This window comes from Calliphora vicina, chromosome 4 (assembly GCF_958450345.1).
Source record: "Calliphora vicina chromosome 4, idCalVici1.1, whole genome shotgun sequence".
NCBI lineage: Eukaryota > Metazoa > Arthropoda > Insecta > Diptera > Calliphoridae > Calliphora > Calliphora vicina.
Window position 1 is genome coordinate 42,488,826 of NC_088783.1, and position 72,089 is coordinate 42,560,914.

At 31.3% G+C, this 72,089-nt stretch overlaps 6 protein-coding genes across 7 annotated transcripts; 1 reads left to right on the top strand and 5 right to left on the bottom strand.

Annotated features, from left to right (window-relative positions):
- Positions 1-6,466: 6,466 nt before the first annotated feature.
- LOC135958371 (uncharacterized) lies at positions 6,467-7,155 on the bottom strand. Its single transcript, XM_065509276.1, has 2 exons — positions 6,774-7,155; positions 6,467-6,715 (listed from the first exon to the last, which is right to left on the bottom strand). The coding sequence occupies exons 1-2, from the start codon at positions 7,146-7,148 to the stop codon at positions 6,467-6,469; spliced, it is 624 nt and encodes a 207-aa protein (XP_065365348.1). The 5' UTR covers positions 7,149-7,155.
- Positions 7,156-13,105: 5,950 nt separating this feature from the next.
- On the top strand, positions 13,106-18,777 carry Sac1 (Sac1 phosphatase). Its single transcript, XM_065507539.1, has 8 exons — positions 13,106-13,509; positions 13,731-13,822; positions 15,206-15,658; positions 15,724-15,911; positions 15,973-16,128; positions 17,145-17,702; positions 17,864-17,953; positions 18,032-18,777. The coding sequence occupies exons 1-8, from the start codon at positions 13,466-13,468 to the stop codon at positions 18,227-18,229; spliced, it is 1,779 nt and encodes a 592-aa protein (XP_065363611.1). The 5' UTR covers positions 13,106-13,465; the 3' UTR covers positions 18,230-18,777.
- A 3,343-nt stretch (positions 18,778-22,120) lies between these two features.
- Positions 22,121-23,525, bottom strand: mRpS29 (mitochondrial ribosomal protein S29). 2 transcript variants are annotated; one of them, XM_065508840.1, is made up of 2 exons: positions 23,463-23,525; positions 22,121-23,384 (listed from the first exon to the last, which is right to left on the bottom strand). In XM_065508840.1, exon 2 carries the CDS (start codon positions 23,375-23,377, stop codon positions 22,199-22,201), a length of 1,179 nt encoding a protein of 392 aa, XP_065364912.1. In that variant the 5' UTR covers positions 23,378-23,384; positions 23,463-23,525; the 3' UTR covers positions 22,121-22,198. The 2 variants fall into 2 exon arrangements, with proteins under 2 accessions (XP_065364912.1, XP_065364913.1); XM_065508841.1 differs by having other exon boundaries at positions 23,459-23,485.
- Positions 23,526-25,342: 1,817 nt separating this feature from the next.
- LOC135957497 (uncharacterized) lies at positions 25,343-26,243 on the bottom strand. The gene has a single exon (XM_065508245.1). It carries the CDS (start codon positions 26,173-26,175, stop codon positions 25,438-25,440), a length of 738 nt encoding a protein of 245 aa, XP_065364317.1. The 5' UTR covers positions 26,176-26,243; the 3' UTR covers positions 25,343-25,437.
- A 9,816-nt stretch (positions 26,244-36,059) lies between these two features.
- On the bottom strand, positions 36,060-37,463 carry LOC135957496 (DNA translocase FtsK). The gene has a single exon (XM_065508244.1). It carries the CDS (start codon positions 37,391-37,393, stop codon positions 36,242-36,244), a length of 1,152 nt encoding a protein of 383 aa, XP_065364316.1. The 5' UTR covers positions 37,394-37,463; the 3' UTR covers positions 36,060-36,241.
- Positions 37,464-57,780: 20,317 nt separating this feature from the next.
- On the bottom strand, positions 57,781-58,218 carry LOC135957565 (uncharacterized). The gene has a single exon (XM_065508341.1). It carries the CDS (start codon positions 58,216-58,218, stop codon positions 57,781-57,783), a length of 438 nt encoding a protein of 145 aa, XP_065364413.1.
- Positions 58,219-72,089: the final 13,871 nt, after the last annotated feature.

The window sequence follows — 72,089 nt, forward strand, 5'->3', positions numbered from 1 at the left end:
TTTTTCATTGTTTCCTAATATTATTTCTTTAATACAAATTATCTCATTTCCAATTAATTGTGTAATTCCTAGAAACGTCTACGTTATTATTTTTAACCATTTACAAAATACTTGCAATATATTGGGTTCATATGGGAATGCAAAAAGTGCCATGATTCAATCGAATTGATGTAATTAATTTTATATTTTTAATATACATAGTACATATTTATTGATAACAGCAATAAACCTTGATATTTTCAATAATATTAACTTAGTTGTCTACTATAAATACTTTTATTAAAATAAATACAATATCGTTTAAACAAATTATTACTATGTATTCGTATTTGTTTATTCTTTTGCAAATTTTTCATTCTAAACAACATTTAAATAAAATTAATTTTTGTTTAAAAACCACTCGTAATCAAATCAAAGTGTTGAGATTAGAGTAATTAATTTAAATTAGTTTGCATCGAATTGTTTATGCGACGTCATGTATTTATTTTTATTTTTCTGTCGCACTAACAAGCAAATTGTTGATTAAGTTCCAGTCACAAGAATAAAATTAGGCAGAGACATACTTATAGATAATATTTTGTTACAAATACCTATTTTAATAATAATTGTCAATAAATAAAGTTTTTTTCGGCATTCTACATATGTACATAAATAGACAATCAGCAGCTCATAGAACGAATTTTTTTGTTCTGAAAATCTGCCACCAACTGGTGGCTGCAAGGCTTTAAAATTTGATATAATTTTATAAGACAAATTCAAAAGAATTTACTGAAATCGGTAAACCATAGAGAATTATACATACATATGTATTAGAGTGACAATCAGTTGTATGGAAAAAATTTGTTGTTAAAATTTTGAAGAGTGCCGGGTGGAATATTGTGACACTAGGCCTAAAAGTTAAGTGCTGAAAATTTGAGCCAAATCGGTCAACTATTTCAGGACGCGCATCGAGGTCAAAGTTCAGATATATGCAAAATTTTACTATTTATATGGAATAAATAGGTGAAACTCGTTAAATTTCTGCATTGTTTTCTAGAAATGTATAGATTAATTTATATTAATGAATATTACATTCAAAATTTTTTTTTGGAAGTTAACCCTGCATTTTTCAGATATTTTAAAAATGTTGCTACTAAATAAATACTTTTGCAATTGAATGCAAAAGAATCGAAATGTGTACGTAATTATCGTTGTAATGAGATATAAATGACAAAATTTGGTTCAAAAATGTTAAAGTTATTACAAATTCGCCAGACCATTAACGTGTTTCAGGCCACTTGAACAAAAAATTTAGGAAAAAAAATTAACATATTTCGAGAAAAATTAAAATAAAAGCTAATTTTTATTTAAAATATATCCGTATTTACTTGTGTATGAGTTTTTGTCTTCGTAGGATACCGTTAACCTATTCGCAGGTATGGCCAAAAAAAAATATTTTTTTAACGGGTGTTTCAAATCTCCATTTTCAAATTTTTAAAAATTTTGTTAAACAAATTTCAGAATTTTTTTTATCATCACATTGGAATTTATTGAGATCAAAATAGGGAATAAAAATATGAAAAAATTATGTCAATACCTCTTACAGTTTTTCCGTACCTGCGATTTAAATTTTGCGATTTTCAAGAAAAACTAATTTTTTGTCCATATTTAGGCGAATGAGCCCAATTTCCTTAATGTTATAAATTTGAAGTAGAACCTATTCATAATATTATAGTCCTTGTAATTTTAAATATGGTCTGAAAGTTTTACTAAAATCGGAAAACGATAACCTTAAATCGTGAAGGTCAAAGTTCAAATTTTTCAATATTTGGAATTCCTAAAGAAAAGATAGCGAAATGTTATATATTTTTGGGCCGATTTTAATGAAACTTGAGGAAAGTATAACATAAAGTCCAGAATCTAAAATAACAGCACAAAAATGGAAATTAACTCTTAGCAGCACTTGGGGTCCAAATTACCCTCAACTTTTAAAATCACGAAAAACACAGCCATTTTGACCCCAAGTGCTCTTAAAGGATTAAATCCATTTTTGCACTGTTGTTGTAAATGTTAGACCCCAACGTATATTTTGCTCAAGTTTCATTAAAATTGGCCCAAAAATATATAACATTTCGCTATCTTTTCTTTAGAAATTCCAAATATTGAAAAATTTTACCTTTGATATTTATCGTCCACTTTTGATTACTTATTTTACTCTGTCCGATTTTGTGTTTGGCGCAAGAAATTGAGTTATTTCGGTTTTTATGCAAAACTTTACAGTTTTAATTATGCAAATTTTAGTTTTTGTTATTTTTTAGAGAGATAAGTTTGTGGAGTGTAAATAGAAGCGAAAAAAACTATTTTTTTGGTACATCCTTTTATGTTTAGAGCACATTTATATCACACAAACTCTTGTCCGATTTTGCGTTTGAGTCACTGTACATTAGAGTGCTCCAAAAAAATAAAATTGCGAATTTTGACCGTCCCCCCCTCTAGAATTGTTCTATGTATTGTAGAAACATATTGTGTAAAATATTAGGATGATAGGATAACGTTAACTGGTGGCGCAACGACGCTAAAGTTTTGAGGTGCATTTACAAGGGGAAAATATGCAATTTTTTCAGTTTTTGTAAAAATTTTGCCATTAAATAATGACTTTTACAATTTAATTTAAAAGAATCGAAATGTGTACGTAATTGTCGTTATAATAAGATATAAAAGACAAAAATTGGTGAAAAAATGTTAAAGTTATTAAAAAATCGCCAGGCCATTAACGTGTCTCAGGCCACTAGAACAAGAAATTTATGAACAAAATTAACATATTTTGAGAAATATTAAAATAAAAGCTTATTTTTACTTAAAATATATCCATATTTACTTGTATATGAGTTTTTGTCCTCGTAGGATACCGTTAACCTATTCGCAGATATGACCAAAAAAATTAAATTTTTTTAACGGCAGTTTCAAAACTCCAATTTCAAATTTTTAAAAATTTTGTTAAACAAATTTCAGAATTTTTTGATTATCGCATGGGGATTTATTGACAACATAATAGGGAATAAAAATGTGAAAAAAGTATGTCAATACCTCCTATAGTTTTTCCGTACCTGCGATATAAATTTTGCGATTTTCGAGAAAAACTAATTTTTTGGCCATATTTTGGGGAATGACCAGAATTTCCTTACTGTAATCATTTTTAAGTAAAAGCTATTCAGAATAATATAGTCCAGGTAATTTTAAATATAGTCTGAAAGTTTTGCTAAAATCGGAAAACTTTAACCCTTAAATCGTGAAGGTCAAAGGTCAATTTTTTCAATATTTGGAATTTCTCATGGAAAGATAGCGAAATATTATATATTTTTGGGCCGATTTTGATGAAACTTAAGAAAAATATAAAATGAAGTCTAGTATTCACAATAACAGTACAAAAATGGAAATTAACCCTTAATAGCACTTGGGGTCCAAATGACCCTCAACTTTTAAAATCACGAAAAACACATTCATTTTGATCGCAAGTACTCTTAAGGGTTAATTTCCATTTTTGTACTGTTATTGTGAATACTAGACTTCATTTTATACTTTTCTTAAGTTTCATCAAAATCGGCCCAAAAATATATAATATTTCGCTATCTTTCCATGAGAAATTCCAAATATTGAAAAAATTGACCTTTGACCTTCACGATTTAAGGGTTAAAGTTTTCCGATTTTAGTAAAACTTTCAGACTATATTTAGAATTACCTGTAATATAATATTCTGAATAGGTTTTGCTTAAAAATCATAACAGTAACGAAATTCGGCTCATTCGTCAAAATATGGCCAAAAAAATAGTTTTTCTTGAAAATCTCAAAATTTAAATCGCAGGTACGGAAAAACTATAGGAGTTATTGACATACTTTTTTCACATTTTTATTCCCTATTATGTTGTCAATAAATCCCCATGTGATGATCAGAAAATTCTGAAATTTGTTTAACAAAATTTTTAAAAATTTGAAATTGGAGTTTTGAAACTGCCGTTAAAAAAATTTAATTTTTTTGGTCATATCTGCGAATAGGTTAACGGTATCCTACGAGGACAAAAACTCATATACAAGTAAATATGGATATATTTTAAGTAAAAATAAGCTTTTATTTTAATATTTCTCAAAATATGTTAATTTTGTTCATAAATTTCTTGTTCTAGTGGCCTGAGACACGTTAATGGCCTGGCGATTTTTTAATAACTTTAACATTTTTTCACCAATTTTTGTCTTTTATATCTTATTATAACGACAATTACGTACACATTTCGATTCTTTTAAATTAAATTGTAAAAGTCATTATTTAATGGCAAAATTTTTACAAAAACTGAAAAAATTACATATTTTCCCCTTGTAAATGCACCTCAAAACTTCAGCGTCGTTGCGCCACCAGTTAACGTTATCCTATCATCCTAATATTTTACACAACGTGTTTCTACAATACATAGAACAATTCTAGAGGGGGGGACGGCCTGTACCTAGAAAGTTTTTTTCGTCCATACAATCTTGGAGCACTCTACTGTACATATAACATTGTGGATCGCAAAATGAAAAATGTAGAAATTACAAACGGAATGACAAACTTATATATGGGCATTTCCTGGGGTCACGAACGTACGTTCGTACGCTTTTGATGTCCAAAGAATATAGATAACAAAACTTTTCCTAGCATTTTTTTTGCGATTGATTTGTCTCATCTTTTGAACTGCCTAATACTTCAAACTTTTTTTTAGTAATTAGTGGCATAATATTTTACATTCTCAATCCATGTGTCCCAATGTTTGTAGGATCCCTACTGAGGATGTACCAAATAAATTTTACCAAATGTTTCTATTCTATATGAAGCTTTAAAAGCTTTTTTATCATTTGAATAATGTTTCAAAAAATCTGTGAATAGCGTGTAATTTTTTGGTAAAAAAATTGTAAATGATTTTGGAGCATTCATCATGTATCTAGATTAACATCTGAATTCGGCTTCTAAAATTTAAATATAATTATAAAAGAGCCTTACAATAATGGAATGATTAGTTCTATTTAAGACCGCGGCAATTAAAAAAATTAAAACAAACTTTTTCAAGTTTTATCATTGGGACTCAAAATACCGTGACATTTCCTATGTTTCTTCCTTTCTCATCCATTGTATCGTCTATCGATATCACGTATATTATTTTTTAATGATTTCTTAATAAATTTTTTTACAAGTTGTGTAAATATATCAACGGGTTTTGAACGCGAGATTTTCGATAGATCTTAATATTCTATATAAATACTTGTTTAACTTTACATTAGTGGTAAACTATTAATGCCCAAACATAACTGTCTCAAGCTGCCTTAAATTCCTTCTTTTAAATGTATCCAAAAATGTTTGAAGAAGTTGCCCATAATAACATACAATTTTGGAATTTTCTTTTAATTTTTTACGTATTTTTACTATTTGTTAAATTTTAATATTTGTGTGTGTATATTTTTAATTTAATTGAAATATATGGAAATAAGCTCACTTAAGTCAACGAAAACTCTATGAAGATAAGTCGATTATGGGTACTCTATTTTTTATTTAAGTAGCTTAGGCCAATTATCATTGGACCTTAAACAATAGTAAAATACGGAAATGAAAAATTACAATACAAACAATAAAACTATATCAGGAAAATAAAATAATGAAAAATAAAAGAAAATATGCAACAAAAATATGCAGTTATGAGTTAAATATGCAAAAATATGCTATAAAACGCAAAATATGCAGTAAAGGGCAAAATATGCACTAACAAATCGATGCCAAAATTCTTAAAATCGTCTGAAACGGATAAATAACTAACTCATATGTTTATACGACGCACAGCAAAAAATATGATATTGCATATTTTTGGTTGCCCTGCTAATTATGGACCGATCATAATAAAATTTGGTGACATGAATTCGGTATATATAAAACTTATTTGGTGCGAAACTTGTGTAGATACCTACATAAATTAGGCATTTATGACCGATTAAATCCAATTTCGGAGGTGAAATAATGGACCGATTTCGGCCAGTTTCAATAGGCTTCGTCATTGGGCCGAAACAGTTATATATACCAAATAATATCGAAATATCTTCAATAAAACACGATGATTATCAACATTTTATTTTTCGATCCATGTTGACTAATCGTAGGAAATGCCCATATATAAAATTATTCAGTCGAAATGACCGAATTTTTCTGTTGTGGCTGATCAAATCGTATTTCTTCTATGTCAACTGATTTCTGTAGCTTGTATCGAAAAGTCGAATTATTTGCAATGGCAACAAATCGCAGAAATAATACTAAAACTTTAAGAAGAAAACTTAAAATTCCCGAAATTTTTCGTGAAGTTCTAAAAAATATTCCTAATAAAATTTCTCCGATTAGGAACCCAAGATATAATACAATATTTATGTTTAAGAGTTTCTAATTTTATTCATTAATGAAATCATACAAATTTAATATTTATAACACTTTATGATGATGCAGTGGGGCTGCAGCGGAAGGAGAGGGTACTGGATACGGTGATGTCCCCTTTAAACATTTACTCAGGTCGTCCATTGCCTCATCAGATTCTTCGTTGAAAACTCTCTGAGCCTTAGAAATACATGTCTGTTGTTGCCTATCAATTCTACGAAATTCGCTTTTCATGTCGGCCAAATATATGGAAGCATCTGATGAAAGCTTATAAAAATCTTTGGCATTTGTAAAACCCTAATAAAATCAAAGAAAGCCATTACAATAAAATGGTACATTTTAAATAAATGCTCACCTCTTTGGCATAACAATCGAAAGCTGAACAACCTGATTCTTTACTATCGCAAGTATCTATTGAATTGCAGGAGTTGGATACTCTTCCCGCTAAATTTTGCCGTTGTTCCAAAGATTCTTTTTCAACTTGCTCATATCCACTTTTGGCGTTGTCCATGCAAACTTCACAGCTGTCTTCGAAGCGTTCCGAGATTTCTTTCATTGTTGACATATAGTAGTCGAAACAATTCATAGAACGCGTGGGGCTATCTTGAAAACTATTGGATAATGGAGTTTCAACATTTGTCAGACTAAAATTATTTTTATGTTGGCCCCCAACTCCGTAGCAGCTTAAACATAGAGCATTTAAAAGAATCACATAACTTCTGTAATGCATTTTCTTGTAGTTAGACAAAAACTTAACAACTTGTTAAAAGACTTTAAGGTTTAAATACAATTTTTACACTGAAACTAACAATGGTAATTCAAAATTAATTGGTTAGTTCTTGCGATTAGTTGTCTAAAGTCTTACTTCCTTTGCAATAAATAAATTTGTGATAAAATATAAGAATTACACTAGACAACATTGAAAAAAACTAGAGCAAAAATTGTCAGGATTCACTGGAGGAAAATAATTCTTTAAATTTTAAAGAGGGAGTTGGTTTCATTTATTGATAATTTGTAATTTTGATTTTTTCCACAATTCCTAATGACTTGTATTCTTTATAATGAAAATTACATTTAATATTTGTTAAAATGCCATAGAAATTTTATGTTAGCTGGTGTATTTATAAAAAAATCTACTGCAAATATAATAAACTTTTAATATGAGTACAAATGTATATGAAAAAAAATAAATGCATGTTTCTAAATTTCTTTATGATCGCAATATACCCTTTTATCAGAGAGACACCTGTGTAGTAACAATTTACGTCTGCAGTAACATTAAAACTCTAAATCAATATTGTCACTAATGTCGGATCACTTGGCTGTCTCTAATTTATATGGTCATTTGGCACGTATGTGCTTTTTGCAGTGCAGAGGAAAATCAATTGGTTTCTTTATATATCCCATGCAAATAATTGGCAATTTTCTCCAAAATTTAAAAAAAAGTAATTCTTTTTCAAACAATTTTTTAAAAAAAATAAAAAAAAAATTAACTTAGTGAAAAGAATTTTATGGCAAAAAAAATTTTATCTTTTAAAAAAATTATATGAAAAAATTTTTTTTTGGCTGAAAAAGAGAATTCGGTTTAAAAAATATTTTGGCCCATTGTAGGTCCGACTTACTACGGCCTTATATACGCCGTTGCAAAGGTCTTTGAAATATATCGAGCCCTTAGCGCCAAATTATCGTAAGCGACAAAACACAAATTTTACAGGAGTAGGTTTTTTTTGATCATTTTGAAATTTATACATAGAATTAAAAATGTTATGATGCGATATAATATAATTTCGTTCAAGCTATTTGTCTATTTTTCAAAAATATTTATAACTTTTGGCAATTAAAAATTCATGGAATACTTTATTGAAAAATATGACAAAAAATGTTTTTTATTGAATTTTTGCATAGATACAAATTTTTCGAATTGAAATTAAGTTTTTATTTATAAATATGTAGTTTTCAATGAAATTTCACAGTTATGTAGATTATTCTATTTAAAATGGAAAAATAGAAACGAATTTTGAAATTTGTTATCAGCAATCCCGCAATTCCTAGAAAAGTGTTGAAAAATTCCAAAAATGGGAATTTTTAGTTTTTTGGCTATAATATCCATAACAGGGTCGGGGTTATCGGGAACCTTTACAAAGTAATTAGAAACATATTGAGCAACCTAAAATCGGTTACTATATTTTGATATCGAATATGCGATTTGAGAATTATTTCCCTAAAATTTTATTTTACATAAAAAATAGGTGTTTTTTGAAACAACAATTTTGAAATTTGTTTTCCTTTAAAATATTTTATGAAAACTTAGCTTTCAGAAAGTAGAAATTCCTTATACATCCTCTTAGAAATTTTTGCGATAACTTTAAAATTTTTTAAATTCAAATTCATATAACTTTCGACTTAGTCATTATTTTTAAACAATTCTTTTTCTATTTGACACATACATGTGATGTTAGTCCAATAAAGGAAAACTGGAGGAAATCGGGAAATATTTGGATACGTTGTTATCAAAAAACTGGAGTAGGGTGGGTAAAAATGTTGTAAATTTAATTTTCAAATGCGAATATCTCCTAAGCTATAAGAGATAATTGATAGCTACAACGAGGTTTGTAGTGCTCCATGAGAAGATTCTATATGTGCAATTTTTTTGAAATGGGAACTCAAACCAAGAAATAATATCGTTTTAAAAATGTAACATACCCGAGGTGTCGTATTTTGAGGGCCCTTGGTCGCGCCCCTGGTGCGCCCATGAGGTCCACGTTCAAAACTTAAACTCGACAACACTTCTTCTTTGCGCGTGTGAAATTTCATTCAAACCAATCTAACCATATAGAAGTTACAGATTTATTTCCCTCTTTTTTTTTCTATACCACTGTGTGTCGCTTACGATAAAATTTGTTTACTGTAAAATATAAACATTGACTTACGATAAAATCGTACCCCCTATATTTTTGAAGTTATTAACAATTTTGATATTCTGAGAACGCTAAAACATCAGTCGGTCCATAAAATTTTAATTTCTGCAATAAAAAAAATGTAAAAATGTCGCTTACGATAATTTGGCGCTAAGGGCTCGATATATCATTAGATATCCATATTGTCTATATTAATGACTTAGTTATTCAGATAAAGATCCAAAATAGGTAAAAAAATCGGAAAGTTGATTTCAACATACAGAGGGACGTAGCTCCGTTTTATATAACGATCCAGAATATATGTACATATATACACTGTGGGGTAGCAAATGAAAAATGTTGAAATAGCAAACAGAATGACAAACCCTTGAAGTTTATTAAAAATCACAATAATTACATACATACAGTAAGAGACTAAAGTTTAAATACAATCTCAAATATTGATTGTTTAAAGAAAAGTAAACATTTAAAGAAAACTTAAAGTATACAGTTTTATTTAGTTTCATAAATAACAAAATACAATAGCAAAAAACATAGACTTAAAAATACGATAAAATTCACTCGACAAAAGTTTAAATATTTTTAAGGTGTATTTAAACTTTAGTCTCTGACTTTATATGGGCAATTCCACGAGAATGACTAACACGACTGAAAACCCAAAAACGCTTGAAACTTTTTTTCAAGATGATTTGAATAGGAGAAAACACTAATAAAATATTACTGTGTAAGAAATTCTTCCGGCTCGGTCGCTATTTAAAATCGAGAAAATCGGTCCACAAATGGCTGAGATATAAGGAAAAAACTAGGACAACCTCGATTTTTGACGTATATCTGGATTACTAAGTCATTAATATAGACAATATGGATATCTAATGATAGATATTTCAAAGACCTTTGCAACGACGTATGTATATAAGACAATAGTAAGTTGGACATACAATGGGTCAAAATCGGGAAAAAATATTTTTTAACCCGAATTTTTTTTTCATCAAAAATTTTTTTTTTTGTCATAAATTCTTTTTCCAAAAAAATTAATTAAAGAAATTTAAAAAAAAAAAAATTGGAAAAAAAAATTTTTTTTAAAAATTTTAAAACATTAAAAAAAAAATTTTGATTTTGTTTAAATAAAAATATTTAAAAAAAAATATGTTTTTAAGTATAATTTGGTGAAGGGTATATAAGTTTCGGCACAGCCGAATATAGCTCTCTTACTTGTTTAATTTAATTGCGGTTAAAACTAAGCTCCCAATTAGCATATAGTATGAAATGAATTTGACTCTGATTGTTTATTTGCTATTATTAAATTGTTTATTGAAACCGAATGTGTATATTCTATTATTTTTTTTAGTTTTTGTATACATATATTTACAGAATATATATTGTTTTATTATAAGAGAAAAATCTGTCACGTACGGTATGTCACGTACGATATTAAATTTTATTTATTATAATATCATCCAAAGATTGTTTTTATTTAAATATGATGGATTGTAAAGGAAAAATATTTGGTTTAGTGTAAGAAATTAAAAGAAAACTTAATGCCTCTCACGATTCGAAAATTTTCGCATATTTCTAAATGTACTTCAAAATGACTTCCGTTTTATGTCACGTATAATAAAAATAAAAAATTATTTACGTATTAATGTAGTTGTATTTTTAACTGTTTTATGTGAAATACCCGTTATATATCCTCAAACACTGTAAAATATTCCAAAACGTACCAAATTTGCTCAAATGAAAAAAAGATATAATTTTTCTTTTATTAATTTAACTGAATTTTAAATTGTCAAGAAAAATCCAGCATTTTCTTCTGAATGTCAAACTTTTTACCAATTTCGATCTGGCAAGCCTATATATACCCTTATTTCGCTCGATATTTTGGACATCAATGTTTCGAAAGAACTTTTTATTATTTTAAAATATAGTACCCTCTGAATGGAACATAAAGACCAAATTATTTTTCAGATACTCTTATTTTTGCAAAATCTATTCCACTCTATAGGCGTACAAATGTCACGTACGATGATATGGAATTGCCCATATGATACCTCCTGTCTATACCTGATACATTTTTATCATGATAATGGTTGTCATGAAAAAAAATTTCAGGTATAGTCTCTATTTATTAGCATTATTATGACAAAATTGTTAGTGCTTTTGCACAGACAACATTGTCTTGACAACAAAAGTCATTAATTGTTATGATAAATATTTGTCAAGTATAGACAGGGGGATACAGATGTTTTTGATTTTGTCACCCAAATAATCGAATTTTTATAAAAAGTTGTATTTAAATTAGATAAAGCGAAAATCATTTACAAAAATCAATTGTTTAAAAATTAAAATCTTGAGAAAATCAATTCTGTAAATAATAAATGCATAAAAATAATTTCTAAATAATAAACTCACCTGAAATACAATTTGCATTTTTTTAATTATGTATAGGTGATATGATATTATTATATAAAAATTTAGTACCCGAACCGATTAACGTTTTATTTACACAAAAATTAACAACTCTAGTATGCTTCCTTCCTTACTAAATTCAATTCTCTTTATTTATTAAATTAAGTTCACTTTTTCTCTTATATTCGCATTCATATATTTTCTATAAGCAAAAACAATAACAACAACACAAATTTGAAAGCACAGCATCACGCGACACACACACACAAATTATGTGTAAAGGGCTTTATTTCAGAAAAACAACAACTAAACACATTTTATAATTTTGCTTTTTACCACTGATTTGTTTTAATAAAATCTTTGTTTTAATGCAATAATTTCTTATAATTCTTAATAACTATTTTAATTAATTAAACTAAGATGTTTAATATTTGATTTAACACTTTTACACTATTTATAATTTTCTATTAATGATGGAAAACAACACAAAGTATAACGACGAATTTAAAACGAACGATTTTAGAGGAGACCATGTAAAGAACTAAAATGTTTGCCAAAGCAGAGTTGTCAAATCAAATAGAATTCTATTTGATGGGAGGATTTCATTAACAGGATATTAATGGTAGAAAACTATAGGAAGAGGGGAACTGATGTATAATTCATGAATACGTATATTATAAAATCCAATTTTAACATTCATAAGAGTATAAAGTTTATCCTCATTATTCATATTCGAATTTTATGTATAATTACACAAATTAATACATTTTAAATTTGTACCAACTAAGTCATCGGTGTACTATTGTACTTTTCATGTTCTAATTGTACCAAAAGAAGAGCAATTGTTCCAACTTTGTCATGCCTGATACACACCAATCAAAATTCTAGTTTTCCAAATGGAAACATTTAAAAATTGGTTTTACTTTGAAATAAGGTTATAAATCAAGATCGGCGCAACTGCTTACATTTTAATCGCAGTGTATGTTTCACCTTTTAAAAGAACCATTCCTATACATTAACTGCAATATACTTCGGATCTTTGCCATACTGACAATGATCCTTTCCTTCGAAATATATGTACATATATCTATTTTTTAAATTTAAATTCAGTTATATTTCTCTCTATTCATTACAAGACGCCCAACCCAGCGCAGAAAAATCGCTAAAATACATAACGGTTGTATTTTACCAAAATCAACCATACGGCAGCACATCTCAGCCAGCTGACTGCAAACGTCATCGTTTCTCTCATGAAATGTCAAAATTTTTTTTTGTGAAAAGAAAAATAATTTTTTTCTCGGTTTTTGTGCAAAATTTTAGTTTTTAAACATATATTAGCAATAAAAACTTAAAAAATAATGCCAACAACATCAAGAAGAATAAACAAATAAATAATTCATCTTTAGAAAGTAAAGAAATTGAATAAAAAACAACATCTGCCAACAGGCAACGAATTCAAGAAGGAAGACTTCTTCAATCAGTTCATTGATTAAAGTACAACAAATATTTTATGTGTGAATTTTTTCTACATTTGCCAGCCAACCAACCAACAACATTTGTCACATTAAATTGAAAAAAAAAGAATACAAGGGGTGCGTGAGGGCGCAACAGAATTTTTTATTAATTTGCCGGAAATAAAATTTAATAATTATCAAATTTGCCTTATCGGCCTGCTGTTGAATTTAATTAAGAAAAAAAACTATTAGTAAAGAACACCTTCATTATGGATGAATTACACTCATGGAATATTCACGATGACATGAATTTGTAAGTTGTGGGCTAAAATAGAAATTGATTTCTAATAAACAATATGGAAACAAAAGAAAATTGCTATTGGTTTTGTGATGTAAACAAAATCAGAGAGTGTGTGGTTTTGCATAAACACTTGACCCACTATACAACCAATAACAATTTTCCAATTGCCATTGACCGCTTTGGATTTTCATTGTATTTTTTTTATCTTTTGTTTGTGTATTGCTGTTGTTTAGGTACATTACACCAGACCGTATTATGGTGGAAGTCAATGCAATGGACAAAGTATTGATAATCGATCGTGTTTCAAGTATGATTAAAGTGCAATGTAAGTTTATCCTTTAATGTTCTATTAGATATTTTTTGATTTTGGGGTTTTTATATAAAATTGTATGACAGATATTTCCGATATGAGAAGAAATTTTAATTATTTTCTTTGCAATTATATAATTTCACAGGCAGAACTATCTGATATTTTAATAATTTTACAGGAAGTGCAAAAAATAGCATATTAAAATGGTGTAGGGTATGAAAACTACCATTAATATTACCTTTACTAGTGCTCTAATTCACTGAGGATCGTTTATGTCTAGTTTATGTTTCTACCAACCACCAAAAAGATGGCAGTATATTCAATTAATCATATTTATTTTATCATATAAATTTCTAAGAAGATCTACACCATTTCCAATTGTATTTCTGAAAATTCCAATTGAATTTCAGAAATTTCCAATTATATTTCAGAATTTTCTAAATGTATTTAAAAAACTTCCATTTGTATTTCAGTAGTTTTAATTTATACTTAAAAAAATTCTATTTCAGAGATTCCTATTTGTATTTTAGAATTTTCTATTTGTATTTCAGAAATTACTCTTGGTATTGCTATTAGAATTTTCTGAAATAGAATGGAAATTTCTCAAAATACAATTGGAAAATTCTGTAATACAATTGGAAATTTCTGAAATTCAATTAGAAAATTCTGAAATTCAATTGGAAATGGTGTAGTATCATTCCATTGGAAATGCCTATCATTATATATCCATACTAGCTGTCCCGGCACACGTTGTTCTGCCATAGCTCACACAAAGTTTGAAGACTCCCGCTATAATAGTACTCCAGATATTCAATAATAAATTTTTAATTTGTATGGAAGGTGCCATGCCCATTGTGCCTATATAGGTCAATTGTGAATCTAAAACATCCAGGGACCCACTCAAACACACACAAGGAGGAGTTCAGTTACTAACACACGTACAGAAGAATTATATGTATAAAGATTGTCTATGTAGACCAAAAATAGGTGTAGTCAGTTATCCTGAATTTAAATAACAATCGAACCAGATTGTATATTGATGAATGAGTTATTGGAGGATTTTGGAAAGTTTGTTTCAACAGACAGACGGACATGGCAAAATCGTTTATCCTGAATTTAGATACTTTAGGGGGTCGTAAATCAAAAATGTAGAAATTATAAACTTTTATATTCCCTCATGGTGAAGAGTATAGGTATAGAGGTGGAAATATTTAAGTATTTATTTATGTGTTATTTAATTAACATTATTACAATTTGTTTAAGCACAAAAGTAAGCTGTTCAAAACCCCCTTCAAATTATCTTACATTGACAATGACATCTCAACAAACATTTAACCAATCTTGATAAACAAAACATTAAAAAATTTCACTCATCTAACATCTCATCTCTGCTTGTAGTAAACAAAAAAGAATTGCAAAATCTCTCACCCAATCGTCGTGTATGTGGCATCTTGGGCACCATACGTCTAGTGGCCGGAGATTATCTTCTAGTGGCCACACATCGCCTATACGTTGGTATAATTAATGGAGCTGTTATATGGCGTTTGGCTGGTTACGATATTATACCATACATTCCAACAACTACGCATTTGACACCGAAACAACGAGAACATAATGAAACCTATTTGCAAATGTTACGAAAAACCTTAGATACGAATTATTTTTATTTCTCCTACGACGAGCGTTACGATATTACCCATTCGGTGCAGCGTAAATGCAATATGACAACGGATCTGAATAGTTTAAGTATAATCGAAAGGGCGGATAGTCGTTTTGTGTGGAATGGAGCATTGTTGAATAATTTCCAGTGCAAGGAAATGCAACAGTTTCAATTGCCTTTAATATTGGGATGTGAGTATAAAGAATATTTAAATAATTTAAAAAACATATTATAATTTATGTTTTTTTGTTTATAGTTGTTTCCATTAATCAAGTGCAAATAAATGGACAAACCTTTGTTTGGTCTATTGTTTCAAGACGTTCGATACACAAGGCTGGCACTCGTTTTTATAGTCGCGGCATTAATGTTGATGGCCAGGTGGCTAATTTTGTGGAAACCGAACAAATTGTGGAGTTCAATGGGGAGCGTATTTCATTTGTTCAGGTGTGTTGGGGGGAATTAAAGAGTTTGATTTTTTGTTTAATTAATAATGTGTTTATTTTAGACCCGTGGTAGCATGCCCTTCTTTTGGCGTCAATTGCCCAATCTACGCTATAAACCCAGACCTCACCTTATTCCTGGCCCCGATCATATGAATGCTTTTAATCGCCATTTCGAGGAACAAATTGCAAAATATGGCCGTCAAGTTTTAGTTAATTTGGTAAGTTTTATTTTTTTTCCGAAAAAAGTAGTTTTTTACAAAAACTAAGATTTTAACAATAAGTACTTTTTCAAAAATAGTGTTTTTTGCTTATTGACTTAATAAGGTCTAAATATGTTTAATTCGAAATAAAAACTAAAAGAAAAATATTTTTTTAACAAAAAGTACTTTCAGTTAATTTCAAGAAATCTTAGCAAAAAGTACTATTTTTAACAAAGAGTACTAAAGTCTAAATAATTTTAATTCGAAATAAAAACTAAAACAAAAATAATTTTTTAACAAAAAGTACTTTTTTATTAAAGTACTTTCAGTTAATTCCAAGAAATCTTAGCAAAAAGTACCTTTTTTAACAAAAAGTACTAAAGTCTAAATAAGTTTAATTCGAAATAAAAACTGAAAAAAAAATATTTTTTAACAAAAAGTACTTTTTAAAAAACTACTTTCAGTTAATTCCAAGAAATCTTAGCAAAAAGACCTTTTTTAAGAAAAAGTTTTCATAAAAGAATTTTCTTTCTAAAAAATCCATTTTTTTTAAAAAAACTAGCTCTGTATAAAGAACATTAAACAAATCGTATACTTTATTTATCCCCACTTCCAGGTCGATCAAAAGCAAAAAGTACCTTTTTAACAAAGAACTAAAGTGTAAATAATTTTAATTCGAAATAAAAACTAAAACAAAAATAATTTTTAAACAAAAAGTACTTTTTTATTAAAGTACTTTCAGTTAATTCCAAGAAATCATAGCAAAAGGTATCTTTTTTAACAAAAAGTACTAAAGTCTAAATAAGTTTAATTCGAAATAAAAACTGAAAAAAAAATATTTTTTAACAAAAAGTACTTTTGAAAAAGTACTTTCAGTTAATTCCAAAAAATCTTAGCAAAAAGAAATTTTTTAAGAAAAAGTTTTCATAAAAGAATTTTCTTTCTAAAAAATCAATTTTTTTTTTTAAAAAAAGCATTAGCTCTGTATAAAGAACATTAAACAAATCGTATACTTTCTTTATCCCCACTTCTAGGTCGATCAAAAGGGTGCCGAAGGAGCTCTCGAAAATCACTATCGCACCTTTGCCCAAAAACTCAACAACTCCAACGTTCGCTATGAGGCTTTCGATTTTCATGCTGAATGCAAAAAAATGCGCTGGGATCGCCTCAACATTCTCATCGATCGTTTGGCTCATGAACAAGAAGAATTCTCAGTTTTCCATATTCGTGACGATGGCCGCGTTGTGTCCACACAACATGGTGTCTTTCGTACCAATTGCATTGATTGTTTAGATCGTACGAACGTGGTGCAAAGTATGTTGGCACGTCGTTCATTAAATAGTATTCTACAGAAATTGGGCATTTTGCATGTGGGCCAAAAAGTGGAGTCGGCATCGCCGCAATTCGATTTGATTTTCAAGGGTGTTTGGGCCGATAATGCCGACATGATTTCGTTGCAATACTCGGGTACGGGAGCGCTGAAAACCGATTTTACTCGCACGGGCAAACGTACGACGGCTGGTTTGGTACAGGATGGTGTGAATTCGATGACACGATATTATTTGAATAATTTTGCGGATGGTTTTAGACAGGTGAGACTGAGATTTAGCTTTTCATTACAAAATTGCTAATTTACAAGAAATCGTTAATTTTTATACAAAATTTTCGTAATTATAAACTATCTAGATTATTCAAACATTCTTAAATTATGAAATTCCTTTTTTTTAATTAAATAAATTTTGTAAATTTTCAGGATGGCATTGATTTGTTTTTGGGTCGTTATACTGTTACTGCCGCCTTGCCTTCGCCTCTGGAAGTCAAACATACCTGGCATTATAATGCGGTAAGTTTTAAACACTTTCTAACTAAATTATTTTCCAAAAAAAAACTAAACTAAACATTTAATTTCTTTCTCTTACAGTTCCCTTCGATATTAATCTTCTCTATAGCCATGCTTTTCTTGACCGCTCTGGTACCTTCCGAATTCAATACAGAAAATCTACTATTTATGCTGTTCTGGGGAGCCTTGATAGGCGTCAGCATCAGTGGTATCTTCCATTATGGCCTGGAGTTTGTGGATTGGCCTCGGCTTTTTCGGCCCATTAAATTTCAAGTCTAACATTAGTGGAAATGCTGGTTTTCATGATATTTTTCGTGTATAGTTAAATGATAATGATGATTTCTTTGTCCCCTCCAAGAAAATTACAAAACAACAAGCCTAAAATATGTCCATGCTAAATATTGTATTGTATCTGCGTTTATATAAATTTTTTGCAAAATTAGTTAAAATTAAAGTCTAAAGCGCCCAAACAATTATGAAGCTGTTAAATAAATTAATTAAATACAAACAAACATCCTCAATAACGAGTATCTTCTACTACAACTACAACTTTCCACTTTATTTTAAATTTAAAAAGCCACTAATATTTTCATTTATTGATATATTAGTTAAACTTTTTTTTTAGTATTAAATAAATTTCATTTATTTTATTCCCAGTTGGTTTTTAAGAATTTGTTTTCCTATTTCTTTCTCATATTTACATAATGTTAATTTCGTTGTACGTATTAATATTATTATTTTTTTGTTGATTTAAGTTATAAATAAATATTTTGTTAAAGTATCATTGGTTTAAATAAAATAGTAGAGTTAATTTCAGAGAAAAAAAATGTATTCCTGTTGTATATTTATATATTATACCCTTCACCTTCGTGAGAAGAGTATATATAAGTTTGTCATTCCGTTTGTAATTTCCACTATATAATTTTCCGGCCCTATAAAGTATATATAGATAGCGGAGTCGATTAAGACAAGTCCGTCTGTCTGTTGAAATCAATTTTCTGAAGACCCCAGATATCTTCAGGATCCAAATCTTCAGTAATTCTGTCAGACATGCTTTCGAGAAGTTTCCTATTTAAAATCAGCAAAATCGGTCCACAAATGACTGAGATATGAGGAAAAAAACAGGACAACCTCGATTTTTTTACATGTATGTATCTGGATTATTAAGTCGTTAATATAGACAATATGGATATCTAATGATAGATATTTCAAAGACCTTTGCAACGACGTATATAAGACCATAGTAAGTTGGTCAAAATCGGAAAAAATATTTTTTAAACCGAATTTTTTTTGCACCAAAAAAAATTTAAAAAATCAAAAAAAAATTTAAACTTTGGAAAAAAGAAGAAAATTTTGTTCACCAAAAAATATTTAAAATTTGCACAGCCGAATATATACTTGTTTTTTTTTTCAAAATAAGATTCAGCTGTGCTGAATAGCCTTTATCAAAGTATAGTTTAAGATAAATTTTGAAAAAAAATTGTTGGTAAAAAAAATTTCTTCAATGGAAAAAATAGTTTTCCAAAAAATTTTTGAAAACGTCTAGACACTTTTAAATTGAGATCTTCGTCCAGGTCTTTGTTTTCAAAAATTTCAATTTCTTGTGATATCAACTGCATCGCTTCAGAAATGTTAGCTGCAATAAACTATTTTTTTTCTGCTTCGACTTCAAGCATTCGATATTTAGCTCTTCGTCGTATAATAGGAGATTATTAATATCTTGTTCCTAAATTACATGCAAATTTTCATTTATTGCTGATTCTGTAAGTTCTTTACATACATGTTTGTGTGGAACATCATTGATATCTTTGAAAATACATTCGGGCCATAATTGACGCCAAGTTGCGTTCATGCACGATTCTTTTACTTCTTTCCAAGATAGGTTTATATTTTCAATAGCCTTATGGTATTGTAATTCTTCTAAAAACCTTTCATGGAAGGCAAATTATCTCCGTCAGTTGTTTTTAGAAGTTGACCAGTTCGTTGCAGATATTATGACATGAAGTTAGATATAACACCTTGATCCATTGGTTGTATCACAGATGTGGTATTTGTTGCCATAAAAATAACTTTAATATTTTCCGAATATGAAAAACAGTATGATTATGGTGCACTTTAAACCCAATATTTTATGAAGAACAATAAGCCTTTAACTCGGGAACAGCATAATTTTCCATCCAATCTCTAGATAAGGCTGCAGTCATACATTCCTTATTTGCACGCCAATGAACAGAAAGCTCTCTCTTTTAAACCTCTCGGGTTTTCAGAGTGGTAAATTAAAAATGGCTTATATTTAAAATCACCGGCTGCTTTTCCTCCCAAAAGAAGTGTAATTCTATTTTTATTAGATTTATTACCATGTAAGTTCTTTCTAATGTCTGTTGAAATCAACTTTCGGAAGTCCCCAAATAACTTAAATACACGATTCAATATCTCTGGAATTCTTACGACTCGGTTGCTATTTAAAATCGAGAAAATCGGTCCACAAATGGCTGAGAAATAAGGAAAAACCCAGGATAACCTCGATTTTATACGTATTTTTGACCTATATCTGGATTACTAAGTCATTAATATAGACCAAATGGATATTTAATGATAGATATTTCAAAGACCTTTGCAACGTGGTATATAAGACCATGGACCTACAATGGGTCAAAATATTTTTTAACCCGAATTTTTTTTTCACCAATTTTTTTTAGCTAAATATTAAAACAAATTTTTAAAAAACAAAAAAAAAAAAATTTTAAAATTTAAAAAAAAAAATTCGAAAATTTTTTTTTAAAAAAATGAAAAAAAAAAATTTGGAAAAAAATTTGGTTTACCTAAAAATATTTAAAATTTTTATTTTGAAGTATAATTTGGTGAAAGGTATATAAGATTCGGCACAGCCGAATATACATAGCTCTCTTGTTTTCTTTCAGATCTTCAAATAAAGTTAAAGCTTTAATTTGACTTAATGGCATTCTTCGCTGATTTTAATCTTCTATTCAAATGCTAAGAAATTACTTTTCATTTTAGTAATCTGTTTATGTTGTAACGATGTTGCGGTTTATTGTAGAAGGGGCTAGTCCAAGGTTTTTTTCCAATATCAACAGCCTTTTCCCCTGATTTAAAACTTTGATCTAAGCTTATTTGCTTTATTTTTTGACTCATTGTTGCAAAATATTTAGATTAAATTTCACTTTCATTAAAACCGGTTAACCGTTTTAAAAAACTAAAAATTTAAAGATAACCAAAACCTGACTTTCCCAGAAATTTTCCTTTTCGGAACTGCTTGTACGTAAGTATGTTTTACATAATATTTTTTATCTCCTTAGAAACAAGTTTCGAGAAGAAGTTGAGGAATCATTAAAAAGTAATTTCATTCGATTTTAATCATCATGAAATCATGTTGAAAACTTCAACAAAATTCGATATGCCTTAAATGTTATTATAAATTATAATCCGTTACAAATCTATCATATACATACTCTATAGAAGTACTTTTGCTTCATAATATTGTTCCAAAGAAGGGGATCTATAAGTAGTAGTATTATCACTGATTTCAAAATGTGTTAAAAAGGAGATATATATCTAAAAATATAGTGGTAATCAAATCCGATTTAAGAATTAATTGATCGAACTATGTAAGTCCCTCGAAGTAAATTGAAATAGGAATCTTCTATATCGAAAACGTTCGTTTGCCTTAGAAAGAGTATTTTCACCTCAATTGTTCAACCACATTTTGAAGAAAGATATTTATGTAATCGTTCATTAATTAAAATTAATGATATACAAATAGTGTCAAAAAAAAAAACGGTTTAACCGAAAATCGGTTTTAATTTTTGTCAAGTTATTTTTCCATAATGTCAATACAGTCAACTAATTGAATCTGGTAACCTTACTCCCATGTGAGAAGTGGGTCTTATGACTTCCGAAAATCACTTTAACGAGCCTAGATCTCATAAAAATGTTAAATGAGTTTCATAGAGAAATAAATCACGATACCTAATTTCATGACGATCGGTCCATAATTGGTAATATAAAAATCATAAAAATTTTTAATAATTACACAATTTAAATTGTGAAAACCACATTTTCTCAATTCTGTTACCTTTTTTTAACTACAGTTTTATTGAGCATAAAAATTCAAGCTTTTTACAAAAGGTTCATTAATGTCCTTAAACACACTTCTTCATAACAATTTAACAAACTTTGTAGCCAATTATTATTAACAATTTAAATCACTAGTTATTTTTATGTTTATCCTTACAAAGCTCTCGTTAATTGCATTAATTCATAGGGGTTTTTATTACTCAAAAATTTCAATTGATCCTCAAATCCTTCGGGGGTCTTTTGAATCCAATGACGATCCAAATAATATTGTATGCAACTATGGAATTCCTTGTCATTATAACCCTCAATGTGTATTGGGACGAAGGGATCTAAATGTTCGAATCCTTTGCGGCCCAACAGATAACGGGGCAAGTAAGAATCCATGTAACCTTCAGTCATGGCAATCTTGTCTACACTCAAAACACAAACACCATTGGTCCAATTGTAATTGGTGATATCGAGGAAGGGTTGGGTAAGAGTAATACGATCTGGTTTAACCTTTTGCTTATTATCAGCCACAATGCGGGTATTGTGATGGAAGAAGGCATTGTAACCATCAATAGCAACCATAACTTTACATTTGTTATTGGTGGCATGTTGTTTAATTTCGCCCAGCAGAGCTGCTATGGTTTCCGTAGCGAATTTAATGCGTGTAATGCCATGTTCTACCAATTCCGATAGACTGCTGCCAGCAGGTGTTGATTCACGTTTAGACCAAACATATTCCTGGGTGGTTTTTAAATCCAATGACTGCAATAATTTAGCATTTTGATTTTTAAAGTGCAACAACCATGCTGCCGCATCGAAAGGTAAATCTATGAATCCTTCCTGAGCAGCATTTGCCGTTTCCTTGGGCCTCTTCATCCAATTGGGAGCCCAGGGTACATGTACCAGCAAAAAACCATTTTGATGGCCATAGTGTATAACATGAGCCATGGTCAGAGATTTGCCCACACCACTCTCACCATAAAGCACATAGCGTACCACTGGTTTGGTGAAATCAGTATTTTGTATATAATTAATAACTTCCATTGCCGGCTGTCTAACCATCAGACAAGCCTCAGTAAATGTTTTCACTTGGGCTTCGAACTTTTTGGGCAAACCACCACCGCCAAACAATTGTTTCTTCACTTCAGCCGGTATGGTGTAGAATTTGGCATCATGAATATTTGAATGCGATGAGGTATTTGCTTCATTGGTGCGGTAATCAGTTGGCACTAATGTGGCTCTAAGCGAATTTTGTATTTCATCTATATTGGTGGCCGACGCTGCTGTTCCTGTATGACGTTGTGTCAACTGTGGCAGTTTTCGTAAAGATTGACGAACGAACATTTTTCAACTGGAAATTAGTTAAATAATCATTAATTTTAATTGAATTCTTTAATAAAAATCAAAATTTTTAAGATTTTTCACCTACTATTTGTTCTCGCTCGTGCAGCCGTGATAAGAAGAAGAATAATGACAATCAGCTGTGTGAAATGTTAGAGAGAGTGTGTCTGTTTTCAGCTGTGTGGTGAGTTAGCTACTCTACACAAGATGGCAGTGCGAAATCGCGTTTTTAAAAAGTATAGCATATCATTAGGAGTGAGAAAATAATTTGTAGTCTAATTTTGTAAAACGAATTTTAAATATTTGTTATTGAGGTATTTTATTTTGTATAGAAAAATTTAAAAATTCTTAATTCTCTTCATTACATTTCATACTTTTTATAGAAAGGTGCTTAGTAAAAGGATTATACCAACATAAATGATTATGCCGCGTAAAACTTGAATTGTTTTGGCACAACTAAGATTAGGATGGAGCAACAGGGCTTCAGGTCCGGCATAGACCGTGTCGTCTACAACTCATACCCAGCATGTGGTACTCCCACAAATTTAACAGTTCAAAATTACATAGAAAATATCATTGCGATATGCTAAATAACAAATATCCCAAATACGTATTTAAAGTTTCTCCAAAAACCCTTTTTCTCCAACAACCAAATTATTCATAGATCATGATATTGTAATTTTTTATAACCCAGATATGTCGACTGTACTACATATAGTACATATAGTACATGTAGTTCTTGTTTACAGCATACGTCACGTTTATCAAAATACCATTTTTTTTGCACGTTTGTACGGAATGTAAAATGTTGTACATTTACAAGTGAATAAATACTATATTTTTTTGGAATTTATATTTATGAAGAGTAGCTTGATTGTTATATGCATGAATGTTTCATTATTGCGTTTTAGTTCTGTTTTTGTGACTCCAATATCAAAAAATTTTTAAAAAACTATATTTGCAATGTTTTTTATTTCTCATTTGCTTTCAAAATAATATAAAAGTACTTTTAAAATGATCAAGCTCAAGCCGTCGGCATATCTGGGATAATATCACAGTAATACATAATATTGTTACGTTTTAACCTTTTCAAAACGTTGGTTTATTTCCTTTAAATAAACCGGATACTTTTGATTGCAAATAAAAGCCGTTTAGTAGTTTAAAAATTGTAACAACTCTTTATTTATTTAAAATGTACAACAACAGAATTAAATAGTCACTCAATGTTAATTTTATACACATTTATAAATTCGCAGAAATACAGACACACTTTATAATGTACACGAATTCACTTGAAAAACACAGCACTCAGTTGATGTTTATTCGAAAGGCGTCTCTGATAAACTCACTAACGACTGCAACCTCTGCCACTATTTATAACACTGCCATCTGCACTCTAGATTTCTCTTTAACTGTCTAGAGGTTTCTAATACATACGCCATCTGTGGTGTACTTTCTACAATGTTCTTTAACTGAATATTCGAATTCGAATATACGGTCGCAGCAAACAGCGTTGTCATACTTTCAATCAATGGTCAACTGAAAGCTTTTATTCAATGTTAATAATGCCCACAGATATGTTACAGTTTTTTATTACAGCACTGCTATTTGAAAACATTCTGCTACTTTTAAATCAGCCGTTAAAATCGTTACATTTGAATTCAAGTACAATTTCGTAACAATATTAATTCATTTTATTAGATACCAAACACAAGTATTCCCGGTAAATAACTCTAGAGGATTTTGTGGGTTCAGTCGTCTTAAAACTCTGAAAATCAAATACTCCTCTGCTATTCATATGTGAAATTGTATGTTAATCGGATAAGCCACTTAGAAATGGAAGATTTATTTCCAAAATATTATGATGTAATTTTAACAGATTTAAGAGTGGATTATTTATTCGTTCTGGAAGATTTTAAAAATATTACAACACATTTTTTTTTTTTAATAAACTTTAAAAATGTTAACACTTTATTCGTAAAATACTGACAAAAACAAAACAAGAGTATTTAAAATGAATAACAATGAAACGATTCATACATACGAATCGTTCCCGTATAAATTTAACACAAGTCAGAAAGACCGGCAGGATGACCAAAGCCCAAACCGAAACCACCGCCATAACCGTAACCAGCACCGGCACCATATGAAACAGGAATACTGGCACCAAAACCACCACCATAACCGCTGGCACCATAACTACCACCATAGGCGCCACCATAACCGCTACCATAACCAGCTCCATAGCCGCCACCATAACCGCCACCAAGGGCAGAGCCATAACTACCTCCATAGGAACCAGTGTAAGCAGGAGTAACCAAAGGAGTAGTAGAAGTAATAAGTGGAGTGGAAACAGCAGTTACTACCGGAGTAACTACAGCTGAAGTGGATACAGAAGGTTGATAAGCAATAGCACTACCACCATAACCTCCACCATAACCGCTAGCATAACCACCAGAATAGCCACCACCATAGCCGCCACCGTAACCGCCAGAGTAGCCACCACTGCCGGGCACAACAGTCACTTTAATAACTTTAACATTATTGCCAGCGCCATAACCACCACCGTAACTGCCAGCACCATAGTTGGTATAGCCACCACCATAGCCGCCACCGTAACCGGCACCATAACCACCACCATAGCTACTTCCATAGCCCCCACCATAGCCCGAATTTAAACTTCTGCCATAGCCTGCTGCTCCACTAGTAGTGCCTCCAATTAAAAATCCAAGTTTATCAAAGGTAGCCTGAGCTGGTGCCAAGGCAGCCACTAAAGCAAAAACACAAACGAACAATTTCATTTTATTTTTTTCAAATTGGTGGTTAAGTTTTAATTTTTTATTATTTCGTATGTTTTCCTAATGGAATACTTGAGTTAACTGATGTCAATGTTGGGTCACATTGTGGATTATATACTAAACTTTAAGTTTCTGACAACAATGCTCTTACATTGTTTCAATGTTCGGTTTCTTTTTTTTTTATTTTTGCGTGTCTCCGAAACTAAATTTTTAGTTTCCAATAAGTCTGGGTAATTGTTTATCGAGTTGTGGTTAAATATTTTACAAAAAAAGCTAAAAAAAACCCTAAAACACATTTTAACACTTAGTCGTTGGCAATTTTTATAGCTTTTTGTTTAAAGTTTAAAGGCAAAAAATAAGGTGAACAAACGTTCTAAGAATCAATATTAAATGCTAAATTCGTAATCTTTTTTTAGTGTCTGTTTAATATTAGGGTAATTCATACTGTTACTTAGAACTTAAAAAAAGATTTGCTAATATTCACGCAAAGATGATTCTCATTTAGTTGAACAACTGGGAAACATAATAAATTCTCTCACAGAGAATACAGTTTCAGTAGCATGAAGCGAATTTGCAGCCAATCGAACCAACTAAATGTTTCGGTTGTAGCAACAAAACTTTAGAAAAGTGTAATTATATTAAAATTTAGAAACCTGTGTCAACAATATGGTTTTTAGTTGCTGGGAATCCAATAAAAAAAGAAGTCCTTTCTAAGCACTTCATAAAAAACAATCACTTCGAAAAATACGCTTTTTAGAATAAAAATAAGCGAGAAAACAAAATCTATGATTAAAACAGAATTAAACTCGAGTAGTTACTTAACACACAAAAATCATGTCTTATGCAAGGCTAAGGGAAAGCGCTGGGAATGCTGAAGAGTAAACGTAGATCTTATCATTAGATGAGTCAAGACACTTTATCCATTCCCAAGAAAGTAACTTTACAACATAACAGACCTATTTTTAGACATAAAAACATGCTCAAAAAGTCCATTGTACCATCCGAATTGAATGTTCCACTTTGATCCAGTAAACGTCTATGCAAAATATGGACCGTGCCTTTTATTGCTCTAAGAGAATTCGTATACGACTTGGTCGTTTAGACGCTTGTTTTTCTCTTCACAAATGTTTTGCAAAAAGTGGCGATCTTGCAATATCAGTGGTCTGCATAGTTGGGGGTAGTGCACTAAATGTTGATTGAAATCAGCATTGTACTATCACTCATTAAAATTGCAAAAAATTTAGTTTGCACTATTTTTTATCAGCTTTAGTGATAATGCTTATTTCTTAACTAGCACTAAAAAAATAGTGATAATTTTTTAACTATCACTAAACGAAGATTTAGTGCAAAAATCTGCACTACAATTAATTAGTGCAAAATTTTAACCTGCAATCAAAAAAAGGCTGCATTAAACATTCTATTACTAAATTTTCAAAAGTGAGTAGTCATGAAATTGTTGAATCCAAATTCGAAAAATAGAAATTTTAAATATTTTTTGTTATTTTTAATGAAATATTAGTCTTAAGTTTTAAATTAGTGTACAGAAATAAACTTAAACCATTTTGAACTTAAAAATTTAGTGCACAATTTGAAGTTGCACTCAAATTAGTGCAGAAAAAAAGGTGCAATAAACTGATGATTGCATTTTTTTAAATCAACTAATTAAATTTTTTAACTCACTATCACTAATGTTTAGTGAGGCTGCTAATTTTCAACTCAGCACTAAATATGAACAAAATGATTGCACTAATTTTGCACTATCACTAAGTATTAGTGCAAACTGCAAAATTAGTGCACTACCCCCATCTATGGTGGTCTGAAACGAACATTGTCCATTTTATTTTGGAAATACTTCGGGAACTCGTGAAAGATTGGAGATACTTCAATGCAATTTAATACAGTCAGAGCAGATGAGTTTCTGAGTTGATTTGGGTTCGTTGTTGGAATGGGGGCTAATTAATGTTGCTCACATCGGGTCTTAAAAAAAAACAAGTAAGTCTGACCTAACCCTACACGCAGAGAAAAAATATAGTTGGGCATGGTTACTGTAACCATTTAAATAGTGTTACAAGATTTTTAACAATATTATAGTCACAGTAACTATTTCCATGATTGTGGTAACCATAAGATGGTTAATTTATGATTCACATCATTGTATCAAACATATATGTATATGGTTACAGTAAACAAATATATGTTTGTGACAACCATTCATATGATGAATGACTTATCATATTATGTTGCTCACGGCTTAAGGCTTATCATAATCTGAGAACAACATATTATGATAAAATTATTTATCATAAATATGGTTGTCACAAACATATACATGTTTACTGTAACCATATACATATATGTTTGATACAATGATGTGAATCATAAATTAACCATCTTATGGTTACCACATGTAATAGTTACTGTGACTATAATATTGTTAAAAATCTTGTAACACTATTTAAATGGTTACAGTAACATGCCCAATTATATTTTTTTATATAAGTATTTGATACTGGAGAAAACCTTAGGACTTTAAGACTGATATTTTAGTAAAATTAAATAATTTTATACATTTTTCGGATGTTACTTACTTACCTTAAAAACTAAAAACAATTATCGATTTACCATGAAGAAAAATATAAAATTTGAATTAATGTAAAACTTTAACGGTTAAAGATAGCATAATTGTCTTTAAATCAATGGCATTATTATTTTTGACCATTTTTAAATATCAAAATTCCTAAAACGTGGAAAATGTGTTCCAAAAACTGAGTTTTTTTTAGAAAAGTTCCTACTGTGACGTTATTTATCTTTTTTAAAAAAACAAGTAAGAGAGCTATATTCTTGCCAAATCTTACATACCCTTCACCAAATTATATTTCAAAATAAAAATTTTAAATATTTTTAGGTAAACAAAATTTATTTTTTTTTCATTTAAAAAAAAAATTTTGGATTTTTTTTTTAAATTTCTTTTTTTTTAATTTTAAAAATTTTGTTTTTTAAATTTTAAAAATTTTGTTTTTTAAATTTAAAAAATTTTGTTTTTTAAATTTTAAATTTTTTTTGGTTTTTTAAATTTTTTTAATATTTAGCGATAAAAAAATGTATGAATCGTGTATGTATGTTGCTTGGGGGCTTCGGAAAGTTGATTTCAGCAGACAGACAGACAGACGGACATGGCTTAATCGACTCCGCTATCTATTCAGAATATATATACGAATATAAGTTTTTTTTTGCCTTTTTAGAATTTTTTACTCAAACCTAATTTTTTTTTTTTAAATTGGCCAAGTTTGGATAAGTCTGGGGTGGGGTTTATTATGTCCGTTTAAGGGAGACAAATTTTACTTTACATACTTTCACATTAAGAAAGAGTTCTAGATCATATAAAAATTGTATATAGTCTCAAAGAAAATTTGTTACTACAAAAGAAAAATACAGCCCTTTTTAAATGTTTCAACTTTGGATGCGCGTAACTTTTTATAGGGACGAGATAACTGTTAGCAAGTTGTTTTTCGGAATTTTATAGCAAATAGTTTTAAAAAATTTCGACCTACCATAGGCCCACCATATCTAAAAAACAAAGAAAGATCGAGAAAAATTAAAAAAAAAATAAGTAAATTATCCTAAATATCTCTTCAACTAAAAGAGAAAGCTTACAAATGTATGAATGTTTTTGTAGATCTTCTTAAGGACTATTTTAAATTTTTGCTCATTCGAATCATATATGGATTTTTGGGGATTTTTTTTAAAATGTGAGACCCGAGGTGGCGTGTAAGCGTAAAGAGCTTTATTTACAACTTTGGTGACCCACACTGAAATTTGACGTAGAATATTTTAATCCTTAAATGTCCTTTTTGAAAGGACTTTTTCTGATTTTCTCAAACCACTAAAGAGAGGTGCTAGAAGGTTAATGATCCCCATAAAATCCCACAATATAACTCTAACAATAAAAATTCTCTCAGACATTAACTTAGAACATTTTTTTCATTTAGTAAATACTCCAAAAATTTAAACTTTGAGCCATTGTAAATTCTGACCAGCTGGACTATAAGTTTATTATACAAATATGATCTACACAACATGCCCTTTCAGAATTATAGGGTCGCTGTTCGGTTCCAATCAAAAAGTCTCAATTTGTTGGACAGTGTAATTAAATTTGTTTAATAATTCTCAAATATTTGAAAATTAGTCACATTTTATGAAGAATCTTTCAACATTCTTTCGTTTTAAGTGCAATTTACTTATTGATTCTAATTATGCACAAATATAGATTCATTTGGGATTTCCATATGAGCATTTCGATTAGAACAGCCGTTGTGTGCGTGTTGCTTTGGGTGATTATTTTTTGGGGGACAAGGGCACAAAAATAAATTTCTGTGTTAGTTTTTATATTTATTTTTAAATCATTATTAATATCGAAATATTTAACGTGTGTGTGTTCTTTAATTTAACACTTGAATATTATGATTTTCAATGTTAATTCTTTTTTTGTTCATAACAAAAGAAATCAAGGTTTATATTTTTAGCACTGTAGTTTGTGGGGTACCTAGGTGTAATAGATTTTGTCAGTTTGTAACCCTCTGCAAATTAATTGTAGTTAATTTATTTGAGTGATTTTTTTTCCTCAAAAAATAATGCTTAATGAGCAGACGAAATTCACCTTGCTCTTATGCTGTTAAACACAAACTAAATGACTCAGCTTGTTCAAATTTTGACAGGAGTCAACTGATATATGCCTGTTGACAGGAGCAGTGTTGGTCTTTCAGTTAAGAGTCGGGAAATTAAGAAGGCCTTAAAAATTTGAAATTCCTTACACAATCCTGCAAACATCATTAACCCTTTCACGACCATAAGACTAATTTTTGAACAATTCTTGAACACAGTACCAATAAAACTGTAAATTTTCAAAGACAATAAAAAACAAGTAAGAAAGTATGGTCGGTCAAGCCCGACCATATAATACCCTACACTAAGTAAAAGAGCAAAAACATTTTTCTTTTAAAATTTCAATAATTTATATTTTTTAGTGATTTTCGGAAGTGGGCCTTATATGGGGGCTATGACCAATTATGGACCGATCACCATGAAATTAGGTCGTGTAATTTATGTCTATATGAAAGTTTACTATGTTGAATTTTGTGAGTATACCAAAATTTTTAAGCGATTTATGCACGTTAAAGTGATTTTTGGAAGCGGGTCTATATGGGAGCTATGACTAATTATGGACCGATCGTAACAAAATTTGGTGACATGAATTTTGTATATATAAAACTTATTTGGAGCGCGATTTGTGGATATACATTTATAAATTAAACATTTATGATCGATAATGTCCAATTTCGGAAGGACATTTTTATGGGGGCTAGGTGAAATAATGGACCGATTTCATCCAGTATCAATAGGCTTGGTCCTTGGGCCGAAAAAATAATATGTACCAAATTTCATCGAAATATCTTCAAAATTGCGACCTGTACTCTGCGCACAAGGTTTACATGGACAGCCAGCCAGCCGACCAGACGGACGGACGGACATCGTTTAATCGACTCGGAAAGTGATTCTAAGTCGGTGTAGGGTATAATAAATGCTGTAACCGAACTTGTTTTAATCTAAACACATTAATAAGAGACACGTTTACGAACTAATTAAAATGGAACCCATTTTTTTTTCGTTATTTAGTTATTCAATATTTTTGTGTTGGGACACCATTGTCCCTGTGGTCGTCCAAGGGTTAAATATTAATAGAACAATTTGTACTCAACTAAGAGATCGATTTCCATAGATTTCAAATCCATTAACTTTTTTTTAAAACATTCAGTTAAATTATACGATCTTAAGGACATTTTAAGAGATCCTGTATCTTAAACTCTCTGATACATATCGCACTTGTTCCTCTAAAGAGCGTCAACTCAAAATTTTTCAATTTTCACTTTTTGCAAGAAATCGATGTGCAGTGATCATATCTACCCACTGTAAAAATCTGCTATCATTTTCTCTACTCTTTCGCCAAAAAATACATTTGTATCCGTACAGTCGTTTCATTGTAATGTATTGAAAATAAAATAGTTTTTTGCTTCTACTGAACATTTTAAAATTTTGAGTTGACGCTCTTTAAAGGAACCAGTGCGATATGTGCCTACAAATTGGTTACTAAACTAAGTAGGACTCTAAATAGGTATGCTTGATTTGCTACATGCTTAATATAAACCCAAAAATATCGATTTGCACCTTATTTAACTTATTTAACCAGAAAATCGAAATATAACATATTTTCGTATTTACAATTCGCTTAACAATGCAATTTTGCGTGAAATGCCTAATCACGCTGACCTTGAATTACGACTAAAGCATGAATATTTAGATATTTTATAGATTCACAACTAAAAACACAAACGCAAGTCTGTCTATATACTTGTATGCAGCAACCATTTGGTATGGTTAGTTGAAAATATAACTAATAATAAAAACTTAGCTTCTTCTAAAGTTGACAAGATCAATTAGTTGCTGTTTGAGATGATTGCCATAAGAATTAACACCTTTTTTGGTGGTCGTTTGGAGTTTTATACATGTTTTCGATGGACGACCAAAATTGAATACTAAACATTGTTTGGGTAATTTAAAGATCCAATGTAAATTTATGTTTTTAGTAGATTTTGTACTCGTGTGTGCTGTGGCGGATTTTAAGATGCTTGAATGGTTGCAAACGTAATTGGGTGCAAATATCTTTATTCAATATTAAATAATATTTATGATTATTAATTTCTATGAATGGAATGTCGTATTTAGGTAATTGTACGATGTTATGAGATGTTGGAGTTTTTAAAATTTTAATAGTTTAGCGTTAGTTGGCTTTTGTATGCTAAGGTAATTGTTTTAAACTTTTAATAAGGTTCCACAAATATATGGAATGCATTGTATAAGATAAACCCTTTACTATTGTTCCCCTTAATTACATCCTTCACCATATATAAGTTTTTCATTCCTTTTGTAATTTCTCTATTTTTCATTTACGACCCCATAAAGTACATATATTCTGGATCCTTATCGATTAAGCCATGTCCGTCTGTCTGTCCGTTTGTTTGTTGAAATCAATTTTCTGAAGACCCCAGATATCTTCGGGATCCAAATCTTCAATAATTCTGTCAGACATGCTTTCGAGAAGTTTCCTATTAAAAATCAGCAAAATCGGTCTATAAATGGCTGAGATATGAGGAAAAACCAGGACAACCTCGATTTTTGACCTACATCTGGATTACTAAGGCATTAATATAGAAAATATGGATACCTAATGATAGATACTTCAAAGACCTTTACAACGACGTATATAAGACCATTGTAAGTTGGACCTACAATGGGTCAAAATCGGAAAAAAATATTTTTTAACCCGAATTTTTTTTTTCACCAAAAAAAAAATTTAAAAAACAAAAAAAAATTTTAAATTTAAAAAAAAAAAAATTTTAAATTTAAAATAACAATTCGATAAAAAAAAATTTACAAAAAATTAAAAAAAAAAACAAGTAAGAAAGTATGGTCGGTCATGCCCGACCATATAATACCCTATACTAAGTAAAAGAGCAAAAACATTTTTCTTTTAAAATTTCAAATATATATATTTTTGAAGTGGGCCTTATATGGGAGCTATGACCAATTACGGACCGATCACCTTGAAATTAGGTCGTGTGATTTATGTCTTAATGAAAGTTATTTCTGTTGAATGTGTATATACCAACATTTTTAAGAGATTTATACACGTTTAAGTGATTTTCGGAAGCAAATTTATATGGGAGCTATGACTAATTATGGACCGATCGTAACAAAATTTGGTGACTTGAATTTTGTATATATGAAACTTAAATTTGTGTAGATATATATATGAATTAAACATTTATGACCGATAAAGTCCAATTTCGAGAGGACATTTGTATGGGGGAAAAAAGGACCGATTTCATCCAGTTTCAATAGGCTTCGTCCTTGGGCCGAACAAATTATATGTACCAAATTTGATCGAAATATCTTCAAAATTGCGCACAAGGTTTAAATGGACAGCCAGCAAACCAGCCAGACGGACGGACGGACATCGTTTAATCGACTCAGAAAGTGATTCTAAGTCGATCGGTATACTTTAAGGTGGGTGTTAGACCAACATTTTTGGGCGTTACAAACATCTGCACAAACGCATTATACCCTCCCCACTATGGTGGTGTAGGGTATAAAAAAATTTTGAGCTACTAATCTCCACGACTTTCAGCATAGTTTGTGAATTTTTCGCAGCCCTTATATAGCTGCATACCTGTGAGCAGATTGTTGACTGCTCCAAATTCATCTACATTTGAATTTTAAGCGAAAAAGCTTTACCATGACGTCCCTGACTCCTAAAATTAGCTATTCCTGCACAATACAATTAGGCATGTGCTACAATCACCACATACCAATTAACAGATGGTTGACTGCTTTATCTTCCTAAACCCACGGGGCCGAACACCTTTACCTTAACATCCCTCACTCCAGATACTTCATCTCAAAATAACAAGGTTACGACGAAGATTTGGCACATGCTATTGTCACCTTGCCATTCAAATCCAATAACAGATCAGTCATCTATTGGAATACTGACATTATATAGCATCAACAATCCATAATTTTTACTGGTTTTGTTACCCATTTATGGTAAAAAAAAGTTCGCGATCTCATTGAAATATTCCGACAATGATGTATTCTAAACTAAGCCCTCCCATTTATCATAGTCCAAGCATTTGATTACTATGTAGCGTCAATGTATCAAATTCATTATGATTTGGATTCAATGACACCCTATTCCGTAACTACAGGAGTATATTACCGTCTTTGTCTTTCGTCAAAAGTCACTAATATATAATCTTTAACTACATCGGAATATGATCGATTTATGGATGATGCATTCAATAGAACCTTCAATTATACGAGGCTTTGCTTTTCTCTACCTGAGAATGGATTATTTTAAAGTTAAAATTATATGTCGGATTATTCCTATTGGTGAGTTTGTGATCCATAACGAGTTCTGTCAATTTAGATTCGATAACACACCATTATGATAACAGAGGAGTAATGAAGCTATTTTTGTCCAAACTAATAGGTTAATTTTAACCACCTCGTTATAGATTCGTGTTGTGAATGTTATCAGCTGGTTGAGAAGTTCCTTACTTATCTGAGCCAAAATTATATAATGGATTATTCGTATTGTTAAATGTAGTTCGCCAGAGTCTCCACGTAGCTTGTCCAGGAGTTGTCGACTTCTCAAGAATCTTTAAAATGTTCAGCTATTTCTGCTCTGTCTAAGACCGGTTTATTGCTGAGTTCTTGTACTTTAAGTCTTTGTCTACCACAGTTTTATATTTGACAAAGACAAGGAATATGTCTTTTTTTCTAGCTCCGTCTTTCCTTTGATTAGGCCTCAGACTTGACTGTCATATGTGGAGAAGCTTACCTGAAAGTTCGACTAACGTCTCCTGGTTATGAGAAGGTCGACGTTTTCCATTTATTTTAGGAGTGTATAAGGGGAGCGAAATAATCAATTTTTTTTTCATCAGAAGGAGCACCTAATTCTAAAGATAGTCATTAAAAATCGAGAAAGGTCTGAACAGGATTTAATTGAAAATAATTATTAAAGTGTCATGAACTATCAAACGTATGCACTTGATGACGCCCATCGTATTGATCTCCAAAGTCTCAGTACCACAGTACTACTGGCACGATTACAACCATAGTGCATATAAAACCATAAAGCGGAAACTAGAAAAAAAACTAATACATTCTCTCAACTTAGGTTTTTGACACCTGAGTTAGGTCTTTGACAGGAGAGTCTCCGATCTATGTGCAGAACTTTAAATAAAAACTCAATGAATTTCGTTATTTATCGGAGTATTTGAAATATATTTATTTTGTCATACATTTAAGAAGTTCGGAAACTTTGTATATTTTGTGTGTTAAAAAAATTAATGAAAACATAAGAACAACATTAAGGTTTGTATTTGATTAAGGCCTATTTACATATAAGATTAAAAACTAGGAAGACTCGTTTCGTAAAGCTTCGCTGTGACTAGCAGCCAAGACTTTCCCAAATGCTACCGCTTTTCCATGGGCCGGTACCAACATTATTCCAACTGTTGCCAGAGCTGCCGCTGCTGCTGGAGCCACTCCAGGAGCCAGAGTTCCAGGCACCGTTGTTGCCAACACCTGGGGCAACATAGGTGGGAGCTGGTGGAGGGGGTCCATAGGTTTGAGCAGGAACATGTTGTGACTCACCATCAACGATTACCTTAATGGTCTTGACGGTTTCTTGAATTTGTTGGGGAGCTTGTACGGGAGCATCTTGCTGTTGATGATAGTAGGGCAGGGGTTGAGGTTGGTGGTAGATAGGCTGGGGTTGAGGTTGCTGATAGATGGGTTGTTGTACTGGATATTGGATGGGTCTTTGTACGGTAACCTGTTGGTAGACGGGTTGAGAACGTTGAATGAATTGAGGTTGTGGTTGGTATTGAGGTTGAGGTTGTGGTTGGGGTTGTACATAAACAGGTCTGGGTGGAGCTTGGATAACTTGCACAGGAGCAGGAACTTGTACGGGCACCTGAACGGGAGCTTGAACTTGAATGGTTTGAATAGGTTGTACAGGGACAGGAACTGGAGCAGGAGCTTGTACTTGAACAGATTGCACGGGTTGGGCGGCATAAGTTTGTACTACAGGGGCAGGTGCTGGTATGGGAGTCCAACTGGCGGCAGAGGAAGATGAAACAGCAGATGCTGATGATGAGCTTCTTGCATAATTGTCATAATAAGCTTGAGGCTGTTCACGTGGCACAACAACTTTGATAACTTTAATAACTTGTTCGTTACCACCGGCATAACCAGCGTTATAACCACCAGAATAGCCGCTACCATAAGTCTGTTGACCCCAACCATAGTTGGAATTTTGGCCAGTGTAGACAGGACGATTGTAGTTAATGCCACCAGCATAGCCACCATTGCCGTAACCACCACCATAACCACCGCCATAACCACCACCATTACCGTAACCACCACCGTTACCGTATCCACCACCTTTACCGAAACCACCACCATTACCTCCTAAATTTTTGCCACCTCCAATACCATTTGTCAAGGCTCCCAATAAAGCCAATTTGGCACCCAAAAGGGCTTGGGCTGGTGCTGCCATTGCCAGCATGGCAACCAATACACAAACGTACAATTTCATTCTAAATTACCGACCCGACTTAAAAACTTGTTCGTATAATAAAATAAATCCACGCAACTCTCAACGCTAATCGTAGTCAACTGATACTAATTTTCAAGCCTACACACAAATTTATAGCCCAACTTAATTTTCGTTTAATGTTCAAATCCAGGCCAATTGATTTGATCTTAAAATGCTGAGCAAAATAATAAAGTCAATAAAATCTCCAGAAGAGAGCAAAATCTACAAGAACTAATTTCTGAATTAGCTCAGCTTAACTTCTCTGCCCTTCCTCTGTTTCCCAAAAAAAATTAAAGATCATAAAATATGAATATTTTTGTAATATTCATCTAAAAAAATAAATAACTAGACTCTCTTTGAACACAATAGAAAATAATTCCATATTTACTTAATCAATAAATACACACAATACAAAACTCTACTAACCCTACCCATTAAACTGTTTAGATGGACGTTTTACGTACATATTCGTATTCGCATATGTACTTATTTAGATAGAAATACAGATTTAACTACCACCACCATCGATCTCTAAGTTAACAAGTCAGCTACCAAACACTCATAAATTTAGTCAAATCGGTGAATAATTTATCTCAGCTTATAATATTTATTATCTTAACAATTTATCTAGCCTATAAATCAAAAAAAAAATATGGAAGTCTTCCATACTTATCAGTATTTAAACAAATTTGCATAGCACATAGTTTACAGTGGTATTAATGGTGAATGGATATGAGAAAATATTTTTTTTGACCACCCTGGATGGAAGATTTATCAATAAGTGAAAAAAGCTTATTGAAAAAAGTTGGTGCCAAAAATATGGTGCTCAAATACATTTCTGGTGTACCAATCAGTAGTAACATCTAAATTTAAGAACAAATCCTACTGAGGGATATGGTAATTAATTTAGAACACGTCATGGTAATTTATAGGATGAAACTGAAAACATTGAAACATTAAAAGATCTTATGTCTAAAATTTGGTAAACTTTGAACGAATATCTAGGAAGGGATACGATACTGTAAAACTGCTGGGGTACTGATTGGATGAACTTTTTTTTTTTGTTTTTGGACCAGCACTCAAGGGATGACTCCTATTCATGCAAAGCATTGTGTTGGAACTAGTAAAATAGGAGGGAGGAAAGAGTAGTGTTTGTGGACATTCGTTTTGAACTTTCCTACATTGAAAATTATAGGAAACACTTCATCGGGAAGTTTGTTCCACATACCTATAGTACGGCTAAAGAATGAATTTTCTTTTGTAGTATGTTGTGCCGTCCACTGGCCAATCGACCACAAAGGGATGTGTTATTGATAAAAAACGTATATTCCGTAAAAATCTTTGGGTATCAGGAACAAGTTCCCTAATTTCATCAGAACACATTCCATTATAGTACCGATATAACAGTGAAACACAATTGACGTAGAAGGTCGTTTAGAAAAATAAGTAATAGAGTAGGAGAAAGAACGGAGGCTTGAATTTATCTTGAACTCGTTATAGATGTGATCTCATCAAACATATAGTTCGATCTCAGAGAAAGCTCGATATAAATCGAGAGAAGTTATTGCCGACACCGAAAGAAATAAGTTTTGATAAAAGTGCACCATGCCACACCCTATCAAAAGCCTTAGAAATATCTAGAGCCACCAGTTTACTTTAGCCAAAACGGTGAATGGAACGCCACCTTTTTCCGATAGGAAGGCTAGCAAGTCTCCCGTTAAGCGTCCTCTACGGAAGCCATACTGGTGGTCGTTAAGTTAATTGTTGGACTCCAAATATTTAACCAGATGGTAGTTTAACATACTTTCCACAACTTTGGAAAGTGCACAATATTTAAGGATTAGGAAGTGTAAATAACGAGGATTTGACCTAGGATACAGTTCTTCCATTACTATGAGTTTCGAAGAAATGAGTTACATTTATGATCTGAATACATTCATATGGTCCGGATCTCATTACATTTGGAATTATAATTTAAGGTTACAAGAAACATATCTGTTCAAAATTATGTGTATTTTCTAAAAATGTTTAAAGAAGTGAGTTCTGTATGAGAGTTAGATGAAATAACGGACCGATATCATTCAGTTTCAATAGGGTTTGTCCTTGACTCAATAAAAGGTCACTTGTTAATTTTTGTATTCATTTCCCCTCTTGGGAGCATTTGGCTTCCACAAAGCTTCTTCATTTTATAGGATTTATAGCAGTTGTTTTTCGCATATTTCCTATGTGAGTTTGCACTGTCCAAGTTATTGGAGTATCGTGCGTCTCTAAGTACGATGTTGCCATTAGACCCAGTCAATTGTTATTTTGTATCAGTTTTCATTAAACGGTTGTTGTTTCAGCTAAGTAGATGATTGGTCTGCTGTAGCGGGTCCTAGTCTATTGTTATTATTACCTTGAATCAGTTTCGTTGATCGGTTGTTGTTCCAGCTAAGTACATGATTGGTCTGCTGTAGTTGGTCTAGGATAATGGGGCTGCAATCTGTCGTATTTGCTGTAGTGGTAGGGAACCATGTTAATCTTTGATTCCTACCTTTTTTCCAGCGGGTGGCGGGCTGCCTAACCTTTGCCATGGTGTTCTCCTCTTTTCCTTCTTGGCTTCTTGTTACTTATCAGATTTATTTGTTATATTATCTTCAATATAGCGAACAGTGATTTGATTGCATAGTTTACCGCAGTTCAACTAGGAAGTGATTCTGAGTCGTTTGTAAATATTAGGAACATACCAAAAAAAGATAAAGATCGAATATTAATATCCAAACTTGATATTCACTCTTCATTCCATATTGTTTGGCCGTAAAAACTTGTAAGCTTCATTGAATGGGCGAGGTGGATTTCGATATTCAAATCGGTTAGGTACTCATAAAGGTGCCAATGAAGGAGTTTCGAACAAATGATTTAACTTGGCCCAATGAAGACTAGCAGGATCCGATTTAGCGACATTATCGATAGATCTTGGAATTGTAAAAGATTCTTCTCTTCATATGTTTGGTTAATAAAACTAATCTGCTTCGATAAGTGATCGAGATTCAAAGATCGTTTTCAGAATTTCAGTCGATTGCCAATAGATGTGTCAATGAATTCGTGAATCGGCAGTATGTGTGGGAATTTTTAATTACTGGTGACACCGATACCTCAGGCTACACGGAACCTAAAATTGAGAGTTTATTTTAAAGACGCAGCTGACCAGAGACTAAATCAATGGCCCCGTTACTTGTTCTGCCTGGTTTATTGGTGACGTCTCTTCGGGGAGCACGTAGTGGCTGTATTTAAAATACAAATCGATTTGGTTATATGGTTGATGTTTGTGTTAGTGGTGAATTTCGGACAACTAAATATATCTTAATGAGGAAATGTTTGTGGCATGATGGTTGTTGGGGATAATTTTCGGTCGTGGTCAATTGTGTGTGGATCGTGAAAACGCACCTTGACAAAGGATTAAAAGCTAGACTAGAATACCAAGGTGATAGTTTCGATAATTGTCCCAGGCTTTGCTGATTGACTAAGCTATGGATAGTAGGAATTTGATAGCCCAAGCTCTTTAACACGGTGCTTGTACATTGATCCATGCATTCATGTACAAAGACTTGCCAATTGGGTGACCTTGCAAGTTCACACGATTGCAGTTAAGAGCTCTGTGAGGTTTGGCCATCATGGTGGGATCTCACAATAATCTTAGACACATCTCTATATTCACTACTCTCTTACTAACCTTATCTAACCTAATATAGAGTAACAGAGTGACTACCAGTGGATTTCATAAAGGTCCCAGGAATTCTGTTCTTTGAAAATTTAACTAGAAAATGTTTATGTAAAAAAGAAGAAAAGTATTTAATTTTGAAAATATTCCAGCCCATGTTTAGCATATGGAACAATTGAGTTATTTACCATAGGCTTCCTGAAATGATCGATCGAGGGAAAGTTAATTTTGAAAACTGATGTTTACGGAATTAAATTTTTCCCCCATTAAACCACTGTGCAATATATATTAAATAAGTAAATTTAAACTAAAACATTCCATTTCATACTTTAAATAACATATCTTCATGTTAACAATGTTTACACGAATTTGGTTTTGGAATTTTCATATAAACAGAAATTCCCAAATATTAGTAGCTCTCATTTCTAATAATTTTAATACAAAAACACTTTACTAGTATAAATAGCTTAATTTTTGTTAAAAAAAAAATCAATCACTCTCAGGCAATTGCCATTAAAATCCAAGTAATTAGCATTATTAGGTAATTCCCAAATAAAATTAAATACATATTGAAAAAAAGAGTTTGAATTTTGAAGTGCTAATTGATAAAAATTGTTTGCAAATCTATGACTATAGTAAACATTGACAATTTCGAATGACGGATGTACAGCAACACACAACAATATGACTGGGTGACTGACTGAACAACTGAATGTCATGTGTATGTTAAGTTTAGGTTGGTTATGTTTATCTAAGATCTTGATGATCTTAGGGGCACAATATGAAATTATAATTTTAAATCACGTTCGTTTTAAAAATTTACATTTTAGTTGTATTACAAAGATTTGTTTATTTTTAAAATGTTATTTGGAAATTTTACTAAAATAGAATCTTCAATGACGTTTGTTTTCCTTCAATAACAAGTGTTTAAAAACGTACTTGTAAATTCATTCACACTTAGTGTGGAGTGTGCGCGTAATGAGTATGATGTAATTTTCAAGAATTTATTTAAGATAAAACGTCAAGGAAATAATAGATGTTGTCAATTTGGTGTTATTTAAAGGGTGTGATTTTGAAAATTTCATGTAGACAGCAGTGTGCTCTAGTTTGAGTTAGATGTTGGCAAAAGTTTTATGGTGTAAAGGTTTGAGCAATGACCTTACATTTGTTTAAAATAGGCACTAATAACCATGTAGTTCCTCTTTCATGTTAAATTGTTTAACAAGACGACAATTGCCACACCAAATGCTGTCAAGTCATGTCGTGCTCTTCAAGTAAGCTCAGCATTTCCTATTCCATCTGCCTGCAGGACATGGCAAAAGTTTGGTGACAGTAGGGTATCCAACTCTATTTATTCGCTGGAACACTGTCGAAATTTATAATCTATTTCACTGTCATATCGATACTACAATAGAATTCTTCATTGTTCCCCTCCATAACCTATTTTCCTAGTTCTAACACAATATATTGCATGAGTAGATGTCATCCTCTAAGTGCTGTTCCATTATAAAAATAATAACAACAATTTGCTTCAATTTCAAAGACATAATATGACAATGTGTTTGACTTGCCATCGCGATGCACAGCGCCTTTGGAAATAAATCTGGCATTTCTAAATGGCTGGTTCGATCGGGATACCATTTGAAGGAGCATTCGAGTTTAAGTTATAAACACGTGCCATTTTATTGTTTTCTATCCGATTTCAAAGATTTTTATATTTTTGGAAAGGTCGGCTAGGTCTTTAAATGTGTGCGTGTGCTCTTATAATTCGAGTTATAGGCATTTGAAAACTGAAATTTAAAAATTTTGCCATACCGCTTTTTTTAAAAATATAGGGCATACTTTTGGACTTGAATTTTTTGTTTGTTAGACAACTAAATTACCATCCAAAAATAAACAGTTTTCAATATAACAAGTAAGAGTGCTATATTCGGCTGTGCCGAATCTTATATACCCTTCACCAAATTATACTTCAAAATTTTAGGTAAACAAAATTTAATTTTTTTTCCAGTTGTTTTTTTTCATTTTTTGGAAAAAAAATTTTTTCGATTGTTATTTTAAATTTAAAATTTTTTTTTTTTTAAATTTAAAAAAAATTTTTTCGGGTTAAATTTTTTTTCCCGATTTTGACCCATTGTAGGTCCAACTTACTATGGTTTTATATACGTCGTTGCAAATGTCTTTGAAATAACTATCATTAGGTATCCATATTGTCTATATTAATGTCTTAATCCAGATATAGGTTGTCTTGGTTTTTTCCTCATATCTCAGCCATTTGCGGACCGATTTTGCTGATTTTAAATAGCAAAATTCTCGAAAGCATGTCTGACAGAATTATTGAAGATTTGGATCCCGAAAATATCTGGGGTCTTCAGAAAACTGATTTCAACAGACAGACGGACATGGCTTAATCGACTCCGCTATCTATAAGGATCCAGAATATATCTACTTTATAGGGTCGGAAATGAAAAATGTAGAAATTACAAACGGAATGACAAACTTATATATACCCTTCTCACGAAGGTGAAGGGTATAAAAATAGTAGATTTTTGCTGTTTTTTGAGCGAGATGGTGACTAAACTCTTTTTTATTAAAAAACTATTTATACCCTACACCACCATAGTGGAGAGGGTATTATGCGTTTCTGCAGATGTTTGTAACGCCCAAAAATATTAGTCTAACACCCACCTTAAAGTATACCGATCGACTTAGAATCACTTTCTGAGTCGATTAAGCGATGTCCGTCCGTCCGGTCGGCTGGCTGAATGTCCATGTAAACCTTGTGCGCAGAGTACAGGTCGCAATTTTGAAGATATTTCGATCAAATTTGGTACATATTACTTTTTCAAGGTCCAAGCCTATTGAAACTGGCTGAAATCGGTCCACTATTTCACCTAGCCCCCATACAAATGTCCTCTCGAAATTGGACTCTATCGGTCATAAATGTTTAATTTATATATGTATCTCCACAAATTCCGCTCCAAATAAGTTTTATATACACAAAATTCATGTCACCAAATTTTGTTACGATCGGTCCATAATTAGTCATAGCTCCCATATAGACCCGCTTCCGCATAAATCGCTTAAAAATGTTGGTAAACACAATTCAACATAGTTGACTTTAATATAGACATAAATCACACGACCTAATTTCATGGTGATCGGTCCATAATTGGTCATAGCCCCCATATAACCCCACTTCCGAAAATCACTCAAAAATATAAATTATTGAAATTTTAAAAGAAAAATTTGTTTTGCTCTTTTACTTAGTGTAGGGTATTGTTTTCTTTAACCCTCTAACCCGCAAACTTTAGAAAGCAGAAAAAAAAGCCATCAGAAACTTATTTGGAAATTAAGTTTAGGAACCAGGTGCAAAAGGTGTTTTCTTTAACCCTCTAACCCGCAAACTTTAGAAAGCTAAAAAAACAGCCATCAGAAACTTATTTGGAAATTAAGTTTAGGAACCAGGTGCAAAAAGGTGAAGGGTGCCTCAGGGCGTTGTTGCAGGTTTAGGTGTAAAAAAAAATATTTTTAAAATGATTTCGAATAGATCGGGCGACTAAAAGTTAGTAAAACTTTGATTTAAAAAAAAAAAAAATCACACACAAAACTTCACGTGCTAAAATTATGATATCACTCACAAAACAGCTGACAGAACAAAAACTAAAAGTCAGAATGCATTTCGAACTTCGAAGGAAATGTTAACAAATCTGTAACTAAATTCACAGTTAAGTTTAAGGGTTAAGAATAAATGACAATTTTATGTTTTTATGTAAGGTATCTTTACGGAGGATTTTGCTATAAAACAACATGTCCTATTTTTCGAATATGTCGCTCGAATTTCACCTATTTTTTTATCAAAATTTAAAATTTGGGCCAGATGTTTTAAAATCCCAAAGCTGGGATAAACCCTGATATGTTGCCTATTTATTCTCAAAGTATTTACCCAACCCAGAAGGAAATGTGGACCATATTATTGTAAAAATACCATTTATGGGATTTTCGCTCCAATTATTAAGAATTAAGGGATTCCCTTTGACCTTTTGATAATTTTTTTTACACTTTTTTATTTAGAATGACAAATGTAAAAAAATTAAGGAGTAGTTGGTTTGGGAAGTTATTGAAAAAATTTGGTTTCTCTACAACCGATATAGACTTTTTTATAATAGGATAGATAGGATATATAGGAAAGATTAGATAGATAGGATAGATAGGAAATTGGGTACCATACGATTTTAAGCTGAGTGACCTTGAAAGACAATTTTGTATGTCTGAAATATTTTTGGTCACAAATTAAATGTATGCTAATACGTACCGAGGAAGCTCAGGAAGCGAGAAATAAAGACTATAGAGCCTATAGATTACATCATTCGCGAAGAATTGGAAGTGTAACCACTAATGAAGACGTAATGCATAATATTTCATTGTCTGCAGACCCATTTATAAATAGATTTCGCTCAAAGCTGCAAATCAAATTATCGTACTAATGATGTTAAAAAATTATTAAAAGACTATGCTTAAATAACTTATTCACGTTCTTTCTATTTGTTTTTTCTATGGGAGATGGGCGTAAAAGTATAGTTTTCAGGTATATATTTTCAGGAGCCCATTCCACAATTATAATATTTATTTTTTGTGAAAATTTAATTGATGCATTAAAAATCAAGGGAGTTATGCTGCTTTTCCAATACAAGTTGTATGGGAAGTGGGCGTAAAAGTAGGCGGATATTTTTCAAATTTCACTCAAATGATTCTGAGTGTTTAAGAATGCTACATATGTGCCAAAAAACAATGCCGTAGGTCAAAATTTAATTTTAACTTTGTATGGGAGGTGGTCGTAAAAGTGGGGGGATCATTTTGATTTTTCCATTTTTTCTTGATTCAGACAAAAAATACCAATGTGCCAAGTTTCATTGTCCTTCGACAATTTCTTCTTTTTTTAGCCGCTCGTTCTATGAACTTCAACCAATGTGCGTCGGTGCTCCAGCGAATCAATAGAGTTGAATACCCTACTGTCATCAATAATCACCTTCGCCCTCTCTTGTACGCGGTCGTTAAGCTCCAAAGTAGACCTTGAAGCACCGGCCCATACATGGGAGTTGTATTCCATTTTCGGTCAGATGGAGTGGAGTAATTCCTACATCGTTTTAGAAATTCGAGACACTTGAAGACTTTCTTTCGTTTCTGTATCAACATGCGAAAATAAGAAAAATGTAATCCTCGACAAAAATTATTCGACAAAAATTTTTGCCGAAAAATTTCAGTGGGGGTCACCAAAGATGTATATAGAGCTCCTTACGCTTAATTATCAAAATTACACGCATCCTTGGGTCTCACATTTTTAAAAAAATCGCCAAAAATCTATTTATAATAAGAATGAGCCGATACTTAAAATATATATAGTACTAGAGAAGATCTACAAAAAACGCTCATACACATGTAGGTTATCACTTTTAGGTCACGAGTTATTTAGAGGTCAACATACCCTTTCAGAATTATAGGGTCGCTATTCTGTTCCAAAAATGCTGTTGGATAGTGTAATTAAAGATTTATTAAGTTTCTAAAACAAAAAATTTGTATTCAAATTTTATTAGCAACAATTTGATCCACATTTTTTAAATTTTTTTTTTGTTTAGATAACAAAATTCAAGTCAATATCTCAATTAGATTCCAAAATATGCGACTTTTAAAACTCAGTCCTTCAAAAATATTGCAATTTTTCATATTTTAATATAAAATGTTGATAAATTATATGAAAATTTTTATTAATAGTACCAGGAATATGTAATGTCGATGGAAACAAATAATTTCTTACAACTATTTCATTTATAAATGCAGTCAAGCATGTTTAAGTTAAGTGTTCTTTTGAAAAAAAAATAATATTACTTGAACAAATATCTTTTATAACACCAAGTCATTGACTTCCAATAAGAATAACAATTGTCACCTTCTTATGACACACAATAATTAAAATGCAATTTGGCTATAACAAAATTAAATATGACAGTGTCCTCAAAAATCATCCAAGCCTAAACAAATTACGTATCCGTTGGATAATTTGTAGCAAATAATATGCTTTGCACCAAAAGTTTATATAAAAACAAAAAGTTCTATTAAATAAAATTTAAAGCAAAAGTTGCCACAGCCCAACATGATAACAGCTGCCATGATGAGACAGTTAAGGATTTTGGAAATAATTATTTTATGTTTGCTGGCCAAAATACTGGAAGGAAAATCCTTGGAACCTCAAAATGATAGACCTAAACGTGGCTTTGGACATTATGGTGGAAATGGCAAGTTGAATTTAAGGTTTATAATGTGGATTTATTATTAATTTGTTTCTTTTTACTCAAGATTTTGGGCCTGCCGAACATGTCAGCTCGTCAGTGCTGCAATATGGCAGTGGAGACGAACATGCTGCTAGTTTAGACTCTAGTAGTTATATGGATTCTTCTGCCATTAGTGCTGGACACTCTGGCAGCTTAGATGCCAGCAGTCATTTCGGGCTAGAATATGGCAGTGGAAACGAACATGCTGCTGGTTTAGATTCTAGTAGTTATTTGGATGCTTCTGCCATTAGTTCTGGCCACTCTGGCAGCTTAGATGCCAGCAGTTATTTGGATGCATCGTCTATTAGCTCATCACATTCGGGTGGCTTAGATACCATTAGTCACTTGGATTCAGCTGCTAGTAATGGCGATACTTGGTCAGCCGTTGGCCTATCGTCAGGTTACGATGTATGGCTAGAGCCTTTACCCAATTATGATGCCTCCTCTGCAGCACATGCTACTTCTATGATTTCCTCACATCCAGCTAGTGATCATATAGCTAATGCCGTTTTCTCCGAAGACTCGGCAAATTCAGCTCATTTTGAATTACCCAGTTCACAGTTGCACACACAAATCATCGGTAGCAGCAGCATTGGCAACAGCGCTGCTAATATAGATGGCAGTATTCATGATCATGGCACTGTAGCAATAAGTGATAATATTGACTTTAATAATGTTGCCGATATAAAAAGTAAACATTATGCTAAATCGTATGGCAAATAAGTAATTTACATGATAAAGCTGCAGGTACAAAAATTAAATGATTTTTAAATAGTATTTTGATGAAAAGAAAAACTAAATTTCCTTGTTGCTTTTAAGTCGCTAAATATAATTTTTTGTGGTTTTAGTTTAAATGTAAGTTAGTGTTTATAGACATAGTTTGTAGTACTTTTAATAAGTGGGGAGTTACCATGTTATCATGAACCAATACTAGATGTTTTGGGATTTTTCATTATCAATTTTAATAAAGATTGCAAATATTCATTAAATCATAATTTGTTAGATTCAAGACTTATTTGGTTTTCAAAATATGGTGCCTTGAAAATGAGAAAAAACTTAATAAATTTACTGTAGCAATAATATTAGCTTTAAAGTTAATCGGTCGCTCATCCCAGTTTCATTTGGTGCCTTAATCCTTTCAGCCACGGTTTTGTGTATAAGTTTAAAATCAAAACAATTGCATTTTTACATTTTAATCAAGGTTAGTTTATAATAAAAAGTAAAAAAAATAATTCAAAACATAAAAAACCCACCCCATTCCAAGGTTTTTTGTGGAGTAGGGAGGTTAGTTTACTAACCACCGTGGCGATTGGCATTGAAAATAATTACGATACAAATTTTCAAAGTAAAACTAATTTTCAAAGTAACACTGAAAATACACTACCATAGTGGGGAGGGTATTATGCGTTTGTGCAGATGTTTGTAACGCCCAAAAATATTAGTATACCGATCTGGATGGTTGGCTGGCTGTCCATGTAAACCTTGTGCGCAGAGTACAGGTCGCAATTTTGAAGATATTTCGATCAAATTTCGTACATATTATTTTCTTCACCCAAGGACCAAGCCTATTGAAACGGTCCATTATTTCACCTAGCCCCCATACAGATGTCCTTCCGAAATTGGAATTTATCGGTCATAAATGTTTAATTTATATATGTATCTCCACAAATTCCGCTCCAAATAAGTTGTATATATACAAAATTCATGTCACCAAATTTTATTACGATCGGTCCATAATTAGTCATAGCTCCCATATAGACCCGCTTCCGAAAATCACTTTAACGTGCATAAATCGCTTAAAAATGTTGGTATACACACAAAATTTAAGATAGTAAACTTTCATATAGACATAAATCACACGACCTAATTTCATGGTGATCGGTCCATAATTGGTCATAGCCCCCATATAAGGCCCACTTCCGAAAATCACTCAAATTGAAATTTTAAAAGAAAATTTTTTTTTTTCTTTCCATTTTTTTTTTTTAATATCTTTATTCAATATTTAATTTTACATTATATCTTAAATCTAAACCCGCGAAACCCTATGGGTTTGTCTGCAGGAAATTATGATAAGAAGTTTTTGAAACTTATTCAATTTTTAATTTAAGTAAGAAAGATTTTTAATATTTACAATAATTCATTCATTGTGAACTGACAAAAAATGTTTTCAAAAGTTTTTTCCTTTTGTGGGCATTTAGTATATTTAAAAGATTTAGTGGCAATTTAGTTGTTGAAAAAGCGTTCGACCTTGAAACGTCCTTCTGCTCCACGTCTTGTATTGTATTGGTGATCAATTGGCTTAAGGAACCTGGTTTTACTTAGTGTAGGGTATTATAGGTTTTACTTAGTGAAGGGTATTATATGGTCGGGCTAGACCGACCATATTTCCTTACTTGTTTTTTATTGAATGCGTGTAAATTCTGGTTTACAATATTTTCAAATTAATATATTAGCAAAAAAATTAATTTGAAAAAAATTACGGCAAAATTTAGCAAAAAAAACATAAAACATTGACTTCAAAAAATGTAATTGTTTAGGAAAATGTCAATTGATGCCAATAAACTATGTTATTAAGACTATAGAAAAGGTGGTTAGTAAAGTGACCACTAAACCGCAAAGAATTAAGCCATATAAGAGAGAAATGTCACACACGTTTGTATTACAAGAAAAGAAAGCAGCTGGTGGTTATGAGTGCCAACCACTGTTTTAGAGGATCAATACTGTTTGCTATAGTATATCAACGTATTAACCCTTTATTGAATTTATCAAATGTTTATTACATTTTATTGTGGATACATAAGTATTAATTTGAACAAACATTTTTCATATTTACTATTTCTATTGGGAATTGCAAAAAAAAGTTTCTTTACCCCAAAAAGTCTTAAAAAAGCTATTTAATAAGTATCTTAAACTATTAACGCTAGTATTCTAATGAAATTTGTTTTATTTATTAAATAGAACCAGTTTTCAAACTTGTGTAGGTAATTCGAAATTTTTTTGCACTTGTTCTCATGAAATTTTTATTCTCCCCACTAAATGTATATTTATACATTATTGACACTACAAATTAGCATTTTTAGACATTGTAGAAAAATAAATTCTCATCATAAATGTGAAGCAATCAATAACTGTACAAAAGTACAATATTTTATGGCAAGAACACTGGACAACAGGATAATTGTAAAATTTTGAGGAACATTTTATTTCATCTTAAGTTTTTACAATATTACAAAATGAATTTCACTTTTTATGAAATTTTGTGGAATTTTTTATAAAACAGTTCCGTTACCCTCCAAAGGTCCTTTGTCTTTTATTTAACTTGCACTGTTAGTAAGAGTATTGCAGTAAGAAATTTCTTTTTCATTTTAAAATAAAAACACACGTAGTTTTTAAGATAGTTGTGATATTTTACTGGATTGTAAAGAAGACATGTTCCGATTAAGTATGGAATACAATATCCGTCAAATGACCCACACGGCAAAAAATTATACTAAATTAAAAGAGTGCACTCTTACTGAGACTTATGTTTGTTTGTATATTAGTTTAGGTCAAAGTTAGCAACAGAATTTTGAACCAGTTCTCGTAGCCCAAACATTCTAGAATTTGACATTTATGGATACAATTGTTGGCAATGCAATATTATGTTCGAAACAATTTTAAAACTGTTTAAACAATGTTCGACAAATTTTTAAAGCTGTTGAAATAATCTTTAAACTATGAGAATTCTTAAAAAAATACTTTTAGTGTTCCAATTTTCCCATTTCAAACGTTAAAGTATTTTTTTGCTTCGAAAATGTCAAATTTTGTGCCATATTATGTTTCAAACAATTTTAAAACTGTTAAAATAATCTCTAGATCATGCATAAACCTGATGACAATGTAGTTTATGTTCGAAATAAAGTTCGAAAATACGACCTTATGTTCGAAAATTTTTTAAAGCTGTTGAAATAATCTTTAAATCATGAGGATTCTTAAAGAAATACTTTTAGTGTTCCAATTTTCTAATTGCAAACGTTAAAGTATTTTTTTGCTTCGAAAATGTCAAATTTTGTGCCAACAAAGCGTCATATGCGGGAAGTTTAGCTTTACTTCTTTAATTCTAAAAAAGGGCTGCTGAAGGACACCAATTGTTCACCAAAGCTTATGGTGAATGTGTTTCATCATTTTCACCATGCGAGAGATGGTTTGTGCGGTTTAGAAGTAATGATTTTGACATGGAAGACAAAGATCGCCCAGGCCAGCAAAAAAGTTTGAGTATAAAGAATTGGAGGTATTATTCCATGAAGATTGTTGTCAAACTCAACAAGAGTTTGCAAAATCATTGAGAGCTACGCAATCTACAATTTAAAATCGTTTGTTAGCAGCAGGATTCATCCAAAATCAGCGAAATTGGCCGAGAGATCTTGAAAGACGATTTTGCACGTACGAAGTGATGCTTGAACGCTATAAATGAAAATAATTTTTACACCGAATCATTACTTGCGATGCAAAATGGATCCAGTACGATAACCCGAAGCGTAAAAGATCGTACGTAAAAGATCGACCGTTATATTTGAATGCAAATATAACGGTTTTAACGGCTGGTTTAAAGTTGCATCATGTTTCTCAACCTTTCTATTTCTGGAGACTTCTGACAATGTTATTTACCGGCCGTTTAACAGCAGTTAACATAACTGAGGACATTATTAACATAGCTGTGGAATATACAACACTGATCATTGTAGAAATAGAATATTCATGAAGCTATTGGAAGGAAGATGACGCTGTGTATAAATAGTGGCAGCGCTTGCAGTAGGTGTGTTCAGTTTATTATAGGCGTTGTTAGAGTTAACATCAACTGCATTCTTGTACATTATAAAGTGTAATTTAAGTGTGTGTATTATTGCGAATTGTAAACAAGTATTTTTACAAAAACACTAGTGACTATTTAAACTTTTCTTGTGTGATTTTGAATAAATAAAGAGTTGTTACAATTTTAAACTACTAAACTGCTTTTATTTGCAATCAAAAGTATCCGGTTTATTTAAAGGAAAAAAGGTAAAAACGTAACACTATTTAGAAATAAGTGGTTGCGATGTTTTGCCTCACCCGACTTAGAGTCCAGGCATTGCCCGGTCTGACTACTATTTGTTTCGATCGATGCAGAATGCTCTCTCTGGTATATGGAACAGAGTATCCGAAATTGGCTTAATTCGTTCTTGGCCTCAAAAGATGAGCAGCTCTTTTGGCTCGGAGTCCATATGTTGCCAGAAAGATGGGAAAAGGGTCATAGCAAAGAATGGTCAATACTTTGAATTATATTGTACAAACGTTTCAAAATAAAAGTTACAAATTTGAAAAAATACCGCATTTTTAAGTCATACAACCAATATATTGTATAGTAAATTTGATTTAAATGAAAGTTTATTTTCTTCTTTTGGGAGCATTTAAATAAAAGTTTTTTTTTAAATGTTTTTATACACTTCATCATGAGTAGCCAGGGTATAGGTAGTCTGTCATTCCGTTTGAAATTTCTACATTTTTCATTTGCGACCCCACAAAGTATATATATTCTGGATCGTTATAGATAGCAGAGTCAATTTAGCCATGTCCGTCTGTATGTTGAAATCAACATTCCTAGCCCCTAAATAACTTACAAACATGCTTGATACATCAATATTCTTCAGGCTGAGTTGCTAGTTAAAATAGGAAAATCGGGCCACAAATATAAGATATAAGAAAAAATTACTAAGTCATTAATGTAGGCAATATGGATATCTAATGATAGATATTTCAAAGACCTTTGCAACGAAATATATAAGGCTATAGTAAATTGGACCTACAATGGGTCAATATTATATATTCATTGAAAAAAAATCTAAATTTTGTTAACCTAAAAATATTTAAAATTTTTATTTTAAAGTATAATTTTGTGAAGGGTATATAAGATTCGGCACAGCCGAATATAGCTCTCTTACTTGTTTTATTATTATTTTATTTAGTTTAAGTAAAATAATTAAAATCGTTTATAAAACTTTGCAAAAATATTAAATTCTGTTGCCTTGTGTCTTCAATAGTTTTGTATAAACAATAATTTTTTGTATTTCTCTTATTTTCCTAAACCAGTTTTAGAAAAAACAACATAATTAAATATTCACACCCTTATTTAGTTAGTATTTTTACATAAATGACATAGCAGTACATAGATTTAAAAATAAAAACCTAAAAAAAAATAAAACGTATGTAAATAATTGAATGTGTATTTTAAAATGCCTCAATATTTACACCGTAATATTGACTTTTGCAGAGAATAAATTGTAAAAAAAAGATGCGTGTGCGGATCAGACTCTGAAGTAATAAAAAAAACAAAAGACTTAAGAAATATACATACGTTTATGCATGAAAGCATCTTTTTCATTGAAAGATTTCAAATATACTCAAATAAAAATAAACGTGACGGGCATTTCATTAACTAGAGTGACATTTTTATATTAAGTTACTACTGCTGCTGCTGCTACTGCTACTGCTGTAGGCTATAAGCATGAGAAATATTATTTATTTGTCGATGTACTAGCACGAGAGCTGTATGCACAATTAGCTGACCTTGACTACAGATAAAATCATTATAAAATTTTAATATGTTAATAGAAATCGTGTTATATTTTAAATTAAAATAAGCTTATTTTTAAAGAGAAATGTAATTGAATTTAATTTAATTTAATTTAGAAAAATAAATCAATCAAATTTATGTATATCATTTTATTTATTATATATATGTACATTGCTATTCAGCAATCCGCTGAATAGAAGTCTCTCCTATTAATGATTTCTAGAAACTTTGAAAAAAAGTTTGATACCCTAAGCCACCACGCAATGTGGAACAGATTTTTACTGCAAAGGTGTGTCATTTTAAATCACTGTATGAAGATGTCGGATTCTAATGCTGTAATTTATAAGATATTGTATCTTGTTGTATTAGAAAGGCACTTAATAAATACAAATACAAATGTCGAGCAATTCACAACACAGACGAAGGTATATACAGACGACAATCCAGAATATTATTATTTATCAAAAACTCAAGTATCGTAATACAATTTCATCATTTCTAAAGCAATTATTGGGTATATAACTTAAAAATCCAGGATTTTTTTTTAATTTTAGCTTTTTTTTGTAACATTTGTACAATTTAAATTTATTCAAAGTACTGACCATTAATTTGCTATGACCTATTCTCATCATTCCGACAACATATGGATTCCGACTCAAAAAAACTGCTCATATTTTGAGGACAAAAACGAATCAAGCTAATTTCGGATACCCTGTTCTGAAGAGAAGCGTATCCCAGAGAGAGCGTTCTGCATCGATCAAAACAAATAGTAGTCGGACTATAAGGTCTGGACTATAAGGCAGGTGAGGCAAAACTTCTCAACCATTTCTTTATAAATAGTTTTTATCTGGTAACATGTAAAATGTAGCCAAACGTTGTCATGATGGAATATTACGGTTTCCTGTCTGGCCGCATATTCTGTAATCAGACGTTTGGTCTGATTACAGCAGCTCTTAATATATAGGACCCTTTTGCTCCCACCAAATACAAAGAATTACCTTAGAGCCATGGATATTTGGCTTTGGTATTGATTCGGCTGGTTGGCCGGGCTACACATACGATATTTTACGCTTCGGGTTATTATAATGGATCAATTTTTCATCACATGTAATGATTCGGTGCAAAAATGATTTTCTTTTATAGCGTTCAAGCATAATTTCGGACATGCAAAATCGTCTTTCAAGATCTGTCGGCTTCAATTCGTATGCTACCCAATTTCCCTGTTTGTGGATGAATCCAGAGCCACTACTTCTTGACTGCAAAGACCATAGTTCCTTTTGCAATACGGAATTATAGTACCAAACATACCAATGCCTAATCTACATCAAGATTCTTAATCATAAATGACGCTGAATTGACCATATTCTCCGCAGCCCACAATATGACTCAACAAATTGCCCATGAAAATTTTCGTAGCGTTGGAAACCTGAAGAGAAGTTAAATACATGGCATCAAAAAGGACCGAAAGGAGAGAACTAATGGACCATTTGTCGTGAAATTTCGACAATGTCTTTCTCTATACTCGAAAAGAACTTTTCATGGTAACTCCCATACAAAGTAAATAGTTATTTTCGAATATATTGCGAACAGTATTAAGTAGTGAAAGCCGCTAAACTTTGAAGGAGAACTAAAACTGCGAGATTCTTAAAATTTTATCCGAATAACTTTCATATCTTTGTAAGTAGTTTGAATGGAAATGGGTTATATTTATTATGCAACTTAAATACTTGGATGGATCTATGAAAAGAAGGTGTGATGTGAAATTCAAAAATAACATGATGGAACTATTAGATTTTAAATTATTTGTCCTTCAATATCTCGTGTACACATTAGGAAAAGACAACTATGCAATGTTCTAAGCAGTCATAAATGTTTGTCACAAATGAATTTATTATTAAATTTGAGTAATAAGTTTTTTTTTATCAATATTTTTGGTTTTATGCACAGATTACACAGATACGAAACAAATGACAGTTCTCAAAAAGTAATACCGAACCGTATGGTTATTTTGACGTTTTACAATCACTTTTCAATGGTTGTGGTTTGCAGAGCGAGAGAAAAAATAACATTTTCAATAGTCAACGAGTGAGATATAAATATATTTGACAGCGACCGTAAATAACGGTTATCCAGAAAATATGAAATCAAAAACTCTCTATGTTAGAGTCAACGGAGACCAAAAGATTCGTATTGATGTGCTCTTTCTGAATCTATGGTGATATTAAAAAAATTATATCAACTCCACAGTTAACGGTTATTTTTCAGCATAAAAAAGAGTTTTAAATAGCCGTCATAAAAAACTCATTTGAGGAGTTTTATTTTTCCAGTCAGAAAAAAAACTTAATTTAGGAGTTTTATTTTTTCCGTCATAAAATAAAATTCATTATTATCTAAGCTCCATAGTTAACAGTTATTTTTCAACGTAAAATTAAAAGTTCGCATGAAACTCTTAAAAAAAAGAGTTTTAAATATCCGTCATAAAAAAACTCATTTAAGGAGTTGTATTTTTCCCGTCAGAAAAAAATACTCATTAGAGGAGTTTTATTTTTTCTGTCATAAAAAAAACTCATTTGAGGAGTTTTATTTTTCCCGTCAGAAAATAAAACTCTTTTCGTTTATTTTCTACTTTTTTCAGTATCTTTCTTTAATGAGTCTATCTGATAAAATGTTTGTAGTAATTTATTTTTTTAAGAAAATAAAAACAAAAACTATTTGATAATAGGAATCAAACAATAACAAATTAAAATTCCACTTGATTTTATTTTAATGACAATTTATTCAATTGCAATCATAAATGGGGGTGGTGCACTAATTTTGCAGTTTGCAGAATCAAGTCCAGTAAATTTAAAAATGATCATATTATGATTGAGCTGGAATCATAATAATATTTGAGCTTAATCATAATATGATTGTGCACAACCATTATGTTTTTATACAACATTATTATGATCAAGATGGAACCAAAATATGTTTGGTCTCAATCATAATAAATTAATATTTTATAAAATATTTCTTGTTTTTGGTATTTTCTATTACATTTTCTTTAGTTGCAGAGCCATTTGGTTTTCAAAATTAGGGTGCATTTACAGGAGAGAGGAAACAGTTTAGTTTGGACCCTACAGCACTGATATAGTGAATTACTATATGGCTCCAAGTAGGACTCAACTCATAGTTCTAGTACATTAAATAGCGATTAAAGTAATTTTGGCTATTTTTGCTGCCATGACAACTGATTAAACTTTAGTATGAAATAAAACAAATTCACTTTTATTTTAAATTTATCTATTAAAATAACAAACAATCTTTATTAACTAAAACACTTGATTTTTCTTTAATTAAACTACTAACAAATAAATTGAAATTATAAAAGAAAAACAAAACAAAAATATTGCACAATTAATTGGATTTCTTTTTTGTTGTTTTAGTGTTGTAATCTTCCTTGAACGTGCCAGCAGCTTCCATCTGAAAATACATGCACGCACACTTTTTCTTCATAACACTTTCTTTGGTCTAATAATTATTTGTTTTTTCTTTGCTTTTTTGTTTTTTTTTTCAACTAATTTACTAAATATTATTTAACACCATCATTTATGAAGAACGCAATCACAGCTTAAACCAAGATTAAACGAGAAAAAAAACACACATTTTAAAGCAGCGTTTTAAATAGAGAAGAGGAAAACAAAATGAAAACATCACACTTTAAACTTGAACGCAAATGAACTTTCAAAACTATTAATTCGCCACTTATTACGACAATTCGTAGAGACATTTATGGTTTAGGATCTTTGAATTCATATGTGGTGCTGTAGCTCAAGGCGCCTTTGCCATGGTTAATGCCTGGAACTGGTTTAGTATCGAAGTCATGCAGATCACTGTGTATGTCATGCAATGATCCAATGGATTCATGTTCAAACTGAGGATAGTGTTCATGGCCACCATATTCAATGTGCTCACTGCCAGCAGCAGCAGACTCCTCATATTCACTTCCCTTGGTCTCATGTCCATAGTCGGAGGGAAAATGAGATTCTTGCAAATGATCGCCCAAAGAACCCAAAGACTCATAGTTAGAGGATTCACTCTTTTCTAAACCCTCACTAAAGTCATGTGATTCAGCATTCAAATGACCACCATAATGGCCGCCAATAACGCCAGCTTGTATGGAACCAGCCAGCAGTGTGATGCTTAAAACGATGGTAAAAGGAGACATATCTGTGGATCCTTTTGTTGGTGTGACAGCAGCTGTTTTAGTTTTCAATATCCTTTCTATGACTTGCCAAAGTAATGTGTTTAATCCGAAATTATTGGAGGCAAAAGAAAATACCGTTTTGTTATGAAGTTGTTAGTAGACTAATTTGTTGGTGGTAAGTTTCAGGCATTTTATATATAAATGTTGAAATCTATTTGAAAAGCATAAACGTAAAAATCATAACAAAACTCAACGCAACAATAATAACAAACAGAAAATCCAAAATGAAAGAAAAGAAGTTAATGATGATACTAAATGTATGTTTGTATGACTTAAGACTAGATAAGAGTGTAAGCATGAGTTTGCAGTCGAGTGAGTGAGTGAGTGTATCCAGAGGGGGCATAGATAGACTGTGTGTATTGTATATGCCACATTCAGGTGGCATAACGAACATACATATAATTTTAACATTAGTCATACTTATACTCCTCTATATGCGTTGCGATTTTCAAATACTGAGGAGTTTCACAGATTTTCTCAAGCTACTTGCAACATTGTTCAAATCGAGTGGTAATGATGTAAAGGTATTAGACTTTACCACTTCCAAATGTATTAAAACTTGGTACATAGGTACTTTATGGTTCTACAAAAATTTTCTAACTTCGGACTAATGTAGTTAAAATCCGTAGTTAGTCGAAGCATTTATCTCTTCAAATCCTATATTAGAAGCTTCGCCCATTAACAAACATATTGCAAAGATCTCGAATTAATAAACTTTTAATACACATTTCCTAATACAGTGCAAGCTCGGTATTCGCGACTACCTATAATCGCGACGTCCCGGTTATCGCGACGTCTTAATTTTTAACATTGCAGGTTCTATAATCGCGACAGTTTACGAAAAACGGGTTCTATTTTCGTGACTTTTATATGTTTATTTTTTTTTTTAATTTGATTATAATGTCTATAACCTAAGAAGAGAAATCCCCGTCATTTGGTATGTTAACCTTTTTGGATGATTTTGATCTTCAATTTTGTTTTCTTATTCGTGTATCTTATGGCGTTTTCTTTTCTGACACAAAATGTTGCCAACATATTTTGTACCATTTATTAAAGATACCCTCATAATGTTTTACATTTTTAACAATCACAATAGAACAAAAACAATTACCATTTATACATTTTCTTTTATTTACCTTCAAAATGTTGTAAAACTATACATTTTGCTGTTTAAAAAGTGCTGCATTTCTAACCCTTTGATAAAATGGAGGGTGAAACGTGTAGCATATCTTCGAGGTTTTAGGGTAACATTATTTGAAAAGAACACGCTATATCTTTACCAAACTACATTTTTTTAGAAAAATGTAAAAGTCAGAATGAAGGCATCATTTATGCCAGAAAAGAAAACGCCATTAATGTGGGAAAAGTTCAACATATTTTAATGCCAATGATTTCTCAAAAATTTAAGATTTTAAAAAAATTTAAAAGTGAAGATTCAATTTGCGTGAATTACAAGTTATATAAGTCTTTGGTTTACCGCATTATAAAGCAAGAAAATTCATTAAAAAAGTTCGCACGTACAACAGAAATTGGCCCTGACAAACGTTGCATCTACCTTAAGGAATGCTGAGTACCCAAGAATGAAAAAAATGCTTTATAAATGGTCTGTACAACAAAGGGAAACATTTTTTAGAATATAAGCAGCGATTTTACGATCAAAAGCCAGTAATTTGTATTCCAAAATTTATCAAACCAAAATTATTCAATGCCAGTGAAGGATGGTTGAAGAAATTTAAACGTCGACATGGAGTAAAATTTTTAAAAATTACGGCCGAGAAATTGTCTTCGAAACCTCATCTTATTGATCCATTTGTATAAGAGTTTAAGGTTTACGTTGATGAGAATCTATACGATGCTTCCGGTTTATATTATAGGATGCTCTCAAATCACACTCTTGTCACACGTAATGAGAAATCGGCTCCCGGAAGAAAAATATGTAAAGAGCGAATAACTTTTTTGTCCTGCGAATGGCACAGACAAACTGAAATTGTTGGAAAATCGAAAAACCCACGCGCCTTTAAATGTTTTTTTAATAATCCTATAATATATATTTCTAGTAATAACGCCTGGGTGACATCATTTATATTCAAGGACTGGTTCCATCACGAATTTGTTCCCCACGTAAGTTAATTTTCACCAATTAGTAAAAGTAAGTTGTTCATAAGTAAACATTTTTTAGCTCCGAGAAATTTTGTCTTCAAAAGGTCTGCCGCAAAATGCAGTTTGCAGTTGAATAAATAAAAAGTAACTGACTATTCAACAGTTAGATCAAAACGTTATCAACTTGGTCCAATTAAATTATAAAAAACAACCACTTGCTTGGCGAGAAGGGAACAAATTGTAGTTGGAATGAGGGAGACAAATAAAAATATTTATAAAGACCACTGTTCATTTTTATACCAACCATCAAAAAAGATTGGGGGTATATAGATTTTGTAATTTCGCTTGTAACATATCGAAATATTAGTCGCAGAAAAAAAGTATATAATCTTTGGGTTCTCATAAGATTCTAAGACGATCTATCTATGCCCGTCCGTTCGTCTGCTGAAAACACACCCAAAAGAAACGAGCTATATAGCACAATTTTTTCACTAATTCTCTCTGTTAATAAGGTTTGTTTGGTATTGAAAATTGGTAATATCGGTCCTTGATTTCATCCAGACCCCATACACCATACTGTTTGAGCATTTGACTCCTAACGGGGTCAAATTTTCCTAGAGTTACCGGGAATATTTTTCTAGAACTTTTCGGAAAATTTTTGTAGGGAAATTTCGAGAATTCTTTTATAAGTCTTCTTCTCAAAGTTACTATTTCCTCAAAGATTCTTTGTCAACCAAATAATTCGATTATATCCAATTTTTCGATATTAGGAATAAAAAATCATTTGACACAGAAGATTACGATGTCACCCCAACTAAAATTGTTCGGACAAAACCGAAAAATTCGTTTAATTACCAGCAAAAAAATCAGTTATCACAACTAGAACGCACAGAAAGAATTATTGCTAAAATATTTTCAAACAATCGACTGTCTGAAACTAATTTTATTTTCTATAAATATTTTTATAGATTCTATTAATGTTTTTGTTTGATTTTTATTTTAATACAACACTTGGGATAAAACAACAACACAAGCAAGTAAATATGGGTGTTTGTTGTTATCATGTGCATATTAGTCACATTGGGTAATTTCGTTTGCATGTGTGTTTTAATGATGTGTCTATATAATTCTCATTTGGTTAAAAATATTTTATATATAAGTAGTTTTGGTTTTATCAAAGGCATACACAAATATGTGAGTTGTCTGATAAACAGATAATAGCATTGTTTAATGTTTTTCTTTTCCTTTCTTTACTTTTCTATTTTCTTTTTTTATTTGTAGTTTTTTCTTATTTTTATTTTCTGAAATTTTTATTTTTAACAAATTTTTTTTAAAAATATTATTTAAAACAGACAAACTTTTCACTGAATCAGTAACTAAGAAATTCCAGAAAACCAGAATCATTGAAATTTTTGTCTGTTTTAAACAAATATTTGTTTGAAATTGTGTGTAATTTCAAACAACATTTTTATTCAATATCATATTTTTTTAATTGAAAAAATATTGTTTTTTTTTCAATTAAATTTTTGCAAAATTTTGTGTTTGAATTTACAAATTTTGTGATAGGTCCTAATTCAAACAATATTTTGTCTGATTGGGTGAATTTCTTGATTGAATCAGAAATTTAATTCTTTCTGTGCGGAATGTTTATTTATAACAGGAAACTTTAAATTTTCTCTTGTTTCGCTCACTTTTGTATTTGTCTGATAAAAATGATTTTTTGGAATAAAAACTTTCAAGGTAAATTTTGAAATGTTTTATGGATACCGTGTCAAAATATCTGCTCATCTTTTCAGATAAAGAACTAATCGAGCCAATATCCGGTTCTCTTTTTCAAATTGATGCGTATTCATGAGAGAGATAGCGTTCTGCATCGATCGAACAAATAGTAGTCGGACAGGGCACGGTCTGGACTATAAAGCGGATGAGGCAAAACCACTTCCAAACCATTCTAAATACCTTTTAACATGGTATTGCAACATGTGGCCAACCATTCTTCTCAAGATGGAATATTACGGTTTCATGTCTGGGCGTTTTTTGACCAATGCTCGCTTTAAACGAATCAGTTGCATTCGGTATTCGGCTGTTTGGCCGGGTTCACATAAGATCTCTTATCGCAATGGATCCAGTTTTCATTGCAAGTAATGATTTGGTGCAAAAATTATTTTCTTTTATAGCGTTCAACCATTATTTCGGACATGTAAAATCGTCTTCAATTCGTATGGTACTCAATTTCCTTGCTTTTGGATGAAAACTGGTGCCAAACGTTTTGAAATAATTGTGAGGTGCTAAAGGGTAAAAGAGAGTACGGTCGCCGTTGGGGGACAAAGGCCATTGGGATACTTAAGCCATTTTGATGTGTTCATTCGTCCATCTATACGATCCCTACATAATCTCTCTCTTACAGTTTCAAATACATTTCTTCTGCTGTGTGAACATCCTTATTTCTGCTTAAACATTACATTGATAAACATTCATTATAACTTTATTTAGAAAATAGCCAAACACAAATCCAATAGAAACCTATTTAATATATAAAATAAACTATCGTCCTATTGACCAATAGAAGACCAATTAGTAAAGTTATTATTTTAATACCGATTACAAACGATAAATAAACAGAAAATGTATAATTTGTAGTTATTTAATTGTATTATTTCACAAAATATTATTAACAAAATTAAACAAAAAACAAAAAAAAAAACTAATAATCAAATACACGTATTAAACTAAAAAGCTGGAAATTACTTAGCAAATGTATAAACAACAATAAACAAACATCTTTACAACAACTTGTTGGGGGAAACAATTTCAAATAAAATACACTTGGTCTTACTGACCAAGTTTTCAGTTTTTTTTTTTGTGTTACAAAGCAGAAGAAGTTGAAATAAAAAGTGGTTTCACAAAAAACTTCCTACTTCAGCAAAATATTTAACAGAGTGAGTGAGATTATATGAACTCACTCAATCACCTGCTAAGTCAGCCACTCATTAAATAATAGTGCTTCCAATCGATTTAATCGCTTGCAGTTATATGTTAGATATATTTTTTTGTGGTTGTAGAGAGGTTTTCGAATGAGATTTAAATAGTTTCCTCGGGGTTTGCTTTAAGTTCTTCTGTTGGTTAAAGATGGTTTCTATATTCATACAGTAATTGGGTTCTATTTGGTAAAAATAGTCAGAGACAAATTTTTAATATTGGAAGATTTTTCCATATGAAAGAACTTTCAACATTATTAAGCAGACTTTTTAAGGCTTTTATTAAAAATAAATTAGATCAGTTTCTGCAAACAGTTATTTTTAGTTGAGATTACAAATATTAATTTAGTTTTATTGTACGCCAGTTGCCTATGTTGTTAGCGATATAAATACATGAATAAATTTTCTATATTCGAATACTTAATGACACTGTTGGAATTACATACTTTCATTGCTTTTGATAGATAAATATTTTTGCTACATAGTATAGTAGTGATTATGGTGATGTTAAAATAAAAACATTTAACAAATATTTAAAAGAATTAATTCTCTTTGTTTAAATAAATAACATGTTGCTGAAACTTTAATAATAAAATGAATCAGTACCCAACAGCTCTAGGATCATTTAAGTTGGGAACTAGTTACTTCAATAGCTACGTGACTAGTTATTTTAATACGTACATGTCCTAAGCAGGGAGTCAATTGACCCATATTGATTACAATGAGACTGTCCGATAGCTGGTCCAAAGTAGTCAACGCATTGGATTCACATACTGGCTACATAACTAATTATTTTAACATGTACGGGTGCTAATTGACCACAAATAGTCATCTAAAAATACATATTACAGACAGTACAATAAACGATTGCTTGTAAACAAATTAAAGTGACTCCACTATAGGTTTCTAAGAGACACTAAAGTGACTATTAACTTCACGCTATGTTTAAGTATACATGGGATATCAGTATACTTAAACAAAAATAAAAATAAACTATATGAGAATTATTTCAACATGTTTGAAGTGACTACACTCTAGATTACTTAGAGACACTTATGTGGCAATTGTCTTCACGCTAAATTACTTGGGATATATAAAGTAACCAATTGTCTTCTCTCTGTCCTACAAAGAACACATACCTGTCAAATGACCCAAAATATGTATTTGAGTCAGCCAAGTGATAGGACATTAGTGACAATTACTGTCTATAAGGGAAACATTGATGGACATGACAAAGCAGGTTGACATCAGTATTGAGCACTACATTTTCAAGAGCATTTGAAATGATTCACTAAACTTCAACTGATGACATTGCAGAGACTAGATCGATAGAATCAGGCAAATGGGTGTAAAAATATTATACACAAACAGCCATCAAAATATGTTAAATATCATGGGAAGAAACACAAGGAATACAAAAAGATGAGACAAGATCGAACTCCATAAGCAACAACAAAATTCCTGATTGTATGGTTGCTTTTCACTGCGCGCAACCTGTAATTTAGACGGTGGAGATAAAGCTTAATCTTAGCTTCGTAGTCGATGTGGTCCAAATTGAGAAAGTTAACCGTTACCTCTTCACCTCATGTTACTGCAAGTACGCAAATATTTGGATTTTAAACAAGGTTGGAGGCTTTAAGGCCCAACTATAATATGCATACACTAGTTTAAGTCAGCTTAAGCAAATGTTCGAATACATATAAAACGTATTTGACAAACTATAATGTTTCAGAGAGTTTCGTCAAGTTTCGTCAAATTTTATTTGCTTAAGCAAAGAGCGAAACTGGTCGCACTTCCGTAAGTTTGTTTATTGTATACAAAGAAAATAAAGAAAAAATGAAAAGTATGAAGAAAATTAATTTATTTTCATAAAATAATAAGAAATACGTATTTTTTTAACTACGTGTTGCATATAAATGTGCAAATGGGGCAAAATTGTTTTGAATGCACATAAGTACATTATGGCCACCTAAAAGTTTCTTCGGATTTTCTTAAGCATTTGACAGTCTTTTCGTTCGGTTTTGACATTAACTTAAGCTAGCTTATGCACATTATAGTTGGCCCTTTACTCCATGAAGATTGTTGTCAAACTCACCAAGAGCTTGCAGAGCAGCAATTTTAAAACATCAGCAGGATTCGTCCAAAAGCATGAACATTGGTTACCTTACGAATTGAAAACGAGAGATCTTGAAAGGCGAATTTGCATGCCCGAAATGATGCTTGAACGCTATAAAAGAAAATCATTTGTGCACCGAATCATTATTTGCGATGAAAAATGGATCCATTACAATAACCCGAAGCTTAAGAGATTGTATGTGATGCCTCGCCAAACAGCCGAATCGACACCAAGGCACAACTGATTCGTTTGAAGCGAGCATTGGCCGAAAAAAGACCAGAATTAGCGGCAAGAGATGAAACAGTAATATTCCATCATGACAATGCTCGGCCACATGTTGAAATACCTATTAAAAAGTATTTAGAATGAGGTTGTTGTTAAGTTTTGACTCACCCGATTTATAGCTAAGACCGTGCCCGACTATTATTTGGTTCGATCGATGCAGAACGCTCTCTCTGGGATACGCTTCACTTTGGAGCAGAGTATCCGACATTGGCTTGATTCGTTCCTGACCTCAATAGATCAGCAATTATATTGTCTCGGAATTAGAGTTTATCACAGGAATTCCCGGGAGAGGAAATTTTCAATCCCGCAATCCAGGAAAATTGTGCGAGAATTCCCGGTTCCTTAGTTTTATGTGATATTTTTTGAACTTGACTTTATCTAAAAGATGACTAAAGCTCCAAAACAAATGCAGAAGATTTATACAACAAAAAAGATTTAACTCAAATAGACCAATAACAAGTTCATTATTCAAATTATTCCAAAAACTTGTGAATGTTCAGGGCTTTCACAGAATGAAATTATTTTAATGTTTTGCTTTATCACTAAGAGTAAAATGAATTTGTTTTGTTTCAATGGAATTGATTTTTGTTTAATATTATTGGATTTTCACCAAAATGGGCAAAACATTGTCCATTAAAAATTTTAAAAAATAAAATATTTATTTTTTTGCGAATTAACAGAATTAATTGTAGTCTAACAAAGGTAGAAGAAAATCGAATGGAAATTGAAGAAATTCCGATACAAATGACAAATGCTGACTTGTATCCAATTACATTTCAAAACCAAAAACATTTTTAAGATTTTTAACGAAATCTACATTCTTCAAATTGGGTTCTAATCACGAATTCCCGGGATACCGGGAAATTTCAAAATTAATCCCGATTTCCCGGGAAATGAAAAAGTGCGGGAAAAGAAAAACTCTACTCGGAATCCATATGTTTCCAAAAATATGGGAAAAGGTCTTATCTAACAAATTTCAAAAAAATTTTAAAAAATTCTACATTTGTAAGTCATACTCAATAGTTGGCAATTGTACCGTCATCTGTGATTATAAACCGCAAAATGGTAAACTATCTCCTTTATCTTCCTAATTTCTTTCAAACTCTAGAGCACTTCTCTTTCTACCATTACTATGAGTATTAATTAATTTAAACGATTTCATTCCTTTACTACTCTGACCTCATCTATTGCATTTGGTAAATTACATGTTATAAGCATTTTTATTACAGTTTAAAATCACTGATTGACCACTGGGCGTAAATTAAGCTTTTTCCAAGATTTTGTTCGCTTCAGTTCGCCGTCATAATGTCTGATGTAACAAATGTGCCTGAAACAATGCATTAAAATTTGTCTTTTAATACGAAAATATACCTATACGTACATACGAACATACGTAAGTATTTAAAAATAGATGGGACATTTTTTGTTTGCTTTGTAATTAATTTCATTGTAAATTTACTTTCTCATCTTGGGCTGTAATAATGGGGTAAACAAAATGCAATGAAATCTTAATGAACCATAAATCATAAATGTCAAACTCTTTTAACCCATTAACTTTTGGAATAAACTGAAGATTTACATTGTAAATATTGAGTTTTGAATGAAATTCCAAACTCTTGCTGATCAAGGATTTCGTCAAATAATATTGGCCACGATTAAATGTTAATTTATCCTTTATAGATAGTAATTGTCACTAATGTCTAATCACTTGGCTAACTTTAATTTATATATTTTGGGTCATTAGACACGTATGTGGTGTTTGTAGAGCTGAGAGAAGACAATTGGTTACTTTATATATCCCATGTAAGCTAGCATAAAGTCAATTCCCACTTTAGTGTCTCTAAGTAACCTAGAGTGTAGTTACTTTTAATGTTTATTTTGGTAGTGCACTTTAGAAAGTAGTTATTTTACCAAAACAGCATTGACCAGAAATTAGACAGTCTCATTGTAATCCAAAATGGCCAATGAAACGTAACTACTTATATAACAATTATAACTTAAAATTGCTGGATTTTTTTGAATTTTTAGCTTTTATTTTGAAACATTTGTACAATATAAATTTATTCAAAGTATTTGCCATTGTTAGCTATCCTCTTTTCCCATCTCTCTGGCAACACATGGATTCCGAGCAAAAAAAAGGTGCTCATGTTTTAAAGCCACGAATGAATCAAGCGGATACTCTGTTCCAAAGTGAAGTGTATCCCAGAGAGAGCGTTCTGCATCGATCGAAAGTAGTCGGACTGGGTAAGGTCTGGACTATAAGGCGGGAGAGACAACACTTCCCAACCACTTCTTTGTAAATAGTTTTTAACAGGTATTGCAACATGTGGCCTAGCGGTTGGTTTCATGTCTGGCCGTATATTCTGGCCATTTTTCGGTCAATGCTTGTTTCAAAAGAATCAGTTGCGTTCGTTACAGATTTCCAGTGATGGTCTGGTCAGATTTCAGAGAACTACCTTAGCGCCATGGATATTTGGCTTTGGTGTCGATTCGTCCGGGCTTCACGACGATTTCTTACGTTCGGATTATCGTAATGGATAACCCGTTTATAACGTTTAAACATTATTATGTATATGCAAAATTGGATTTCAAGGTTTGTCGACTTCAATACGTATGTTATTCAATTTCCATGCTTTTGGATGAGTAGCTCCCAATGATTTTGCAAGCTCTTGTTGAGTTTGACAACAATCTTAATGGAGTAATGCCTTCAATTCTTGTACAATCTTTGTCTTCTTCTGAACAGTAAAAACCACCTCTCGCACGTTGAAACCAATAAAACACATTTACCATAAGCTTCAGTGAGCAAGCTCTACTTTTTGCAAATTTAAGGAGTAAAGCAAAATTTCGCACTTCGACAAAAACCGAGTTCCGAAGTGATAATTAAAATCACTAGATCGGAACAGTCACCATGATCTGCCGGGTTTCTTTCAGTGCGAATGCTCCAACACATTCTCATTTAGATTTTAAACCATTGGTAGGCAAAAAGAGGCATTTAATTTGTGTGCTCTTTTGGATAAAGAATAAAATATCCACAACAACATCAAGAAACTGAATGAAATGTGTGTACTTTTACGCTCTATTACGCTCTTTTGTTCACATTCGGGTTGTTTGACGAAAATCATCGTAACCTGAACAATATGAACGCCTACCATTGTTTTAAACTCAATACATTCTAAAATAAAAGTTCTTTCTTTACGGCTGACTGATCTATATATTATTCCATCTTAACTACGAAATCGTTTACACTCGAGAACTGTATCAAATGCATGTGGAACGTAAGGCATGTTTCTGTTTATTATGGGATTTTTTAGAGTTTGCTCTGTTGTTGGATTCTGGTCCGCCTTCTTCAGACAGGATTAGTTGAAAGAAATAAGAAATTGTGGAAAATGGAAGTACTGCCTTGTGAATTCATAGAATTTCAAACATAATGGGGTATATTTAACAATTTTTGAGAATTATTTGTAATAATTGCCAAACAAGGTAATATAAATATGTTTCCTATTAAAATTGAGTAGTGGTTAGCAGATTGATGTTTTGGCGTTCAGCTACTTCATTTGCTTTTTTGGATTAATATTTTTGGTGATTAATATTGACAATCTTATTAAATTTACTTAAGTTGTAATTCAGTTATCGTTTCATTAGAAAATTCAATATCTAAAATTGTAATTTCATGACTAAAAAAATATACTTTTGTAATATAATGATGGAATTATATTTCCAACTCAGTTCCTCAATATTCAAGCATTAATAATTCCTATAATAAACTTAGCTTTTATTACAGTAATCTCAATCTACTATATATTGGTTATAAATTGTGTTTCTTTCATTAATCTATTATTTTATAGGAAAATCTTTTTTAAAGATTATAAACTCAACACTTTTACGCTCTATAGCGTCCAATAATCCTTTACAGCTGCAAACAGTAGTAGAAAAATTAAAAATTGGTTACAATTAATCCTCTAAAATTGCCTCATACATTAAAGCCATTAAAGTTAAACTAGATTTTATAATAAACCAAGTTTTAATAGGCCAGTATTTTAATTTATTTATAAACATTTGCAAAAATACTCAAAGTCATCATTACTAACATGTAATTAAATGTAAATTGTTAAAAAAAACTCGCTGTATATTTAATTATTAGATAAACATAATTTTGCAAGCAACATAACATAAATGGAAATAAAATATAATAAAATTGAAAAAATGAAGAAACACAATTAATATTAAACAATTAAAGCGTAATCATTGTTTGGACAGCCCATAAAATTTAAAAAAAAAATTACAAACTTTAGTAAATTTTCTTTAAAATAATCTCATAGTTATTTATGTATTTACAATACGTATCTATATGTGGCAAATAAAACTATTGGTTTAATTTTATAAAAACATAACAGTTTTTAACACCCACCCTCTAAGCTGTTGAATATGGAAAAGTTATTTAAAAAAAATTAAAATGTTTATGAGTTTTGTCTTCAAATACCCTACAGTAGAAAGTTGGGTTAGATTGTAACAATTCATTCAACAATATCACAGGTCAGAATATGTAATTTTTGATAGTACTTCTCGACGAGTACGTTATGAGCAATTATGACAATTTTCAAAAAGGAATTTGTCAACATATTTATACATCAAACTGTTTTTGCAATTACTGAAATATGAATTTGGAAGTTTTTCGCTTTTACTTAGGGAATGCTGACAATTTCAATACAAAACGGCTCTCACTGAATACAATAGGGAAATCTGGAGGTCAACGAGGCGTAGCTACTGCGATAAAATTTGTAATATCCCGGAAGGTATTCGGTTACAGAAGACCTTATCTCGGGATCATACCAATGGTATTTATATGCTAAAACGTCCAGATGGTACGTACACTGAAACTCCTCCTGGATACTCACATTCCTTTCAATGCCTTTCCATGCTTTCTACAACAAGGAGGTGACATTATTGTCCCTCAACTTTCGAGAATCTTCAAATCTAGTCTACTGGGTTGTCACGTGCCAATGAATTGGCGTGAGGTTAAATTGTTCTTTATACCAAAGGCCGGCGGTAAATCGGAACAACTCCCAAAGTCGTACAAAAAAATTAGTCTCAGTATGCTTATACGACGTATGTATGTATGTAACGACGCTAATCCAGAAGGCTATATGTGCAAATTACATGTCGCTATATTTGTTTATTAACATTAAGATGAACTTATTTGATCTAGCACTATTAAATTATAAGGAAATAGATTTTGGAAATGTTGCCAACCAGAGTTATTAAGTTGGACTTAATGGGATCATCGAGAACCTTAGGATCAACTAGGGGATGTCCACAAACTGGCGTATTATTGCCTCTACTGCGGACTCTGGGTATGGATGAACTACTCAGTGAACTTAACAACTGCAGACTGCTATGAATATAAGCACCAAGTGGTGCTTGGAAAAAGGGTTGACCATCAACCCAGTCAAGACAATTCTTGCATCAATTACCAAATGGAGAGTTATTAGACTCATAGAGCCTACATTGAATGGCTCATATATAGGATTTTCTAATGAGCTAAAATATCTTCGGGTTACACTTGAAAGGCCCCTCACTTGTTATTATCAATAAATTACCAAAAAACCTACTAGATCAATCTATGTCTGCCTGCGACTTTTTGTAAAACGTGGATCATCGAAAATGATTTCTTTTATTGCAGTGATAAAATCAATAATAACATATGCCGCCTTGGTATGGTGGAATAAAGAGGAACAGATGACTGTGATATCATTACTTGGCATTACAGGGTCCATGAGGTCTGGGTCCATAAGGACTTGCCCCACTCTTGCTCTGGTTGCAATCCTACACATGCCACTCTTATATTGATAATACTTACAGGAAGCCTATAGGAGTACATCAAGACTACCGGCGATATCCCGTGTAATGATGGGTGATTTGGTTGGGCACATGCATATTCTTGGCATCTTTGGGAATCATTTTACATAAGAATTTAGGGTCCTCCTTAGAAGGAGATTAAGGAATACTAGAATCATTGCTATGTCGGATAGTCAGGCTGCTCTTAGAGCCTTATGAAGTAAGGTCTGGTGTTGTCATGGAATGCTGGAGATCTTTGAATGAAATCAGTGCGCACCATGAACTCATCTTGTGTAGGGTACCTGGCCATGAAGGCCACGCTGGTAATGAAAGAGCTGATTGTCTGGCCAATGGGGGTGCCCGACGAAAGGTCCTGAACTTTTTTTTGGCATCCCACGTGAATATACTATGGAACGAATTCGTTGTTGGGTTGTTTCGGAATCGGAAATCGGGTCAATTTCGGGAAAAATATTTTTTTTTAATCTTAATTTGTTACATAAACAATATTCAAATTAAAT

Excerpts from the sequence above, each read along its gene's own strand:
- Sac1 (XM_065507539.1), top strand. The coding sequence starts at position 13,466 with ATGGATGAATTACACTCATGGAATATTCACGATGACATGAATTT. Across the intron at positions 15,659-15,723 it reads ATTGCCTTTAATATTGGGAT|TTGTTTCCATTAATCAAGTG; the intron begins GTGAGTATAAAG and ends TTTTGTTTATAG. Across the intron at positions 17,954-18,031 it reads ATACCTGGCATTATAATGCG|TTCCCTTCGATATTAATCTT; the intron begins GTAAGTTTTAAA and ends TTTCTCTTACAG.
- LOC135958371 (XM_065509276.1), bottom strand. The coding sequence starts at position 7,148 with ATGCATTACAGAAGTTATGTGATTCTTTTAAATGCTCTATGTTTAAGC. Across the intron at positions 6,716-6,773 it reads TCGATTGTTATGCCAAAGAG|GGTTTTACAAATGCCAAAGA; the intron begins GTGAGCATTTAT and ends TGATTTTATTAG.
- LOC135957497 (XM_065508245.1), bottom strand. The coding sequence starts at position 26,175 with ATGAAATTGTTCGTTTGTGTTTTTGCTTTAGTGGCTGCCTTGGCACCA.
- mRpS29 (XM_065508840.1), bottom strand. The coding sequence starts at position 23,377 with ATGTTCGTTCGTCAATCTTTACGAAAACTGCCACAGTTGACACAACGT.
- LOC135957496 (XM_065508244.1), bottom strand. The coding sequence starts at position 37,393 with ATGAAATTGTACGTTTGTGTATTGGTTGCCATGCTGGCAATGGCAGCA.
- LOC135957565 (XM_065508341.1), bottom strand. The coding sequence starts at position 58,218 with ATGTCTCCTTTTACCATCGTTTTAAGCATCACACTGCTGGCTGGTTCC.